Here is a 70,716-nt window from a genome sequence, read left to right as displayed (position 1 = left end):
TAAACAACCCTAGTTCCCTCAGCCGCTCCTCAGAAGTCTCCTGCCCTAGGACCCTTAACCTGATTCCCTGCCCTTCTTTGGACCCGCTGCACCATCTTAATGTTCTTCTTGGAGTAAGGGGCCCAAAACTGAACCCAGTGTTTGAGGCACAGCCTCACCAGTGCATAGTACAGGAGCACAGTCACTCATAAGACCTCTTCTCCAGACTCTTAGCACATACAGCATATGAAGAGTGTGGAAATTATATTTTTGAGCTGAGAGGAGGCACCTCGCCAGCCACCCAGCGCAGGGTTCCAGAGCAGGCAGATGCAGAGGCATGTGGTGAAAGGAAAGGACAAGCAGCAAGTCACAAGCTGCAAAGGAAAGTCTGACAGGGTGCAAGGAATAATGGCAGTATTCACACTGGCAGTATTTAGGGACTGGGCTGAATGTCCCAAGAGGTTGTGCAATCTCCATCTGTGGAGATACTCAAAGCGCAGCCAGACAAGGTTCGCATCTAGTCCTGTTTGGAGCTGCAGGTTTGAGCAGAGCTTCTTTACAGCCCAAACATTTATATGATGCTGGAGAAAAAAACAAAGTAGCCTACACTTGTAATATGGAGGCAGCATCACAGGCCCTGAACTGCCCTCACATTATCACACCAAACAGCCTTGTTGAATAATTTAAACAATACCATCACAGCTCCTGCAATGGAGGCATGGAAAATAATGCCCCTTACTAATTGGGAGCCAAACTTCTTTCACACAGCTCCCATTGTCTTCCCTAAGAGCCACATGCAAGGCTCTAAATTTGAAATTTCATCCCCAACTTTTTCTTGTTGTTGTTGTTTTTCCATTACATAATTTAGAGTGCAGAATAATATCTTCCATGAGGACGTGACCAGGGCTTTGTGTTAGCCCCCACCCTCCATGTAAGCCCTATTCCTGGCACTATGATGGATCAAGCACACCCAAAGTCTGTAAAGTTTTCACTGCAGCTCTTTTAATCACCTTCAGTGCATGCAGACAGGCAGATGAAGAGCTACATTTGTTTGAGGGAGGGGAAAGCTGTGCGTAGAAATAAATATTTGTACAAACATTCATCATCCTTCCTGCTTCGGCAGAAAGGGGGGTACATTTATTACACATCAGGAGATCCTAACACCAAGGTTGGCTGGTGAGGTTATTGATTGAAAGTGCTATTGCAGTCCCAGCTTGATACTTAGAATGAGATGCCATCACCATCATAGGCTTCACGTTTGCTCATTAATTAAGGTTTCTAACTAGGAGATTGCTCAGGAGGAAACGTCCTGCTCTTAGGCTTCCTGCTGTCACCACTGACAGCCCATGACCAGAAGCAGACACCCACAGAGAGGTGTTTGTAGCACAGAGAAGTGAAGGTGAGCAGAACTGCTGCTGGGAGGAAGGTTGATTTCCCTCTGATTTGCTCATTTCTCCCATCATGGCCACACCAGAAGTGGTGTTTCTACAGGAACTCCAGTGATGAGAGTGCTCAGAAAGGCAATTGTGAAAGAGCTGTGAAGTCAGCCTGAATTTTCCAGTGTTTAATTAAACTTGGAGGGAGCAGACCAACCCAGCTATCACGCCATCATGGGGCTGAGTCTGTAGCAAGTTCCCTTTTAGTACTGGTAGTAATGATTTATGTAGATAAACCAGTAAAAATGTTGTGGATTTGTGCCTGTGGCAGCTACCATAGTGCCTGGGGACTGCTCATTTTTCTGAGTTGCTCCAGAAATGGCCAAATAATGACCTTGAAAAGTGCAAATAGATGCATGCTCACAAAGGGAAGGGCACCAGTACAGGGAATCTGGCCGCTGGCATGTGCTCCGCATCACCCGTGCCTGGGTTTCTGCTGAGTTTAACGGAATCATCTGTGTATGCAAACACTGGGAGCATTAGTGCCATAGCTTGGAGGGGCAGGGCAGGAAAACGATGTTATGTATTTAGTCCTCCTAAGCACCAGGGTCTGAGAATATGAATCATGGGTTTGGGTTGGAAGGGACCTTTAAAGGTCATCTAGTCCAACCCCTCCCTGCAGTCAGCAAAGGTATCTGCAAGCAGAACAGGTTGCTCAGAACCCCAAAGAACCTGACCTGGGATGGTTCCAGGGATGGGGCATCTACCACCTCTCTGGGCAACCTGGGCCAGAGTTTCACCACTCTCGTTGTAAAGTTGTTCTTCTCTCTAGTCTTTCTCTTCTTTTAGTTTAAAACAATCACCACCTGTCCTGTCACAACAGGCCCTCCTAGAAGCCTGTCTCCCTTTAAGTACTGTTCCCCTTTAAGTACTGAAAGGCCACAGGAAGGTCTCCCTGGAGCCTTCTCCAGGCTGAACAACTCCAACTCTCTCAGCTTGTCCTCACAACAGAGGGGTTCCAGCTCCTGTATTGTTGTGGCCTTCTCTGGACAAGTCCATGTCCCTCCTGTGCTGAGGACTCCAGAGCTGGCACCAGCACTGCAGGTGGAGTCTCAGCAATGCGAGCAGAAGGACAGAATCCCCTCCCTCCACCTGGCTGCTATCCAGATACGCCTGGGTCTGAGAAGGGAGCACACGGTGCTGACTCACGTCCAGCTTTTCACCCACCAGCACCCCTATGTCCGTTTCCTCAGCGCTGCTCTCCACCTTTTCATTCCCCAGTCTATGATGATACCAGGCATTGCCAAGAGCCAGGTGCAGGACCTCGCTCGTGGCGCCGTTGACCCTGACGACGTTCACAAGACCCCACTTCTGCAGCGTGCCCAGATCCCTCCGGATGACATCCTATCCGCCGGTCACGTCAAAAAGCCGGCAAACGGCTACAGCTCACCCTGCCGCCGCTAAGCACACCCTGCAGCGGGGGGCGGAGCGGGGCCCGCCCCGCCGTGCCCCACGCTCGGCAGGCCCCGCTCGTCCCGCCACGCCCCACGCCCGGCAGGCCCCGCTCGTCCCGCCGTGCCCCCGCCACGCGCGCGGGCTGCAAGGCACCACGTGACCGCCCCGAAGCCGCGCCGCGCGGGAGTGAGTGGAGGGGGGGACGTCGTCACGTGGCCCCGCAGCGGTGTGGGCGGGGAGAGGGGCGAGGCTCACTTGATGGGAGGGGGTGTGGCCAATAGCGTGACCTTACGCGCGGGTGAGGAGGCGGGGGGTGTAACGCATTTCCGCTTCCGCCTGGGCGTCGGGGTGGCGGTGGTGCTGCGGGCCGCCGCCTCCTGCCTGGCTCCTGGCCTGCGCTGCACCTCGCTTCTCCCGTTCAGGTACCCGCTGGCCCGGAACCGCGGTCTTTCGCTCGCTGGGCCCGTTAGACAGCGGGAGGGAGGGATGGAACGGTGGGAGGAAAGGGAGGAGGTTCCGTCCTATACCGCCCCCGGGGACAGCCGGGCCGCAGCTGGCTCTTCCCGTTTCAAACCCCCTGGAGAGGCGGGCGGGGGGTGCCGCCTCCTCTCCCAGCCCCGGTGAGCTGCGGGGCGGCGGTACTGGGAGTCGCTGATGTCGAGGGAGTGGCAGAAATCAGCCTCCCTCTGCCGGGAGACCCACCGCCTGGGGAGGGCGGATCGCTTCGGGGTGCCGGTGGCGGCCTAATGGCTGCGGCCGCTTTCCGTTGCGTGGGGTTGGCTTTGCTCATGCCTACAGCAGAGGGGGTTCGTTTGTGGTGGATCCTATTTTACTCTGTGTATCCGTGGTAGCTGCTGTGTCTTGACGGGATGAAATATTTTGCCGGCTTCTGTTTATGCTATATGGTCGAAATCTGTAAGTGAGTATATAAGTGAATGTGGACGGCGTAGAAGTGAGTGTTGAACTCAGAGGTTCTTCACGGTAAAACGTCTAATTTTCACAGTTCATGGGAAGTTAATTTTATCAAATGTTAAATTCCTTAAGGATCCGGGAAAGCTAGCACTGTGTAGTATCAAATGGCAAATTGCTTGGAGAAAACTACTTACCTGACAGTTTTCATGTCTGAGACAGAAATTGTTTCTGGGTAAATTTCGTGGAAAACTATTAATTTGATGCTGTTCAACTGTATTGTCAGAACACATAGCTAGGTTAATGGTTAGACACAACGATCTTAAAGGATTTTTCCCAACCCAAACAATTCTATGAATAAATTATTCGTTTTTTTTAAAACCAAAACTGACACACCCTGAAGCTACCTGCCCCAAGATCTGTGGAGACTAGTGACTGATATAAAAACTTGTAATAGATACCAAGCTAGTCTTAGAAAAAGCATTTTTGATATGCTTAAAACTTGAGTTCATTCAAGTACATTTTAACAGTGCCAAAATCAAGATGTGGAGGATGCCAACTCTGTGCAGTGAGATTGTACCCTGAAAAGCAGTTATCCTTGTAAAGAGCCTCTGTTAAGGAGCAGGAAGGGGTGTGGTTTTGTCTGCCTGGTCTTGTCCATTTGAGGCTACAAATGGAATATGACACACAGGTTTGGTTTTTTTTTTATTGGTGGGGGAATGTGACACACCAAAACCCCTCCAGTGAGGGTGTCACTAACACTCAGGGTCAGTATGTTTATTTCATCCAAAACAAATAAAAGTAGTTAAACTGTTAGTTCTTGAGCATATAGCTTTGGTAGAAGGGAAACACATATCGTTTAAATAGCTTTTTATGGCTAATTCAAGAAGACTTCTGAAGGATTGACAACCGGAAGCTAAAGCTGTAAATGAGAAACAAAGCACACATTAAACATGAGGATAACGTGATAGGAGTGGACTCCGTATCTCTTTCTGAGAGTTGAGAGGCAACTGTGGAAGCTGCCAGACTAACATCTCTTGCAAGGTTCACAGGGAAGGATGCTTTGGACAGGGGAGTAACCTTTGGCAGGGGAGACTCCACTGTTCTCCACTGGGTTTGTGTCACAGCTGGCACACTAACAAGCCACCTCGGAAGTGATAAATGTCTGCTGGGTTTGGAACCATCTGCTTGTGAGGTGATGATCATCTGAAGTGATAAGATCTGGTCTTGGTGGGGAGGCAGCTGTGAAACAATGTCCTGTCATGGGTGGAAATGTGGAACAGATTAAGAGTTCCTTTTGGCTTTATAGCTTACAAGTCTTCCAAAGTGTTAAGGCCTCTGTTTTGAAGAATTATCTGGTAGTTGATGATTTGTAACAAGTGCAACATTTTGATTATTGATCTGAAATAAATCCGTCCTGAAAATCTGAATTCTGTCCTCTGTGTCAGTCAGAACAGACATGGAGAGGTGCAGAGAGATCACCAAATCTGATGTAGCTCCTAATGATGTAACTGTTGGTATTCCCCTTCAGTCATTTTACCAGTCTTTATTCTCCCAATGAATAAATATCCATGCCAGACAAAGTGATCGCGTGGTACAGTAGCATAAAGGCATCAAAGATAGGGAAAGGCCAGCTATAAAATGTTGATGCTTAATGCCTGAAGGTGTAAGCTGCAGAAATTTGCATATTTTTAAAAACATTTAGAAGCTGTCAAAGATTTGGTGTCTCTTCCATTTTATCTGTGTAGCTATGTTGGGTAGTTACACTTATGTGGGCAGAAATCTTGTTGTAGATGAGGTTATGCTGGTAGGTATTAGTCATGTTACAGTAACAAAAGAGCCTCTTTGCTGATCGAGCCATGCCACCCAGTGGAAATGCAGCAGAGCCTGTTGCATCTAGGAGGCATTTTTTCTGAGTTTGAAAGATGATCATGGAGACAGGAACTAAATCTGGCACATCAAGTGTGCAGGAAATGTCACACAACTCAAAAAAATTATGATGCTTAGTTTTGGATAGCTTCAGTAAAAGAAAGAAGTGTTTTGGACAGCTCTTTCTAACAAGGTCCTTTAAGGAATGATGATGGATGAAAGCCATGAAAGGCAAGAGCATGGGAAAAACTGTTACTATATCCATCAGTTCTGCTTGGGCTGGATGCAATCAAAGAGAATTTAAAGCTTTTTAAAACCACAGTGGAGCTGTTTTATGATGGAAGCTGTTCGGTGGGATGGATTTTGTATACCACACGTGACACCATGCTTCCAGAAACAGGGTTTTCACAAACCCCTCTGAAAAATCACTGTTTGGTCCTGAATGCTGTTGGCTGAACTAGTTTGGCAGTGGCATGTCAGAGAAGTGCTTCCCAACCTTTCTTCATCTTCCACATGGAGTGCAGCAGGCTTACTTGTCACCTACCTGCTGTTAATTTTCAGCAGCAGCTCATGGGAGTCCAGGAGGGCTTGGACTGCGCTCTGAAGATTTGGCTGTGTGAGATTTTTGAGTAGGTGCAGTGAGGTCCTTCATGTTCTCTTATCCCTCTCCAGCATAAAGGATGAGAGAGATTCTGCTCCAAGACACCTTTTGGGGTTTTTTTCAGAAATGGTGCCCTGGCCAGCCGATTTGGAGCTGGCATGTCCTGCAAAAGTGGGGATGTTTCCAGGCGTGTTGGCCTTCGGAAAACAAAGGAAATCTTGCCTTGCAGCCCAGTGGATACGAGCAGGACTTCACTTTGGTTACTACCAGCTCTCTAGACTTTCTGCTCCCTGCCAAGTCATTTAAACTCCTGAATCCTCCTCCTACTCACTCTTTCTTCCTCCTAGCTCCAGGAAAGAATAAGTAAACGTGGCAAGATGGATGTTCAGGACACAAATTGGCTTTTCTCTGCTCATAGCAATGCTTGTGCAGTGCTCTTCTAGGAAAGCTTCAAGAGAAAATGGTCCATCTGTTGATTCTGCTGACAAAATCAAGGCACCATTCAGCACATCTTTCTAAACTCTTGAGTAATGGGTTTAAAATGGAGCTACTTGGAGGTCTTCTGCCTGACAGTGTCTCCAAGTCCAATTTGTGAGCACGTGGATGCCTTGGGCAATACTTTTACAAACAACTGTTATTTCTGAAAGGTGGTTTTTTAATTCTTTACACTAATGTCAAATGACTTGAATGGAATGTAAATTCTAGATTAAAGTACAAATTAGTCCATATGTTGACTGAACATGTCTAACAGTAATTTCAGCTTCTTCTTTATTAAATGAAGGTGGCAGTACCCAGATTCCATCTATGTTTAAAGAACGTCCCTGAAGTAGGCCATCCTGTCTGTAAGAAGATCCTTGACATGCTTGGCATTCACTCGGTTATTCCAAATGTTGCCAACAAATGTTGCTCTAGTCTGCTTGCCAAAGGAAAAAAGCCACTAAATCTCATTATAAGCTATGCTTGCTTAACTATGCTTTTTTAAAATTCTTTTCCCATAACTCGTACAGCAGAATTGTTTCCTTAATTTCATGGCATAGTTGAAATTATCTGCTGACAAATATTGGGGATATTTGGGTTTTGTCAGCAGGCCTGTTTCAAGCTGTCTTCATCCACTGCTTTGAGTCGAATTTGCTACTGTTTGTCACTTTGCTGACAGATCACAGCATTTTCTTCTGAGTTCTCCTGCAGGTCTCTTTTTTCCTTTCTCCCTTCGTTCTCTTGCAGCATATGTTCTCTCTTCTTCTGGAGGTTTTTGTCAGTCTCTCTTTGATCTGGTTTTCAGTTGGTCTTATTCCACCTTTCCATCTGCCTAAATAAAGGGTGGTCTTCTTGGCCTGTTTTGGTCTTGCTCTTTGCTAACCTGTTGTGTTTGGCTTTTTTTTTTTCCTTAGGAATAAATTGACATGTACACTTGTGTAAACAGTTGTTTTGTTTTTTTCCTATATTAATGATTTTTTTTTGTTACATTTTGTGACTTATATTAAGTGGGGTTTGTGTCTGTATAGGTAAACTGAACTACACTGAAAAGCACACATCAGCTTCTGGTTATGATTGAGCATGGCTCATTAAAAAAAAAAAAATCTAATGAGCTCTCTTAGTATAAGAGAGATTTATTGAAGAGAAGTCAAGCTCTGTTTGGTATATGTCTCTCTCACTTTCCTGATGTAGTTAAGTTGGTTTCTGAACTTTAAACCAGCAATCATTGATCTGATACAGAGATTCAGGTATTTACTTGAAGTAACTTCTACTGTTCATAAGCTAATGAAGCTGTAACAAACCTTTGGATTCATATGGTTATGCACCAATTGCCACCAAGATGCCAGCTTTGTAGATGTGTGTTTCCTAAAAGCTTTATTTAAATTTGTAGGTACTTTCTAAAATGTTTGTTTCGATTATTAGGTACTTCCTAAAAGGCTTATTTAAAATTGTAGGTGCTCCTAGAAGGCTTATTTAAATTACTAGGTGGAACTCAAGAAGTTCATTGTATTTTCACAGGTGTCTGGGTTGATCAGTGTGGTCATAAATAACTTGGGAAATGAGATGAGCAGTGTCTTATTGATGTGAAGCCATCCAGAGAAGTAAGGATTAAGTAATAAAATGGCAGATATAATTTAACTTTGATAAATCTGATGTAATTCAGGGTAGATAAATGTAGAGCAGTGCATATAATTTCATATATAAAATGATGAGCTGACCCTTAACACCAAGGAATGAAATATTGCCACAGAAGTGTCATTTCTGTAGTGATCAAAAAGCAGATGAAACATTAAGAAGTATTAGGAAGGAAATAGAAGGCAAACCAGAAGATGATTAGGAAACTCTATAAATCAGTGGTTATCCCACATCTTGAATTCTGTGTGGTTCTTTCTTGTCATTCATCTCAAAAGATACAAAAGGAAAAGCCTCAAAGAGAGGCAGCAAGAATAATCAAAGCGGCTGCACAAGGGTCAGTGTAACAAGCTACAGCTCAGCCTGGAGAAGGAACAGCTCAAAGAAAATGGTGAAAATCTGTAGAATAATGATCAGCATGGGCAGAGTGGATAAGAATAGACCTGATGATTTCCTCAGCTGCAAGAACGAGGGAGCAACAACTGAAACTAGTAAGGTCCAGGTTTAGAACAAAAGAGAAGGTACCTTTTTGTGTAACAAACAGCAGCCCTGTTGAGTTTCTTGCCAATGGATGTTGTAGATGTAAGCAAGGTAACTAGATATGCTTGTGGAAGTTATTTGAAGTTTGTTATCCCATAGAAATTGCACACTCTGAGTTTGGAATCGTTTAACTACTAGAGTGAGTGTCATCTCTATTCTTGCTCTTTCCTACTGCTCATTGTTGAAGGTAAAACAGGCTGCTGAGCTAAATGGCCTCTTGCTCTGTGCCAGCACTGTCCTAAGAGTAGGAAAAGGTGTAGGCAGCACTAAAACAGCACAATTTCAGAGAATACTCTAGATGCTCATTATTTGCATTATGTAATTTATCTAATGGAGCTAATAAGCCTCTTTATCACAGGCCACCTGTACAGAACTCTGTCTCTGAGACTCTGTGTTAAGTCCTCATCAACATGAAAAACAAGTAGTATTTTTTTGTGGGGGTCATCTTTGTGGTAGTGTTTGTTGTACTCTTCTGTTTTGCGTTTTTCTTCCATCTCTTAAACTCTCCTCTAAAACTTTCTGGCTGCACTGGGACATGTTCACCTATTTCACCTGCTCTTGGTCATCTTTTTAACATCTCTTCAACTCTAGTCAATATTTTTTGTCAGTTAAAATGAATGTAATTTCAGCTGCCCCTTGTTTTGTGGCTATTGAAGATAGACAAAGCCAGTCAGGCTTTACTGTGGTGAAGCTCTGGAAAGCTCCAGATAACACATGACTTCTTGGTCCAAGTCATTGCTTCTTGGAAGTGTTGAGAAGTTAGAAGTCAGGTACTTGTTAATGATGCTATTGCCATGTCTATGTTAAGAGTCGGTGAGTGTAAGAGCATCCATACCTTTAGTGTGTTCTGAAAGAGCTGGGGATAAACTATCAGCAAACAATACTTTTATTTCTGACAATAAGATCTGCATGGGGATCTAATCATGTTTTGGTTTAGATGCATTCACTTCACCTGCAAGCAGCCTGCTGCACCTTTTCTGAGTCCCAGTTTAGAAAAGACTTGGAGTGCTTGTCAGGCATCACTGTCTGGGTAGGCTATATCAATATTTGAAGTATTTTTTTTTAGTGCAATGTGACCAATTTACATTATGTGTGAGTCCTGGCTGAGGTGAGACAGGTAGAGGCTGAGAACTTTCCTTTTTCTGAGAACTTTTATCAAGAGGAAAGTATTTGGGTGGCACATGTCTGTCTGGACCAGTCATTTAAACAAAGCCACTGCTAAGAGGTGCTGCCAGTTCAACACTTAAGTGTGGTTTGAATGAGACAGGTGTCGAATTTGTCTCCTGAACTCTTGCTTGAAATACTTTTATTACTTTCAACAAATTTCACTTTATCTTACCTTACTTTTCAGCAAAATGTCTGGAACTGATGATTTTTCGGTAAGTAACAGTTTTTCTTTCCTGAAGATCAGCCAGTTGTTACTTCATTCTAAAAGCTGACATACTTTTCCGAGAAGAAGGGGAGTTTACAGCTGAGAGGCCATTTCCTCTGTGTGGCAGTCATGGTGTTTTCCTTTTGGGTAGATTTAGCAACCTGTGGATTAAACACAGGGAGCTTCCAGGTGCTTTGTGGGTTCTCTTCTGCTGTGATAGGAGTTGTGCTTTAGTAGTGCCAGAGTAGCCACAATGGAAATCTATGAAAAGCTTCCTGGATTTGTGATGAAATTGCTTATTGCTAAGTGTGGTAGGTCGCTTTTTATCTTTGGATTTCTAAATGTGGCGTGTCAGAATGCCTCCTTGCCTTAGTGATAGGAGCTGCACAAAAATGAATGTAATCATTTCTGTGCAGCAGCGAAGAGCTCTTCCTCCTCCCATTTTGGCAGCTGAACCATAGAACACGTAGTGGGTGAATGTCTGCAGTAAGGCCAGTAGCGTTTTACGTCCTCACTGCTGCTTTATCTTTTAGTTGGCAGATGCTTTACCAGATCAGTCGCCTGCTAAAACCTCCAAAGTGAGCAGTACAAAACCTGGTCAGCAGCCTGGTCAGCCACCACAGGGTTGGCCAGCTTCAAACCCGTGGAACAACCCAAGCGCTCCCCCTACGGCACCCGCCGGACTGCCACCAAATACGTCTGCTTCCAGCGTGCCATTCGGACCTCCTCCAACAGGAATGTATCCTTCAATGCCCCCTGGACCGCCTGCTCCATTTCCTCCTCCTCCTACTGGACCCTCTTGCCCTCCTCCTGGTGGTCCATATCCACCCCCAACTGTGCCAGGTCCTGTCCCACCAGGGCAATATCCTCCACCAAATATGCCCTTTCCAGAGCTTCCAAGACCTTACAGTGGTCCAACAGAGCCAGCTGCACCTCCTGCTCCTGTTGGGCCATGGTCCTCTGGAGCATGGGGACCAACAATGGGAGGGCAGTATCCTGCACCTAGCATGCCATATCCACCCCCAGGGCCATACTCTGCTCCTACCCAGACTCCAGGGGCTGCGCCAACAGTACCATGGGGTACGGTTCCACCCGGAACATGGGGACCTTCACCGCCAGGTCCATTTCCTCCACCCACAGGATCATATCCAGCTCCAGGACTATATCCAATGCCCCCTAATCCTTTTCAAGTGCCATCTGGTCCTGCTGGTGCTCCATCAATGCCTGGTGGTCCCCATGTGAGTATCTGATACTGGTTTTGAATTACTCAAAAATGTAATACTTTCAGGTGTGGGTATTCAGTAAGATCTAGTAGGGCAGGTAAGGAGCTTTAGTACATATGTCTTTTTTTCTGCAGTCAGTGGAATGAATAGCAGCCAAATTCTTCCGAAATGCTTAACTAAATACACTAAGGTGGTAAAATTCTATCAAGTGTGACAAAACATACTAACACTCATCTTCCACTACTTGGAAAGCCTTCTCTATAAGGCAAAGAAGGGGAGAAAAGCCTTGTAATAATTCCTGAAAGAGAGCATATCCTAGCCTCTCTGATTCAGAGAGGGGTTGTTTATAGGGCACACAGTGGGAGGGAGCAACAACTGATAAGGATGAATTTGTTTTTAATTAAGAATTCTTGAGACTGTGAAATAACTGCTTTGAAAAACCTGCATTGACCCTGAATTTTATTATCTCTTGCAGCCTTATCGTTGAACACATTCTGGGCAGCAAAATACTGTAGCTTTCCACCTTCATCCACTACTTACAGAGATTTTTACAGTTTTTGTTTCAGTAACGTTGGGGCTATGAAGAATTCTTGCCTCTTGTATGTGCATTTGAGGTATGAAGGAGCAGTTTGCATAAATTTACCGTGCTCATACGCTGGCATAATTGTTCGGTTTACTAAAATGAATTACGAAGAGCAGAAATCAAACTAACGTCTGTGGTTCTTACTGTTGGCAAGTGTTCCTTGAAAAAACAGGAGTTGCCAAGTGAGGATGATAAAGAAGCAGGCCCAAGGACTTAATAATGTTAATTCTTCAATTTCCATGAATGCTTTAAGTCTTTGTTGCCAGACTTGTGCTGGTCACTGAATGGATGGATAGTCATATTTTGTCTATTTTCAGGTTATTCTAAAATGCCAATAAAAAGTGTTTCAAGATCTTTTTTTGTCAATAAATCTAATTTTTTGAACGTGCTACAGTAATTCAAACTAAAGAGACAGAGGATGTGAACTTGAAGGTTTTCTCAGCATTTTGTATATACTCAAACAATCGCTCAGTCTGGGACTGCGGAGGAGAAGACGCGCGTTGGAAACACTCGGTCTGACTCGTCAGCGCACTGTTCGTGTTCACAAACAGGCATTTCTGTGCAAATTAAATAACCTGGATGTGCAGCTAACTTTGAATCAACAAATGTGAGTTTTATGCATGCAAATGAGGACATCATTTTGCCAGTTCTCATTCTGTGGTGGTTGGAAGTTTGGCTTGGTCTGTGTAAAGAGAAACTGATCCCCACTTAGGTAAGGTACTTCCCTGTTTTTAACCTGGGTTCTAGTCCTTTAAAATTTGACTTTGCTGCTGGGTTGTGTAAACCCAGAAGACTTTTTAGAGTCCCTGGAAACTGAACTTGAGCTTAAAAGATCAAAACAACCCAACCTGACAACTCCCTTCCCAACAGTTTAGTTTTGTGAGCTACAAAGATCCTTACTGCCACGGTTGAGAATGAGGAGGTCTCATTGGATTTCTGCTGGATGTTGTGATAGGAGAAGTCCTCTGTTCTCAGCCAGGTGTCTGCATACCTCACTGAGTAAGTGTAATTGGGGAGTAATGAATGTCTAGAAGCCTGTGCACTGCTGTGTAGCTGTCCCTCCTCCTTGGAGGCACGCAGTAAGTTTTCATATTCTTGCCATATCTGTGCAAAGAGCATGCAAGGGGTTCACTGCGATGCTAATTTAGCATTACCAAGACACACAGCCATGTGTCAATGAGGAGTTCTGGCACTCTTTGTGGTACTTCATAGCCTGGACTTAGACCACAGACAGTTTCTTTCATCCCCAGCTGGGGATATCCTAACTTAGCTTCTGTAAGTAGAATTAGGAACAAATTTTGCTTAACATGGTAGCTCATTAGGGGAGTCTTTGTATCATGGAACTGTGAAAGTGAATTAACTCTCTTCCAGTACCTTGTCGTGACTTCCTGCATGCATGTGATGGACTTCTTCAAAATGAACAGGGTGACCTGGTGATGATGCCTGGTAGAAGTCTCAGCCTTTATGGCAAAGTCCTGCAGTGTTCTTACAGGAGAAACCAATCAGGCTGTGGCTGGTTTTAATCTAATGTCATGAAAGCTAATAGCAAAGATGTGTAGTTTATGTCTTGGGAAGACAATACTGGAGCTGAACAAAAATATTTAACATCTCAGCTTACAACCAGCATCTGTAACCCTAGAAGGAGGAACCTGAAGTGCATGTCTTCACTAACCTTAAACAAGCCCCAGTAGCCCCTGCCCTGTCCCAACAGACTTGGCTTAGATCTTGGCAAGACTAATTAACATAAGAGAACATTGACTTACATTTGCTCAAGTGCTTTTTTGATACCTGCAGCCTTAGATTCTAAATCAGTGTAACAAAACCAAACCCCACTCATTCCAAATGAATGGATCATGCAGCAGCAGCACTCCAGTTTGGAACTGCACTGGTCAGATATCTTTGCAGGGAACAGGGAGAGGTAGGAAAAGATAAAGCAACCCTGGTAAGTGATGTTTTTCTGGAGAAGGGATTTGTAAAAGTAACTAGACTTCTAGGTTCTTCCTGAAATAGGCAGAATTTATTACTGGAACATTTAGGCTAAAATTCAGTATATATGGGATGTTTTTTCAATGTATATTCGTATTTCTTGAGGTCATGAAAACTGTTTCATAACCCCTTTGTTTTTGTGAGCAGAGTTCTTTGCCTAGCAGTGAAAAGGGTATATACCTGTTAATCTATTGTGTAAAAAAATAAATAAATAAAAACAAAACTCCAGTTGTCACTATATACTGTGTAGTAACTTTATCACATGTTATGTCAAGTGTGAGCAACTTCTGGCCTGAAGCTTTTGCAATGGAATTTGTACATTTCTATGCATCATTTTGAGTTCAATTGCTGAGAAGTTCGTTTTTGACTTGTGCTTTGAGATTGACATACTGCATTTGTTTACAATATGAAATATAAGCAATCACATCTTTAAAGTAGAGATTATCACCTGCTGCTGTATTTTCTTTAGATGATGAAACAAATATTTGCTGTATGATAGTGAGAAGCTATAAATACAGGATTTGATATTTTTTTGAAAATGCTGTCACTTTTGTATAAGATTAGACATTAAACGTATTTTCAAGACTGTCGTCTTCACTGTTTTTCAATGACTGCTTTTGACATGCTCTGTGTAGACTTTTTGCCTTGAATGAATAGTAAAAAATAGGACATCTTTGATTTGCAAAGACTGAATATAAAATCAGAATGACTTGACTGCTGTGAGTGTTTTTCCTCTTCCTTTTGTCATCTTTGCAGCCTCTGTGCATAAGGTGTATTAAATGCGGATGTGACCTGTCGGCCTCGGCTTCTGCCTCCTCACAAACAGCCTTGGTACTTAAGAGAGAAAACAGCTGATCTTGCTGCTTCTAGAGAAGGGATATGGCTTATTGTTTTTTAACCTGTGGAGAGTGTGATGTGTGTTTTCTTCCTGGCTCTGAACAATTCCTGTGCTAGATTGACATGTGGCTGTGGCAAGCGGCCCACAAACCAATGTTTTTATGCACTTGTCATGGGTTTGATGGGTTAGGGTGGATAATAGTACTGGACTGGACGACCTTTAAAGGTCCCTCCAGGGCTTGGCAATGGCCCGAACAACAAAGTTTGGGCATCACTCACCACTGCATTTACATTCTTCCTATATAGTAGCTTGCAGAATGGTTCACACTAAGCTGGCCAATGCTGCTAACTTTGTTCATGCCTTCAGCCTTTCAGGAAGGTAAAATTGGCAGCAGTGAGCAGTATAGAGAGGAGACAACAATGTTTATCCCCTTTGAGGCTTAGAAAACAGGCTCTTAGACTACACACTGAATGTGATCCTTGTATCTGTTAACAGAACAATGGTAGCCAAGGCTTTATCTCAACATCTTCATCTGTGAGACCATCTGCTCCTGTGGATACAAAAATGAGTCTCTCAAAACTCTTCTGCATTGGTAGAGATGGAGACATGGGTGTGCTGCTCCAATTGTGTTGATTGCTGACTGCCCTGCAGCCACAGAAAACTTCAACAGCATATTTTGGGGAGATGTGACAAGTGATACTTAGCTATGTAATTCTTAGGGAAGTAGTCAGTTTGAAAAACTGTTCCAGGGACCTTGCAGAGTGGTGAGTATGTGCATGGGTTAGATCCACCATGCAGGATGGGTTTAGTTCTGCTCTGCTGCTGTCAAGGCAGATGCCTCAACTCTCTCCAGGCAAGTTCAGACACATTTCTGAGCACAGGCATTGATTCACTGACCAGCTTGTTTGACACTGCCTCCACACTCCAGAGGGTGGGATGGTGATAGGAAAGTTGTCTTTGGCCACTGAGTAGCAGGAGCCCTCGGGCATCTAAGGAAGGACAAAACTTGCCATGTATTAAGTGGTTTGGACTTGAAGGGACCTTTAAAGGTCATCTAGTCCCATCCACCTGCAGTCAGCAGGGACATCTGAAACTAGAGCAGGTTGCTCAGAGCCCCACACAACGTGACCTGTGAGGGTTCCAGGGACAGGGCATCTACCACCTCACTGGCAAGCTGGGCCAGTGTTTCACCACCCTCACTGTAAAAACCCTATTCTTTAGTCTAAATCTTTCCTCTTTCAGTTTAAAACTGTCACCCCTTGTCCTGTCACAACAGGCCCTGCTAACAAGATTGTCCCCACCTTTCAAGTACCGAAAGGACACAGTAAGGTCTGCCTGGAGCCTTCTCCAGGCTGAACAACCCAAACTCTCTCAGCCTGTCCTCACAGCAGAGAGGTTTTAGCCTCTTCAGCACCTGCTCCAATAGGTCTATGTCTCTCCTGTGCTGAGGACTCCAGAGATGGAGTCAGTATTGCAGGTGGGGTCTTAGCAGAGAAGAGCTGCCCATGCTGCTGTGGATCAGCCTGGACATGGCTGGGTCTGGGCTGTGAGTGCATGGTGCTGACTCATGCCCAGCTTTTCACCCACCAGCACCCCCAAGTCCTTTCTTGCAATTGTGGCTTTCCCATTTCTGAAGGACAAAATTCCAGCCATTCAAATGCGATTCCAGACTCTTCAAGCAGCCGCTGTTCACCAGGCAGGTATGAGATCCCTGTGCTAACTCATCTATCAAACCCAGAAATGCAAGTTTTAAGCTTTTAATCTAGGAGTACATACTGCAGGATTAACTGTCAGTGCATTGTACAAGGTAGTGTGGTTACCCCTGAGATGTCTGGAGAGAGATCTTGGGTGGACTTGAGTCTGGACATACTCTGTGGGTGGCTGTTGGTATCTCTGATGTTGGGAGTGGTGAGCCCTGCACTTGCTGTCTGGGCTCTGCCCAGAGTCACTGATCCCTGAGGGTGTGCCAGCTGTGCAGGGGCAGGGGTTGCAGTCCTTGAGATTACAGTCTGGGAAGGGATAATGGCTAGGTAGACATGGTGTTTGCATGCCTTACTTGGTATTGACCTGGCTTGCCCAAATACATTTTCAAAGCAGTTGTAGTGGAAGGATCGCAGAATGGCAGGTGTTGGAAGAACCTCTGGAGATCATCTAGTCCAACTCCCCTGCTAAAGCAGGAGCACAATGTCCAGGTGGGTTTGGAACCTCTCCAGAGGAGACTCCACATCCTCTCTGCGTAGTTATAACTTATTCTCTGCTCTCAAAATTCAGTGGAACTTGAGTTCATGTGGTCTACAAACATGCAGGCAACCAGTAGGCTGATAACAGCAAGGGAAAATTCTCAATTTTTGGCCACTCTTGCCTGTGGAATCTCTCAGGTTTGTGGGAAATCCCACGTTAAAAGCTGTGTGCACCAAGGCAGTCTGCTGCTGAAAGCCAGGACTTTTGTGCAGAGATCTGCTGGTCGATCAGGTTAAACCATTTGATGATGACCATTTTAGAGATGAAGGCAGGTGGACTTTGTATCCTCTGTGCACTTATGATAACGTTAAGTCACAAGTTACACCTAGATAAGTAAAAGGGTAGTCAGTGTAATAGTAGAAGCACTTCAGCTCTGTTGTATCACTTTCCAAAGGGCTCCCTCCCTGTTAAATGAGAGACGAAGAGAGAAACCAGCAGTACCTGTGTTCCTGTCCACTTTCCATCTTTCTCAGCACACTCAGCAGGAAAGGGCCATGCTGAGAAGTCAGCTGGCATGCCTTTGGGTTAAATTTCAGGTCCTAGTTCTGTTGTCTGTACACGATCTTACCTGCTCTTCCAGATCCCTGAGGTGATTAGGGGAGGGAATGCTTGTAGCACTTAAACTCTTGCATCAAGCTGTGCCATCAATCACCAGATTTGTTCTGCTTGGCAGTAATGATGGCTTAATTTCCATCTCCCTATTTCTTCTACCTCTGCCACCACCCCAGTTATCTTTAAACCACATGACTTCTCTGACGTAACCCTGTGCACATCCCACAAAGTGTTCTGCTGAATGGAGCAGAGGTGAAAGCTGTCACTGCTGCAGAGACTGTGGCCTTGGTGGAGGAGACACTTGTGTTAAACTCTTTGTTAGTGGAAGGAAGCACATCCAGAAGAGGAGCTGGAATGCACAGCCACCATAAGTATTTCATGCTCTGCAGAATTTCTCTGAGCTAGAGAGGGATGAGCCATTTAAATTGCTAATAGCTGAATCTTGGGAGAAGGTTGGGTAGAAGTCAGGTACCCTGCTTAGACCTTATCCTGTTACTATCTGGTTCTGAGTGATGTTGAGGCTGGAGCTGGCATCCTCCATGTGAAATGTGGGGAGCTCTTTCTAGTTTAGAGGAAAAGTTCCTGCTGGTGATGGAGCTCATGTTCTAAAGGAAACACATTCCTGCAAAACTGGATGGTGGCATGAGATTAAGCATGAGCTGGATCAGGAAAAAGGAGAAACGTTTTCACTGTGTGACAGTCACACACTGGAGTGGTTGCACAGAGAAGTTGTGCAGTGTCTCTCCTTGGTGGTTTGGCAGGCAAACCTGGACAAAACCCTGAGCAGCCCTAGGCTGACCTCAGACCTGGCTCTGCTCTGCGTGAGGATTAGGAACCTTGTGATGTCCCTTCCCCATGACTCTTGAGACATTCACACTGTACCATGTCTGGTTAAAAACAAACATGGAATTTATCCATTCTTGAAACAAATTCAGAAGGAAGCAAATGACTGTGGCTTTCATTCGGGACTTCTGGGGCTTACTCTGGTTCATTAATGCAGTGTTGGTTTGGGGTAGATCTGTGGCTTCTGGTGGAAACTCAGCATGTGCTAACAAGGAGTGATCTGGCAGGGGTCTCCGTTTTACTAAGCTGGTAAAGGATAAGGAAAAATGAAAGTGTACTATGGTGCCCTTTCACCAGAATGTGCTTACTCTGCATGATGTGGAAAGTTCCACATAGTGATTTGTAGGACAGAAAGACTTCAAAGGGGGCTTCAATCCTGTGCTTTCTAATTTGCCTCAAAGCCCTTTAGTTGCAGGGCAACACACTCCAGCACAGAGAAGGTAGCAGGACATCCAGTTGTTGAGTTAGAAGCAGGAAGAATTAATGCTTTAACATCCTGCTGCTTGTTCTCACTGTGCATTGTCCCACTGTGAAGCTGGAGCTGGCTGGTGCTCCTCGAGGAGATGACATCAGAGCTGCTTGTTTTGAATGCTTTTTAATACAGGCACTTCAGAGTCTCAGCAGTTTCCACTTCACTCTGTTTGCATTTTAACCTTGATGCTGCCCATTTTCCTACTCAGAGAGCTAAGTGTGAACACCACCACATTACTTGAAACATGGGGAAATGGCCTCAAATTGCACCAGAGGAGGTTTAGGTTGGACATTAGGAAAAAATTCTTCACCAAAATGTTTGTCAAGCCCTGGAAGAGGCTGCCTGGGGCAGGGGGGGAAGTCGGTGTCCTGGGTGGCCGAGTGGTGAAGGCAATGGACTGCTAATCCATTGTGCTCTGCACGCTAGGTTCAAATCCCACTCTTGTCGAGTCTCCAGGGACTCATTGATCCTGCAAGATGCCTTCTGCACCTGAGCAAAGCCTTTGACACTGTCCTGCATGACATCCTGGTCCTGGGTTTGATGGATGGACCATTCAGTGGATAAAAAAATGGCTTGATGGCCATACCCAAAGCGTGGCTGTCAATCGGTCCATGTCCAAGTGGAGGCCAGTGACAAGTGGGATCAGTACTGGGACCAGTCTTGTTCTCAACATCTTTGTTGGTGACATGGACAGTGGCATTGAGTGCACCCTCAGCAGGTTTGCTGACAACACCAAGCTGTGTGGTGCAGCAGACATGCTGGAGAGAAGGGATGCCATCCAGAGGGACCTTGACAGGCTGGAGAGGTGAGCCCATGACAACCTCATGAGATTCAACAAATTTGGTTAAAATTCAAGGTCCTGCATGTGGGTCAGAGCAATCCTAAGCACCGATACAGGGTGGGCAGTGACTGGCTTGATAGCAGCTCTGAAGAAGAGTACTTGGGGGTGCTGGTGGATGAGAAGCTCAACATGAGCCACAGTGTGCACTTGCAGCCCAAAAAGCCAATCACATCCTGGGCTACATCAAGAGAAGCATAGCCAGCAGGTCGAGGGAGGTGATTGTCCCTCTCTACTCTGCTCTGGTGAGACCCTACCTGGAGTACTGTGTCCAGTTCTGGAGACCCTATTACAAGAATGATATGGATGTGCTGCAACGTGTCCAGAGAAGGGTTATGGGGATGATCAGAGGGCTGGAGCACCTCTCCTGTGAGGACAGACTGAAGGAGTTGGGGCTGTTCAGTCTGGAGAAGAGAAGGCTCTGAGGAGACCTTCTTGTGGCCTTCCAGTATTTTAGGGGGGCCTACAAGAAAGCTGGGGAGGGACTGTTTAGGGTGTCAGATAATGATAGGACTAGGGGGAATGGAGCAAAAATAGAAATGGGTAGAATCAGATTGGATGTTAGGAAGAAATTCTTCACCATGAGGGTGGTAAGACACTGGACCAGGTTGCCCAGGAAGGTGGTAGAAGCCCCATCCCTGGAAGCTTTTAAGGCCAGGCTGGATGTGGCTCTGGGCAATGCAATCTAGTGTGAGGTGTCCCTGCCCATGGCAGGGGTGTTGGAACTAGATGACTCTTGAGGTCCCTTCCAACCCTAACAACTCTATGATTCTATGATACAAAAACCTTGTAGATGTTGTGCTCAAGGGACATGGTTTAGTGGTGGACTTGGCAGTGCTGGGCTGATAGTTGGACTGAATATTGTAAAAGTCTTTTCCAAGCTCCACAGTCCTATGATTCTATGGAGATGATCACATCAGTAGGTCCAAGCCGCTGCCATGCTCCTCATGTTGATGCTCTCCTGCTGGCCTGTACCAAATATCAAGGTACCTAGTTGCTAGAAAGATTCTGTGAAGTGACACCAAGCAAAAGCTGCTCTGGGTTTCAAAGAAAACTCAGATGCTGGGGAAAAAAACGAGCTAATGAGTGATGTGTAAAAGCAAAGCCTTATGTGGTCCCTCTGGATTTTTGTTCCCCAAGCTGGTGGTTGTCAGCAGCAGAGGGCAGTGCTGCTGCTCCCAGCCCTCCTGGCTGCTCTCTCCTTGGCAAATCCTCCCTGGCAGAGAAGCTCTATCTGGTATTGAACTTGATAAAAAAGGAAGAAGAAGAATCTTGCAGTGCTGTTTGGGAGCTGTGGTCATCACTTGCACCTCTGCACAGCCTTGTATTGCACTGCATTAGGGTTTTGTCTTCTACAGGAGGAACACACACATGCTGCATGCCAGATGTGAATCTGAGCCCTGTTTAGTGAAAGGTTTCATAGGGGAATGAATTTCTGTGCTCTGCAAAAGTCGAGTCTCAAAAGCTGTGCAGCAAAGAAGGGAAGCCAAACAAGCTGCCAGGGGCTCTTACAGAGCTCTTCCTTCTCCCATCTCTTTTGGTTTCCTGAGCTATGGTAAAAGCCACCTAATGCAGTTAGACTTGATGGTCTTAAAGGTCTTTTGCAACCTAAATCATAGAATGGTTTGGGTTGGAAGAGACCTTAAAGATCATCTGGCTCCAAAATCCCTGCCATGGCCAGTGATACCTCCCACTAGACCAGGTTGCTCAAGGCCTTGACTTCATCCTATTGCTACAAGCCTGGAAGTTCCTCCCCAGTTTTCCTGTAGCTCCCTTCAGGTACTGAAAAGCTGCTATAAGGTCTCCCTGGAGCCTTCTCTTCTCCAGGCTGAACAGCCCAACTGCCTCAGTCTGTCCCCATAAGGGAGGTGCTCCAGTATTTGATCATCTTTGTGCTCCAGCAGTTCGATGTTCTTCTTGTGCTGGGGGCACCAGAACTGGACACAGTACTCCAGATGGGGTCTCACAAGAGCAGAGTAGGGGGACAGAGTCATCTCCCTTGACCTGCTGGTCACGCTTCTTTGAATGCAGCCCAGGACACAGTTGCCTTCTGGGCTGCAAACGACCAGTGCTGGCTCATGGTGAGTCTGTCATCAACTGACACCCCCAAGTCCTTCTCCTTGAGACCACCCTCGAGCTACTCCTCACCCAGCCTATATTTGTGCTTGGGATTGCCCCATGATCCTGTGATTGCTGTTGTAATAAGGTTATTTTGAAGTAAACTCTTCAGAGTGGTTGTTACTGCAGCTGCCCTTCTGCTGGGTCAGGCTGAACCATCCTGTTTTTCATTGGTCTTCTCATTTTCTTTCTAACCCTGCATTGTCAGTGTGGTGTCACACAGGGCTTTCACCATCTTTATGGTGCTTCTTTCTGATGGCAAAGATGGGACTGGGCCAGCTGGAGGCAAGAATTTCCTGAGGCTTGTTTGGCTGTGTGAGCCCTCCACCTGCCTGCTAGATCTGGTTCTACACTCAAACAGAGGCACACCCTGGCTTTGGTGGGGTTAGGTTTGAACAGATCCAACCCCCTCCTGCAACCCAGAACTATTCCTTTTGGCTTTTTAGGCTGGATTAGTTTTCTCTAAGGTTGAATGAGTGGGATGCATGGTTGGGCAAGCATGGCCAAGAAAAGCACTGGGACCTTCTCTTTTTTGGTGGCAACAAGCCATGGGTGGCAACAAGCCATGCAATTCTAATCTGCATGAGAATTGGGGATCACTCTGGGATTTTTCTATCCAGTTATTAAATAACATCAGGATAATGGACCTTCCTTAAGGGTCCCTGAGCAATGTGCTGAGCAGAGCTTGGTGCAGAAGAGGAGGAGGAGGTAGTTATTCATATTAAGGTTGAAGCCAGGTGTTTTCTTTTTGTTTGTTTTTTTGAGGACTTTTGTAAATCTCTGTTGACACAAATTGCTAGAAGACTCATTTCACACTTGGAAAGCAACTTAAGGCATGTCAAATGTGAAGTGCTTCTTCTCATTTATTCATCTTTAATAATATAAAAGCCCCAAACTGTAGCACTGGTTTTGCTCATCTGCAGCATCAGCATTCAAAGCCCTGTGTAGCTTTCTGGAGGTGGACTTGCTGTTCTCCTGGCACTGCCAGAGCAAGAGGAATCTGGGTGAACTGGAATTTTGCACCACTGCTTTGTTTTCTAGGAGAAGGAAGCTGCAAAGGCAGGAGCTTTGTAAAGAGAGACTGAAAGGGAGCTGCTGTAGGCAAATATGAGCAAGTCCAGACTTGCTTGTAGACGTGAGCATCTGGGATGGTGCTGTGAGTATCAGTGTGCTTTATCTGCTTGCATCCTTTACCATCAAACTTGATTTACTAAAATTCTGAACTTTCCTCTGCACTGAATGTTTCATTAGCACTACAGCAAGGTGATATGTGGGGTGGGGGATGAGTAATGCAGACCTGGATGAGTAAGGAAGCCCTGGAGTGAGCCATCTCCTCAGAAAAGGCTCTATGAGAATGAGTGGGGCTGTTTTGAGAAGTGCTGAGAGGATATTGTGTTCAGTTTGGGGGCCCTCACTACAAAAAAGATATTGAGGTGATGGAGCATGTCCAAAGAAGGAGCAGCAAAGCTGATGAAGAGTCTGGAGAATACATTTGGTGAGGAGCAACTGAGGGAACTGGGGTTGTTTAGCCTGCAGAAAAGGAGGCTGAGAGGAGACCTTATCACTGTCTACAACTTCCTGAAAGGAGGTTGGAGCCAGGCAAGGGTCAGTCTCTTCTCCCTGGTAGCAACTGATAGGATGAGAGGTAGCAGCCTCAAGTTGCACCAGGGGAGGTCTAGGTTGGATTTCAGAAGAAACTGAAAGGTTTCTCAAACACTGGAATAGGCTCCTGAGGGAGGCTGTTGAATCCCCATCCCTGGAGGCGTTTAAAAGACACAGAGATGTGGCACTGAGGTTTAGCACCAGACTTGATAAGAGTTAGATAATGGTTGGACTCAATGACCTTAAAGGTGTTTTCCAACCAAAAGGGTTCTATAAATCTATGCTATTGCAGAAGCCTGGCAAGCCACAGAGGTGAGTCCCATTGCTGGCTTTGGCGGTGATGCCCTTTTTTATCAAGGTGAATAGCTGGAGGTGACTCAGTCACTGGCATGCAGGGCTGAAACAGAAGTGGCACCTTGGGGAGAGGCAGTGTGGGGCTCCACAAAGGCATCTGTGGCTCTTGGATCCTCATTCCTGCGTCTGAGAAAGGAGATAACGTTGTGGTGGTTCCTGTTCCCCAGCCTGGGAGATTGCATAGGGAGGAAGGAAGGTTGATGACTGGATTCTGCACCCTGGCATTGCGCCACACATGGCCTTGCTGGCAGATGTGCATCCCAAACATTGCACATGATGTTTGTTGCAGACCCTCCCAACAAATCAGGCCACAGAAATCATGAGACTGGTAGAATCACATGGATGTGTGTTGTTCTGCTCTGTAAAGGGGAGTGGATCTCTTGTGCTATCAAGTTTCTTACCCTCTCGATTGTTTCCCTTCCCATTAACTTGCCATAGAATCATAGAATGTTAGGGGTTGGAAGGGACCTCTGAAGATCCACCCCCCTGCTAAAGGAGGCTCACCTAGGGTAAGTCACAGAGGAACATGTACAGATGGGTTTTGAAAGTCTGCAGAGAAGGAGACCTCACAATCTCTCTGGGCAGCCTGTTCCAGGACTCTGCCACCCTCACAGCAAAGAAGTTTCTCCTCATGTTAAGGTGGAACTTCTTGTGTTCCAGCTTATACCCATTGTTTCTTGCCATGAAGAAGACAAGAGAAAAAGCAGCTTTCTGATTATTCCTTTAAAATAAGCACTTTAATTTTAAAGTGCTTAAAATTAACTGCTTAAAAAGTTATTGAACTATGCCACCCGTTCAGTGAATAAATTGTTCCTAATGTCCATCCTAAACTCCTCATCCTCCTTTCCTCCAGGCTAAAAAACCCCAGTTCCCTCAGCTGCTCCTCAGAATGCCACTGTTAGAGAAAGGATGGCATTTTAAATGGAAAAAGTAAATTGTGTTTAGAGAATGTGTCTGGCCGCTGTGAAAGGCACGTCAGAGAGCACATCCTTGTGAAATGACATGAGCTGATGACTGAGCTACCTCCCTGGGTCCTTTGACGTAGAATCACAGAACCATGGAATCATAGAATGGTAGGGATTGGAAGGGATTTCTTGATATCCTCAAGTCCAACCCCCCTGCCAAAGCAGGATCACCTAGGGCAGGCCACACATGAACATGTCCAGGTGGGTTTTGAAAGTCTCCAGAGAAGGAGGTCTCTGGGCAGCCTGCTCCAGTGCTCCAGCATCCTCACAGCAAACAACTTTTTCTTCAAGCTGAGGCAGAACATCCTGAGTTCCAGTTGGTGTCCATTGCCCCTCACCCTGTCACTGGGCACCAGTGAAAAGAGACTGGTTCCATCTTCTTGACACCCACCCTTAAGGTATTTGTAAATGCTGATCAGATCCCCTCTCAGTCTTCTGTTCTCTAGATTAAACAGCCTCAAGTCTCTCAGCCTTTCCTCATAAAGAGATTTTCTCTTCCCTTCATCATCCTTACAGCTCTCTATTGGACTCTCTAGTAGTTCCCTGTTTCTTTTGAAATGGGGAGCCCAGAACTGCAGATGTGTCTCAGTAGGGCAGACTAGAGGTGGAGGAGAACCTCCCTTGACCTGCTAGCCACACTCTTCTTAATGCACTGCAGGATACCTCGATCCTCTTGGCCACCATGACACAGTGTTTTCTCATGGTCAGCTTACTGTCAACCAGGAATTCAAGGTCCTTCTCCATGGAACTGCTTTCCAGCATGGGGTTATCTGTCTCTTCCACCCCCTGGGTTTTAAAATGGAGGTGGTCCCAAGCAGGGTTGCATTTTATGTTAAGAATCTCCAAGGCAAACAGGCAAACTTATGCATCCTTAAAAACCAAGCCAAACCAAACCCCCCCAAATACATGCCTGGCTTTGAAAGCAGCCAGCCCTGGGTTGCATGGCTTTGCAGCACAAGGTGGTGCAATGCTTCAGGTAAGAGATGCCATCACTGCAGCTTATGCCTCCTCTGGAGCTTGCTCAGTGCTCTGGCAATAAACCCAGCTGCTTTCTTCTCTCTGTCCCGAGAGGCAAAGCTGCAAACCCACAATCACCACACCTCAAAGTCCAACCCTGTGAGTCATGAGAAGATGACTCAGCTGATGTGGGGCACAGAAAAATGCAGACTTTTCATGGCTCCACGTGCAAAGGGCTCAGCACCCAGCCCATGAATGCTGAAGTGCTGCTCACTCATTGTCCTCACTGCTGCTTGCTTTATTTAAGTGAAGAAATCAGCTCAAGTTTTGGTTCATATTTTCACTTTTGGTCAAACATCTGTTTTGACACTGTCTCTGTTGCATAACTGAAGCACAAAGCTTATGGCATGGAGAATGGAAGAAAACAACACCAGGCAACCTTTACAGCTGAACTTGATGATTCATAGATTCATAGAATGGTTTGGATTGGAAGGAACCTTGAAGATCATTTAGTTCCAGCCTCGCCTGGCATCAGCAGAGGCACTATCCTCTAGACCAGACTGCTCAAGGCCTCTTAGAGGTCTTTCTCAGCCTTCCTCATTCTGTGATTCTATGAAGTCTCTTCAGCAAATGTTTGGAGCTTTCAAGTAAACTCCTGAAAGTAACAATAGAGGGTTTTCATGAAAACCATAGAATCACAGAATGGCTTGAGTTGGAAGAGACCTTAATGATCGTGTAGTTCCAACACCCCTGCCACAGGCAGGTACACCTTCCACTAGACCATATTGCCCAAAGCCTCATCCAGACTGCTCTTACAACTTGGGGAGGAAGGGGAAAAGTGATGTGCTGTCAAGTTAATACAGCCTTAACCAGAAGGGAGAAGGCACTGGCACCTGCTTAAAGCACTCAGTGCCTGTCACTTCAATCCACTTCACAAACATCTGCTCTCCACTTGCATCTCTTGATGAACATATTCTCAGAAAGGCTGTGGTTCACACAGGTGCTGGAGCAAGAGCTTAAAGGATTGTTCTGAAGAGCAGAGATCTCCTTCTGCTGGTGTTACAGGCTCAGAAGCTCCAGATACTTATGCAACCCATAAAGGATCCTTTATCATCCCTGGTTTAAATCCTCTCCAGGTGCCTTTGCCCTAAACCATCCCAAAGATACCACAGTATCTATTTACTGGGGTGAGGTTTTGGTGCTATGGAAGGCAGGTGAAGCAGCACCTCTTGTTTAAGCATTTCCCCAAGTGGAGCATCTCACTCTTTTGGGCATTCCTGATATCTGTCATCAGTTTTGTACACTGAAATTTGGTCTGAAGCCCTATGACAAGTATTCTATGAAGTTGAAGGATGCTAAAATCCCCAGTAGAGAGGAAGCCACCCTTTCCTAAAGCCCAGTCTTTTAGATAAGCAGAGGAGAACTGGAAGAAGTTGCACTAAAATTCATTAAAATCAAACTCAGCAGATTTTTTTTTCATAGCATCATCTTGCAGCAGACTAGAATTTCAGCAGGAAAACACACCTTCCCCCCCCCCCCCCTTTCTCTCCTTTTTTTTTATCCTTACTGCTTTAAGCCATGAAGCCCATGGACAAAACAGGAGATAACTCACTCTCAACCCACAGTTAAATTGCACTTGTTGAAATTATAGCTGCTACTAAGAGCTTTCCAGTCCCAGTCCCCTACCAAAGCTTTTTTAACTTTTTTTTTTTTTTTTTTTTTTTTTTTTTGGTGTTGGCAGTCCTCCAGCGAAAAGCAGGAAATGTTTAAAATTTAAAAGCATGTTTGTGTTTTACCGAGCTTCTGTGGGAATGAAAGTGTCTGATGCACGGCGATAGACTCACCTGAGACATAAAACCTGAGAAGCTCCATTTTTTTTCCGCCGTGTAGCTTTATCTGTTGGTGGTGTCACCATTTCGTATCGGGAAACGAGGTGATGTTTTCGTGCCGCCAGCCACTTCCCCGCCCCATCCCCGCCCCAGCAGGCGGGGTCCTTGCTGTCCAGTCCAAGCCACCCAGCAGCTGTGGGATCCCAGCTCCGGAGTCGATACCGGGAGCCGCTGCGCCTGTGGTGAGTGAATGCACCCAGCCACGGGGGTCCTGAGTGGGAGCGGGGAGCAGCAGTGGGGTTGAGGCGTGTATTGCCGTGCAAAGAAAGGGTGAAGGGTGTGTTTGTCCTCTTGTGCGTGGGAGTGGGAGCTGGGACACCTCCCAGGGCAGCTGCCGTTAGTACCTGCAGCTGGAGAGTGTAGAATGCACTTGGTGGCTTTAGGATAACTGTGGGATGGGGAATGTCTGGAGACAGCCAGAAACACACCCCGGAAAATGGCTGCAGAAACAGAGCTAAGGGGAAGGGAATGGCTGGTTCTGACCAAATAAAATGGGGAAATGCTTGGGGTGCTTTGTAGGAATCTGCCTGGGGACACTCCCTGCAGACCATCCTCCATCAGGTTAGTGAGAGCTCAGGGAGCTGGTGAGGTAGAGATCAAGTGGGTTCCAGTTGAACAGCCCAAATGGTGTCAGAAACACACTTTGGAGGCACTGGGCAGAGCTGTCTGTAGCCCAGCAGCAGGCAAATCACCTACTGGGGCATTTCTAGAGAGAATTCTTTACTAGGAGGGTGGTGGAACACTGGAACAGCTTACCCAGTGAGCTAGTGGAGGCCCCATCCCTGGAGACAACCAACATCAGGCTTGATGGGGGTCTGAGCATCCTGATCTAGTTGGGGATATACCTGCTGACTGCAGGAGGGGTGGACTAGAGGACCCTCAAAGGTCCCTTCCAATCCAAACCATTCTGTGGTTTTATGGGTCCAACACTGAAGTGCCAGAAAGAGGACAGAACAACCACCAGGCTCCAAGCTTGGTGGCACCATTTGCTGGCACAGAAGTAGTAGGCTTTCACTAGATCTGGTTTGGGGGTGTCTGCAGGAGCTGTGTGTGCACCCTTGGCTTCACCCTGCAAACAAATGTCAACCCCAAGGGCTTAAAGGACTCCCCAGGGGGACAAATATAAAAGCTTTGTGAGATATGGGCTGTTCAAACAGTTCAGGACTCTGGATGGTGTTTTAAAGGCTGCTTTTAAAATGACACAGGCTCAGGAGGGTGAATGTTTTACAGGGAAAGGGGTTATTTATTTGTTGGTTGTGAAAACTCAGGGGGGGATTTGATATTCCTAAGGCAGGACAGCCAGCTTTGCTGGGACCTTTGTCCATCCAGATGTTTCTTTGAAAGGGAATTTTCCTTCTCTGTTTTCAATTTGGAATTTTCCTTTTCTCTTCCTGTTTCTGCCTCTCTCTCTTTTTTTTTTTTTTCCTCTTATTTATGAATGCTTTCTTTGATGGGAGGAATCCAGCTCAGGCCACAGCTATTCCTGCATGCAGACAGGTCTGTGTTTGGCCCTTGTCACAGCAGAGCAGCTTTGCGTGCACTCATAAAACTTGTAAAGCAGCTTTTATCCACTGGCTTGGAGCAGCTGGTGGCACGAATGTCCCTCCCATAGGGCCCTCCACCTGGCACAGATATGTGTGGTGGGGAGAAAGAAGACCTCCACCCATGGGTGCCTGCTCTTCTCTTGACTTCCCAGACCTGTGTCCCACACATTGTGGGGTGGCTGCATGTCACCCAACATATTGTGCTGGGTTTGTAGCTCCTCAGGCTGCTCATCTTTGCTGGTGTGGCTTCCCAGGGATTTTGTTTGAGGGTTTTTTTTTCCAGGATGATGCCTCAGGGAGGGGGAAATAATGCTGGTTGTGGCCAGCTTGCAGGACACAACTTCTCCTGTGGCATGGTTGGGTACTGATGCCATGTTAAGCATTCCACCAAACAGCTCTGCTCCTTCTGCTATGATTCTGTGATTCCATAATTCTCACTGTTCTGTGGGGGGCAGAGTGTTGTCACCAAGTCCCTTCCCTTTCTCTAGGAGTGGGGGTCACCATCCTCACAATGGGGGAAGTCATCATCATCCTCTTCCAATGGCCTAGGTTGGAAGGGACCTTAGAGATCATCTACCCCAACCTCCCTGCCATGGGCAGGGATGCCTCTCAACTAGACTTGGTTGCTTAAGACCTCATCCAGCCTGGCCTTGAACACCACCAGGGAGGGGACATCCACAACCTCTCTGGGCAACTCATTCCAGAGTCTCACCACCCTTGTACTGAAGGACTTCTTCCTAAGATCCAGTCTAAACCTACTCTCCCTCAGCTTAAAACCATCCCTCTTGACCTATTGCTAGACACCCTTATGAAAAGTCTCTCTCCAACTGCAGGTTCCTTTCAGGTATTGGAAGGCAGATATAAAGTCCCCCTGGAGTCTTCTCTTCTCCAGGTTGAACAATCCCAGCTCCCTCAGCCTAATCTCACAGCAGAGGTGCTCCAGCCCTTGGATCATCTTTGTTGCCCTGGTCTGGACTCACTCCAACAGTTCCATGTCCTATTTATGATAGGGACACCAGAACTGGACACAGTATTTGAGGTGGAAGTCTCACAAGAGCAAAGGGGAAGAATCACCTCTTGATGCAACCTAGTCAGCTCTTGCCCCAGCCTGCTGTGTGTAGTCCCCCAAAAAGGGTCCTTTCCCTCTTGTGCAAAGCCAATCAACACACAGAGTTGAGATATCTGCCTTATTTGGGGTCTGCAGAAAGAGCTGGTAGGGTAAAAGTCATAAACCAGCACATCAGGAGCTCGAACAGCAGGAGTTTCTATACAGGAAAAATAAAAATTAAACTGTATGTGGTGGTTCCTATGATTTTACATCACAGAAGTCATTGTATGTGTGCTCCATCAGTTACCTGATTCGTTATACTGCAGTGGTCCTATAGCCGTATCTAAATTCTGGTGTGGATTTTAAGTCACCACAGTTTTTTTAGAAGACACCTTGTGTTTTGATCCTGCTCCAAATCTGTCTCTGGTTTGTGTAAAGAAGCCATAATGAGGCATACTCTGCCCTAGTGAGGCCATGTCTGGAGTACTGGGTCCAGTTCTGGGCTTCCTGGTTCTACAGAGACAAGGAACTACTGGAGAGAGTCCAGTGGAAGCTACAAAGACACTGAGAGGCCTGGAGCATCTCTGTGAGGAGGAGAGACTGAGAGACCTGGGGCTGTTTAGCCTGGAGAAGAGCAGCCTGAGAGGGGTGGTGGGGGCAAGAGGATGGGGCCAGACTCTTCTCAGTGGTGCCTGGTGACAGGACAAGGGGCAATGGGCACAAACTGGAACCCAGGAGGTTCCACCTAAACATGAGGAAAAGCTTTTTTGCTGTGTGGGTGCTGGAGCCCTGGTGCAGGCTGCCCAGAGAAGTTGTGGAGTCTTCTTCTCTGGAGAGATTCCAAACCTACCTGGACATTGTGATTGTGGGCAATCTGCTGTGGCTGTGGGTGACCCTGCTTTAGGAGGGGAGTTGGACTGGATGATCTCCAGAGGTCACTTCCAGTCTCTAACATGCTGGGATTCTGTGATTAGCTGCGGAGGTTTACAGCATTTCACTGTCTTTAGCCACTGCTCTTAGTTACTGTGCCTTGTTTCTGATTACTGTAACCTTCAAGGTTGTTCCATCCTTTAGTCCTTCTGTTGTTGTTATCCTGGTTTTAGACCAGTTCACTGTATGCTTAGTTACAGAGTCACAGAATGGTGGGGACTGGATGGGACCCCTGGAGATCATCTACTCCAACCCCCCTGCTAAAGCAGGGTCACCTAGAGCAGGTAGCACAGGGCAGCCTAAAAGTTTTAAACTCTATCCTTCCTATACCACAAGATGCTGTCACCCTCCCAGAAAGGGTGGCCCTGCCTGTCCCCAACACTACCCAGCTAGCTGGGGTGACAGTGGAGGGCTGGCTCCCAAATGGGTTTGCTGGAGGCAGAACAGCTCACCACACTGCCCTGCTCTTTATAAAATGTGTTTTGAGGCTTGAATAAATCTTCTTGGCTTGTGAGCACAGCACACCTGGCATGGATGTGTTTGGGGTAGATCAATTGCAGAGCTTCACCTTGACCCATGGAGGATGACCTTGGAGGATCAAGGTGTTCACCATAGTTTGAGATGCTGCATGGTGCTTCCCAGTGAGCAAAGATCAAAAGTCTGGTGAAAACCTGTTGAGAGGCGGAAGGAATTGAGGTCTCAGGGCAGAGCAGCACCAGGTCCCCCCAGTCCAGTATTTCCTTTCCAGTTGACATGAGCAGCATTGTAAGGTCATTGATGGTGTTGCATCAACCCCACATCAGCTGACTTCATTCATTTGACCCCTCTCCTCATGTTGGTGACCCTTGATTTCTCCCACAGGTATCAGACAAGGGTTTGTTCAGCTGTACCAGAGCTGTCGGCTCTGCCTGGCAGGTAGGTGATGTGGATTTAACATCTCCCTCCCATTGCTGCTGGCAGCTGCACCTCTTCTCAAAAATCCACATTTTTGGATGGTCTGTGTTAAAAATGACCTTGGTGTCCTTTGTCTTTTGGTTTTAGGAGAAATGTCAGACGGTTTCTCTGTAAGTATGGATTTCATCAAAATAACTTGGGGGCTGTGGTTGTTGCCTTGCCCTAAAGCAGGGGCCTTTGGCAGGAATGGAACATGTCTTTCCTAACCTGTATAAGTCCCTGACTCCACTCCAGTTACATCAGCACTTACTGGTTTTTTGGCAACCTCATCCCAGGCACTCAGCTGCCCCTGCTGCTGGGAAGTGGTTGAGCTCCTGCTCTTGGTGCATGCTCTTGGCTACAAAAGCTGGGAGTTCATAGAATCATAGAACTGTTTTGGTTGGAAAAGACCTTTAAGATCACCAAGTCCAACCATTAATTTAACACTACCAAGTTTAGTGCTAAACCATGTCCCTCGGCACATCTACACAGCTTTCGAATACCTCCATGGATGATTCAACCACTTCCCTGTTGCAAGGCTAAACAATCGTTTTGGTGAAGAATATTTTCCTAATATCCAATCTGAACCTCCCCTGGTGCAACTTGAGGCTGTTTCCTATCATCCTCTCATCTCACCCCCACCTAGCTCCAACCTCCTTTCAGGTAGTTGTAGTGAGTGAGAAGGTATCACCTCAGTCTCCTTTCCCCCAGACTAAATAACCCCAGCTCCTCAGCCACTCCTCTCTAGACCCTTCAGCAGCTTTGTTGCCCTTCTCTGGGCATGCTCCAGCAACAAAATGTCCTTGTAGTGGGAATCCCAAACTTCTACCCAGTGCTCAAGATGTAGCCTCACCAGTGCTGAGTTCAGGGAGACAATCACTGCCTGACTCCTGCTGATCCAAGCCAGGATTCTGTTGGCCTTCTTGGCCACCTGGGCACACACTGGCTCATCTTCAGCCAGCTGTTGAACAGCACCCCCAGTCTTTGTTGGAGGATTCAGCCTCAGCCCAGGACTAATGTCACCAACCTAACCCTCCTCTTGTCCCCTCTGTTCCCAGTTATCTGATGCCTTGATCACCAACAACAACCCAAACCCCTCTGCACCCCCACCCCAAGGCTGGCCCTCCTGGGGGAACCAGCCACCAGCTCCTGGAGGGTTCCCAGCCTATGCTGGCCCTCCAGGAGCATATCCAGGAGCACCAGGAGCATATCCTGGAGCACCAGGGCCATATCCAGGAGGACCAGCAGGACATGGACTGTATCCGGGAGCACCTGGAGCATTCCCTGGAGCACCAGCAGGACCAGGGCCATATCCTGTTCCAGGACAACCATCCAGTGGCCCTGGATTTGGGCCACCTCCTCCACAGGGTGGACCGGCTCCTCCCATGGTAACAGCTCCATCATATTTGTAAGGGTTTCTGTGCCTTCACTGCCTGAATTTGCTTGGCCATGGGAGGGACCTGGGGTTGGCTGTCTCCAGAGAGGGTGTCATGAGTTGTCACTGTGTCACAGGGCTGCCTTGGTGTGTTGTCATACTGAGAGCTAGTTCATGCCTGAGCATTTGGTTTTGGACATGGTTTTCTGCTAACACCAAATCCCTGTTGTCTCCCAGAAAGTCCCCTTCGAGATGCCCCTGCAGGCAGGACTCATGCCTCGGTTGCTCATAACCATCACGGGGACCGTCAACCCCAACCCTAACAGGTACTGCATGTGTCCAGCTCGGAGGGTGGGAGGTTTCCATAGGGTGTTGCTGGATGGAGCAGAAGGGCTGGAATTTGCTTTCCATTCCTGAATAACACCTGCCTGGTGTCAAATCAAATATTACATGAAATAATATGTAAATGCCCTCTCACTGGAGGGACGTGGTTTAGTGGGCATGGCAGCGCTGGGTTGGACCTGATGATCTTAGAGCTCTTTTCCAACCTTAATCAGTCTATGATTGTCCATCTGGGTCTGTGGTTTTTTGCTGCCCACTCGCTGCTACTATTGGCAAGCCCTGTCCCAGAGCCCAAGGTTGTGGTGGAAAGAGCAGTGAATCCATTCCTGTCTTGGCAGGTTTTCACTGGATTTCAAGAGGGGCAATGACGTTGCCTTCCACTTTAACCCCCGCTTCAAGGAGGACAACAGGAAAGTCATTGTCTGCAATTCGATGTTCCAGAATATCTGGGGAAAGGAGGATAGGACAGCTCCTAGGTTTCCATTTGAAGCTGGAAAACCCTTCAAGGTAACAAATAAGCCCCCAAAACTCAGTCTCAAAGAGCCAACAGCACCTGCACTGTGTGCTGGGAGGGTTTGGTCAGGGCTGTGCAACAAAACTCACTGTAAGGTGGACAATAAGCTATCAATGGGACAGCAATGGTGTCCCGGACTGCATTAACAAGTGTGGCCACAAGGTCAAGGAAGGTTCTTCTCTAACTCTACTCTGCCCTGGTGAGGCCTCATGTGGAGTATTGCGTCCAGTTCTGGGCTTCCCAGTTCAAGAGGCAGAGGGATATACTAAGAGAGTGTCAATGGAGGCTACAAGGATGATTAAAGGACTGGAACATCTGTCTGATGAGGACAGGCTGAGAGACCTGCAGCTGTGTAGCATGAAGAGAAGACTGAGAGATCTTACTAATGTTTATAAATATCTGAAGGGTGGCTGTCAAGAAGAAGGTGCCAGTTTCTTTTCAGTGGTGTCCTGTGATAGGACAAGGGACAATGGATAAAAACTGCAACACAGGAAGTTCCACCTCAACATGAGGAAAAACTTCTTTACTGTAAGGGTGATGGAGCACTGGAACAGGCTGCCCAGAGAGGTTGTGGAGTCTCTTTCTCTGGAGACTTTCAAGACCAAACTGAATGCATTCCTGTGTGGCCTGCCCTAGGTGATCCTGCTTTGGCAGGGGCGTTGGACTCAATATCCAAAGGTGCCTTCCAACCCCTACCATTCGGCGATTCTATGATGCTTACACGGCTGCTTGCACAGGAATCAGCTCCCAGAGATGCTTTGGTGGCAGCTGTTGGGTGCATTTCCCTGGCTGTCCAGCACAGCAAGTCCTACAGCACCTTCTCTGTATTTCTTACAGGGGAAGGTGTAACTTGTCCCCACTTCTGTTATTCCCATTCATTCTTAAATCCTCCTTATTTACACTGTCATTCTGCAGCAGCTGTTGGGCAAGTTTCTATGCAATATTTTCCCCGTTAGCAGCCAAGCTCTCTTCATGAGCTTCTTTTCCTGCAAAAGAGTTTTGGTGAGAATGCAGCTCTCACTGTGAACTGTAGAGTCCTGCTTCCTGAAGACACTGTCATAGTCACAAGGAGACAGAAGCTGGGGGCCAAACATGAAGGAAGTACAGCAGGGCTTTGGGGGAGTCAAAGGTCACTGGTGTTCTTGCAACTTAGAGTTGCTGCACCAGCTTGTCCACATGCCACTGGGCTGGATTCAGCTGGAAGCAGCTGTTAGCCAGTGCCAGTCAGCTCGAGACCAAGGTTTAAAGCTTCTTCCTAAAACAAATCTGATAGTTATCTTTTGGCCTGTTTGGGGGTTGTATTTCAGCTCCAGATCCTTTGTGAGGCGGATCACTTCAAGGTAGCAGTTGATGATGCTCACTTGATGCAGTACAACTTCCGTGAGAAGAGGCTGAATGAGATCACCAAGCTCTGCATTGCTGGGGACATCACCCTCACCAGTGTCATGCCGACCATGATATAACTGTGGTGGTGCAGTTTTAATGTAAACTTTGTGCTCTTACTACAGATGTAACAGAAGTGCCTTTTTACATGAATACCTTCAGGTAATAAACCACAATTTCACAAGTAACCTTTGGTTCAATAACAGCTCAGAAGACATGACTGAGCAGGCAAGAGAACTGGGGTTGTTCAGCCTGGAGAGGTGAGGCCACACCTTTGGTACTGTGTTCAGTTTTGGGACCTTCACTACAAGAATATTGAGCTGCTGGAGTGGGTCCAAAGAGGGGCAATGAAGCTGGTGAAGGATCTGGAGAACAAGTCTTCTGAGGAACAGCTGAGGGAACTGGGGTTGTTTAGCCTGGAGAAAAAGAGGCTGAAGGAACATCTTGTGGCCCCCTGCAAATCCCTGAAAGGAGGTTGGAACGAGCTAGGAGTCGGTTTTATCTCCTAAGTAACAAGCAATAGGACAAGAGGAAATGGCCTCAAGTTGCAGGAGAGAAGGTTTAGGCTGGATATTAGAAGAAAATTCTTCACTGAAGGGTTGTCAAACCTTAGAACAGGCTGCCCAAAGAAGTGGCTGAAGCATCCATGGAGGTATTTAAAAGCCATGTAGATGTGGGGCTAACAGACATGGTTTAGCACCAGATTTGGTAGTGTTAAGTCAGTGATCAGACTTGATGATCTTAAAGATCATTTCCAACCAAAAGGACTCTATGATTCTATGATCTTCCAGGAAATTCAAATGTGGATGTATCTGAATTCTTGCTGCAGAGACAGAGAATCTTTCTGACAAAGGATGACAACTGGGAACTGTTTGATTTGTAGGGAGAGGAGTACTTGGGAAAGCAGCCTGTGATGTATCACTGCTGTTTCTGTGATGCAGGGCAGCACTCAGTAACTGGTATTTTCAGTTTATTCCTTTTTTCACTAAAGGAATCCAAACAGCACAGCAAAGGACCCCTCCCCTAAGCAGGAGGTGCCCCATCAGGCTGTGAACCTGTCCTTTGTAATTGCCTGAAGGTGTCCACTGGGAAACACTGCAAAAGAGGGAAGACTGCTAAACCTGTGATCCTGACTACAATGAGGTATTTCAAGAGGGTGTTCAGAGATGGAGGAAGGAAAATCTCTCTCCTAGAACATGGTTAGAGAATTCACCCCTCTCCTTCACTTCCAGAACTGATTTGATGACCCAAACCAAAGCTCTTCCTTCCCAAAGGAGACCTGCTTTGGACAAGTATTACACACTCCATGGAATGGGTCACAAGCCTTGTGCCTCTCTGCCCACATCGCTTCTGCATGAGTCAAGACCAGTTTTAAGGGTGGGGCAGTGTATTGGCAAATTCACCCCATGAGTCAGGCTCGTTATAAAAAGTGTTCCCTTGGCTGTGAGTCATTGCCCTGGGCCTGTCTGCAAAACAAGAGCAGTACCATAGCTGCCACTGAAATTTTCAAGTATCTCTGATCTTTTATAATTTTATTAAAACTTAGAAATGCCAAATCACAACAATTGCAAGAGCTGAAATCCCCAGCAGAGGCAGTGGCCTGGGCCACCACCCTGCTCATAGCAGCTGGTGTCTAGGACTGATGTCAGAAATCCCTTGTCTCCACTATTCAGTGAAGGGCCTTGATGACTGAGCAGAGCAGGGAGGTCATTAAGAGCTATTTTTGAAACTATCTCTAGAACTAGAGTTTAGCAATGAAAAAAGCTGATTCCAGCACCACACAACCATGGCACATCAGCTTTCTCTATTTATTTATTTCAGTATAATCAGTACACATCTTCCAGGTTAAAACTTAACTTTTATGGGGTTTTGTGGTGGAATTACTTTTTGTTTTGGGTTTTTCTTGTTTTGTTGCTGCCCACATGTGGTGGCAAATGCTTTCTGCTTGGGGAGCTGAATTACCTTTGGCTTAGTTTAAAATAAAGACCTATGAAAGAAAGTGCATGTTACACTAAGGTCACCATGGCAAGAAGCCCAGTCAAGTATTTGTTAAAATCATAGCAACTGAAGGTACTCCAATGCTACTACTCAGAGTATCTGTAACTGCATATTACAGTCCAGATAAGAGAATGCATAAGGAACAAGAAACAGGTTAAGATGTCAAGTGTTTTTAGAGAAAGAGGTTAAAAGACTTTCACATGAAAAGCAGAAAGAGAACAGTTTGGCTTCAAGGTACTTAAGATACTCAGTGGACAACTGTGTCCTTGAAGGAATAAACAATGCCTGTTTTAATACATTGCCAGGAAAATATATGATCTGACTTTCTAATCCTTGTTCTGATACAGTTTTTACTACCTCAAAGCAACTGATTGTTAAACACCAGGAAAGAATTAGTCATGTCAACCCGTGACACAGCTGCTGATGCACGGAATAGTGGTGTGCATCTTAAGCTCCAGTGTACCAGTACCCCCACAGCAGCCGAAGTATGAAACAGTGGTTTGGGGGAGGCAATGAGCTGAGTCTCACCCCCAAAAGGTGCCCTGACATCAGAAATCGGGCACAGGTACAGCTAATCTGGTAAAGGAAGCAAGGTCAGAACAGGAATCTTAAAGATGAATTGTTTTACATCCTGAAGTATATATGAAATACACAAAACTATACAAACATAAAAATATGTTGGGTTGCAATTATAATATGCAAACCGTGGATACAGGAGGTATAACTAGCAAGGACTCTGCTACTCACATGCAGCAGAATATACAATGCACAATGACTGCAGCACAGACTGTTATAAAACACTTTAGTAAGTCCCACCACAAAATACTACAGGTATTCATTCACTGAGAACACAGTTCAAGAGTAACAGAGTACATTCCAGATACCCACTGTGGTTTTTTGGTTAATGTAATTTACACATTTTGAAGTTCAAGACACTTTTCACTTTTGCCCAGAGGGGGAAAGAGGAGAAAATACAATAAGGTCAGCCAACGCTTCAGCTGCTGCAAACCTCTGGGCTTTGCTCTTGACTGGTGTGAAGGGAAGCTCAGCATCCAGTGTGGGCTGTGGGAGAAAGCAGAGTTTAAGGTGAGTGTTGGAGGGACAGTTACCTGTCCTGCAAAACAACACTGCAGTGACACACAAAACAAGCTGATAGCAAACTACACTTTGATGACATCTGTACAAACACCAAACCAACAGGAATTACTGGCTGGCTTGTGAATGAGAGGTGCAATGTCTGCTGGAGACGTGACTTCAACACTGTGGGGCAAAACTAGCAGAAAAATGCTTTTGACAAGAGAACAGCAGCAGAGAATTCCCTTGCCTCTCACTCAGCATGGTGAGAGCTTTTGAATAAGCAAAACACACCATGAAGCAGAGCAAAACCTTCAGCAGTTCAGTAAATGTACTAAGCAGAACCTCTCTCCTGAACAGGCTGAGAGTTGGATTGCTCAGCCTGAAGAAGAAAAAGCTCCTAGGAGACCTTCTGGTGGCCTGTCAGTACTTAGAGGGGCCAGTCAGAAAGCTAGGGACGGACTTTTCAGCAGGGCCTGTTGTGACAGGCCAAGGGGTGATTGGTTTAAACTAAAAGAGGGTCAACTTAAACTAGATATAAGGTAAAAAAAATTATGCTGATGATGTTGAAACACTGTCCCAGGTTGCCTAGAGAGGTGGTAGATGCCCCATTCCTGGAAACATTCCAGGTCAGGTTGTCTGGGGCTCTGAGCAACTTGATCTAGCTGAAGATGTCTCTGCTGGCTGCAGGGAGGTTGGATTAGATGACTTTTAGTGGTCTCTTCCAGCTCAAACCAGTCCATGATTCTATAATAAAATGGGCTTGCCTATACACAATACTGTTCCAAAGCAACAATCACAGTATCACAGCATGATTTGGGTTGGAAGGGATCTTAGAAGATCATGTAGTTCTAGCCCCCTGCCATCAGCAGGGACATCTCTTACTAACCAGGTTGCTCAAGGCCAAATACAACCTGGCTCTGGATACTTCCAGGGTTGGAGCTTCCAAAGCCAGATCTGAATCATGTGCCACTGTAAGTAATACAATTTTCCTAAGAGAAGTGTTGCAAGCTTATTTCCAAATATCAAATCAGAAGGAAAGACAGGGTCCATTTCAAGTACTAATCCATATTTAAAAGAGGACTTTTCACAGGAGCCTGAGGAAACTGTAAACCCAAATTCTTTTAACAACTTGAAAGCTTTTCACACTGGCTTTTCCCTGTTGAATCTTAATTTCAGCTCTAGTTAAAGTTAAAGCTATAAAAGCAGCAAGGGGTGGGACAGACCCCACAAACTGCAAGAGGAAAGTGGAAGGAAGAAGCCAGGCCAGTTCATTATGTTAATAAATATTTACAAGGAAATTCACAAGAAACAGAAATTTAAAGGATCAATCTGTTAAGAATCAGACAATCTTCCATTACGAATGTCTTGATTTGTAATTATCTACACTCACCATGTGCAACAAGGAGTAAAACTGTGAGCCTGAGCAAGGAGACAGGAATTGTGACTTATATTTGGAGTAAGTTATGTGAACTGGCTTGATGACGTCTCACAGAGTTTAGTTTCCTTTGTGCAGTAACTGATTCTGCAGGAAAGGTTAATAGCACCATAACATGCAGATTGTCTTAGTCAAACTTGAAGGTCAGCTTACCATATCAAAAGGGTTTCTGCCAATAGATGTCAAATCACTACTTGAAACATCTGAAAAAGAAGAATATTTAATTCTTTCATTAAAAAGACCCACATACCTTTTAGCCTGATGCTGCCAAAACTGAACCCCCCCTTGTTTTCTGCATTTACTGAAAAACCCCAAACCCTAAACCGCTCTGTTTATTCCTGATTCAAGCCCTTTGTATCAGCTATTCTCCTTCACATGGCACATGGAAGCTGTAGAGGCCAGTCTGAGGAACACTGTTTGCTCACATGCACACGTGTTCAGTCACACCAGCTAAAGGGAGGCTTTGCTAACAGCAGGGAATTCAATGAGCAATATCATATCATAAAAATTTGGTTCACCAAAGGCATGTGCAGGGTCCTGCACTTGGGAAGGAATAACCCTCTGCACCAGACCAGAGTAGGGGTTGGCCTGCTGGAAAGCTGCTCTGCAGAGAACGGACCTGAGAGACCTAGTAGACAAGTTTACTACAAGGCAGCAGTGACCAAGAAGGCCAGATGATTTCCTGGGGTGCATTAGGAGTGTGGCCAGCAGGTTGAGGAAAGTTCTCCCTCCCCTCTACTCTGTTCCAGTAAGGCCACATCCAGAGTATTGTATCCACTTCTGGGCTCCTCAGTTCGACGTACAGAGCTACTGTAGAGTCCAGTAAAGGCTACAAAGACGCTGAGGGGCCTGGAGCAACTCTGAGGAGTCAAGGCCAACAAGACCTGGGGCTGTTTGGCCCGGAGAAGACTGGCCTGAGAGGGGATGTTATCAATGCTGATTGGGGCTGGGGTCAAGAGGATGGGGCCAGACTCTTTGCAGTGGTGTCCAGTGGACAGGACAAGAAGCAAACAACACAAACCCAGGAGGTTCCATCTGAACATGAGGAAAAACCTCTTTGCTATGCAGGTGGTAAAGCCCTGGAGCAGGCTGCCTAGAAAGGTTGTGGAGTCTCCCATCTCTGGAGATATTTCAAACCCACCTGGACATGATTATGGGCAACCTGCTCTGGGTGACCCCACTGCTTTACTGGGGAAATTGGCCTAGACGAGGTCACTTCCAGCCCCCACTACTCTGTGATTCTGTGATAAAGCCCCAGCACTACCACACAAACTATTCTAAGCACCTTTAAGATATGCACCTGTTGGTTGTATTTTTGGTTCTCCAGATTGAGGATAGTTATTCTCTGTGCCAGTCTCCTTCTCTGGAGTGAACATGACAATATCCTGCCCTTGATCTTCAGCAGATAGTTCCATCTCTTCCATGCCATTTATTACTTTAAATTCATCGATAGGATTTTCCAGCATCTGAAAGACCAGAATTCTAATTGTTCTTAGCTCTGAGAGGCTCAGATGTTTGGAATAGCTGCATTTGTTTCTCAGAGTGCCAAAAGGAAAACATCAATGAAATGAGGTGGACATGAGGCAGTACCCATGACACTAAGAAGCTTTTTTAGTTTATTTTTGCCTGCAGTAAAAGGAAGTTTGTCAGCTTTTGATGCAGAAAGCACTAAAGTGAAAAGATAACCAAGACATTCAAGAGTGTGAGTTTGCAGAAACCAGTACGTCCCTGTTTTGTCAGGCTAAGTTCATTCATCTCATCTATAGGCTTCACAGACAATTCATGAGACAGGCTTTTAACTCCAGACATTGTACAAAGCACAGGCAGAGCAAGGCTCACAGCTGAAGGCTGTGATCAGTTTCACATGAACTGTTTTCCAAACACCCTTGTCAGCTTAATAATCTCCCTGAGAGTATAGGAAGTTCTTTACATGAAAAAGTTTTGAACTTCAAGCACCAAAAACATTCTGAGGATGTTCTCTTATGAGACTTTACTTGAAGGAAAACCTACCAGCAATACTGAATGTTCAAAATTACCAGTTTTCCTCAGCAAGTGACATCACCAACAAGCAATTTCTCATTTGACAGGAGAAGGATGAAGTAAAAGGCATACTTAATTACAAAGAATTGACTTTCACTGAGCAGCACAGCATCATGCAAACTATGAAGGCCACACTCCTGTTTTTTTAAGGCTACTCAAACACAGGCATGTCACCAAGTCATCAGCCTTTCTGGGGCACGGATTTCTGAATACTTGTATTAGTAAGGCTGCTCTTGGCATACCTTCAAACACCAGGACAGCCCAATGCTCTGCTGTAGCAGCATGAGGACATGGAGGCCTAAACACTACTGTTGGCTTTAGTTATTGTACCCACAATCAAAAGTGTTTGAAGAAAGTCACATCAGAAAGCAGATAGTGGACTTCAAGGTACATTGCTTGCCCAAGCAATAAGTGTTGTCATACAGCAGCCAACTGAAAAATAGTTTCCAAAGACCTAGTCAAGGTTCCCAAGTTGCAACAGTCCCTATCTGTGTTGATACTGAGAAGGGAAATCAGCAGCCTGAGGGACATAGAAGATATCCTGATGAGGAGTTGATGAGAAATCCAGGTGTCAGGGGCAAATAAAAAAAAAAAGTTTTTGTTTGCTAACTATAATGCAATATTTGAAGGACATACATGAACTAGGCATGACTTACCTCAGTTTCCTCTGCTGTGCCAGCAATAGGACTGTATTCTTCTGAAAGTACAGAAATGCTGAAAAAGAAACCAAAATGTTTTCTTTCTCCTCAATCACCAGTAGTCATTTTTTTACTTACCTAACTGACCTTACAATTTTGTTCTGACATCACGCTTGCTTGCTCGGCACTGCTCAACTAGACCAAATTTTCTGGGCAAAACCAAACTTCTACCCCAGCAGAGAAATGACATTTGGGCAAAACTCATAATATTTGCTTGAGGGAAGGAAGAGACATGAGGACTTTGTGACCTGTATCACTGCCAAATTGGAAGGTGGTATTTAATGGGTATTAATTATTTCAGTTAAAACTATAAAATTATTGTTAAGAAAGTTAATTAAAAGATGCTTTGACATGTCTACCTTGGTTCAAGAAAGGCATCAGGGAGTTTTAACATTGGGGGAGTTTTTCCAGAGGGAAACTGGTGCACTTTCAAATTTTGTTCTGGGTGGAAATCTTGGAGTACTGGCGTTGTTTGGTTTGCAGTTGTATCCTCAGGGTTATGAAGAACGGAAGGAGTGTTCTGAAGCAAGGCTTTGCTGGATGATCTTGGAGTTGCAAATTTTTCAGAAGTCTGCTGGGAAGATCTGTGAGGTGTCTTTGAAAGCATGCCTGAAAAAACAGTGTTTAATGTTTCATTACTACAGCAGTTTGCAAAAGGTTAAACAAACTGTGGATTCTAGCTAGGAAGGCCATTGTTTTCTGCATTCTGATTTGCTTGTTGAAATATATGGAAATCTTACACACACTACAAGAAGAAATTGGAAAAAAGGTGACAAGAGAAGGACTTTGGAGTCCTGGTGGACAATAAGGTATCCATGGGGAAGCAATGTGTCCTTGTGGCCAAGGCAGGCAATGGTATCCTGAAGTGCATTAAGAAAAGTGTGGCCAACAGTCAAGGGAGGTTATCCTCCCCCTCTACTCTGCCCTGGTGAGACCACGTTTGGACTATTGTGTCTGGGCTCTACCAGTTTAGAGAGTGTCCAACAGAGGCTATGAGGATCTTTAAGGGACTGCAACATCTGTCTTATGAGCAAAGGCTGAGAGACCTGAGGGTGTTTAGCTTGAAGAAGAGAAGACTGAGAGGAAATCTTACTAATGTTTACAAATAACTGAAGGTGGGGTGTCAAGAGAATGCCAGTCTCTTTTCAGTGGTGCCCTGTGATAGGACAAGGGGCAATGGATACAGACTGGAACACAGGAAGTTCCACCTCAAAATTCTTTACCATAAAAATTCTTCACTGTAAGGGTGACACTGCACCAGACCAGGCTGCCTAGTTTCCTTCTCTGGAAACATTCAAGACCCAGCTGGATGTCTTCCTGTGTGACCTGCCCTAGGTGATCCTGCTTTGGCAGAGAGGTTGGACTCGATCTTCCAACCCCTATCATTCTATGATTCAGTAAGTTATAAAACCACCCTAACTCTAGCTAAGCAACTTAGTAATTACTATCCCTTCATGAGGAACCTGAAATAACGAGACCTGATATTCTGATTAGAAAGACCATCTGTTGGAAGCTATCATTAATCTCCATCTTTCACATTAGATGACTTTAATAGAACTAAAAAGACACAGCGTCAGAATGGATTCTTACAACAGATTCTCTGCTAGAGCTTGCCTAAACCCAGCACTGCTCAAAGCTGTTCAGAAGATTCCTCTAATACCAATAAGCATAAGAAAAAAAATTGCTAATGATGTGATGAGGAAAGAGAGATACACCAAAAAATGAAATAAGTAAAATGGGAATTTTAAAGTTAACTTAGGAACTAGAAATGGGAAAAAAAAGCAGAACAGCTCCCAGAGTCAAGGATTACTGGAAATACTGCTTTCACATAGATGGCAGGAAGACAGATACTGAAAATGAAGTTATATTTTGAGCATCTGCTAAAACAAACAAACAAACAAAAAACCCCAACAAAACTCAAACATCTTTTCAGCAGACTGGAATATGTTACAATCTTATTGAATATGAATACAGATTTGCAGCCTTGAAGGCAGCACTGCAACGGATTTGGTTAAAAAATAATACTCCAATTTCTGTCTTGCAAATAGAGGACATGAGCCTGTGCTGACTTTGATTACCAGGTTTGTCAGCTATGTCTGGGAACACAGATTAAAACTTCATTGTTAAACACATGCTGAAAGAACATGAATCAGCTGCTTTTACTTCTTTGTCTAAGCAGAGATTTCATGCTGCCATAATCACTCAGATCAGTACATTCATGTAGAACAGTTTCCTTTGGATCCCTGATGCAATTAAAAACTAGTTGAAATATTGTGTCCAGTATTAAAAGTTGTTTCCAGTACTAAGAATTGTATCCAGTATAAACAGCATAATTCATAGATTCATAGAATGGTTAGGGTTTGAAGGGACTTTAAAGTTCCAAGCCCCGTCACGGGCAGGGACACCTTTCACTAGGTCAGGTTGCTTAAGGCCTCATCCAGCCTGGCCTTAAACACCTCCTGGGAGGGAGCATCCATAACCCTGTTGGGCAGCCAATTCAGTGTCTCATCACAATCACTGTAAAGAATTCCTCTGCCCAAGGAGACTGGTTACACTCGCTTCAGTATTTTCAGGTCACAGAAATCATGAGTAAGCTTCACCCACCTGGAAAGGTTTTCACAGGGCTTTCAATCCTGAAAAATCCTGCTTCAAAAACCACTTTTTCTACTTCCGGTAGTTTCTCCTGATGTGTACAATCACCAGCTTCATCATGCTTCATTTTATTCCTCATAGCTGCTTTTACAGAAGCAAGCCGGTTGCGGGCAGCAGCTCTTCCAGCTGCTCCCAGGTTTGGTTTAGACACTCCATTTGGAACTGTCTTCTTCTGGAATGGTAAGCAAGTCTAGGTCACATCTGGAAGCTTTGGACAGCAGCAATTGCATGTGAACAGCTACCTAGCTGCTGGCCATACAAAGATCACAACAGGCAAGAGATATCCTGGAGACAGGGTCTCTGTTCATTTTTGGAAAGCCCTGGAGTGCCCTGGTTGGTGAGGACAATATTAAGGGCTTTTCATATTGAATCTGCAGTTCAGAAATACTCAAGTCCAAAGAATGTTTTTTGAAACAATGGGACACAGGGACTCCTAGTGGCTGGCAGGACAGGCACCAGTCAGCCAGAGAAGTCTCTCCTGGCATTCAGTTTTTATCTTGTACCATCTGTAGGGTTCTGACATTCATGGGCAGCTCACACAAACTACATTCCCTGTGCTTTCCTGTGCCTGGAGTTTCTTATCAACCTCCCTATCATTTTTTTTTATGATTACCTGAGCAGTCTCAAAGAACTGGATGGAGATTGGGCAATGTGAATATGACTTGATGTGCAATCATTAGAAGCAATTATGAATTCCAAGCCAAAGATCTGATATCAGACATGAAAGCTTATTTTGCAATATGCAATAACTTACTTTAGATTGTGTGAGATCCCTTTGTGCTTGAAGAACTAGTAGTTTAGTGCTATTCATGGTGTTGTCTTCATGGGACCATAATTCAGCACTTACTGCTCAAAACTGGCAGCCACTGCCAAATTCCCCTCAGTTAAGTCAGCGCCAATGTCAGTGGCCCAGATAAAGTGTTGTACATCTGAAGGGTAAACGTCTACTCTAAATTTAATAGATTTCTCTTGCTAGAAAGACCAATGACTCCCCAAAAGAGCTATTATTAATTCTTAGTTCCAATATCCCTGCCAAGAAGGGCAGCTAGTATTACAAACACCAACTAATACAGGTGCACTTGAGAGATGCAAGGAAGAAGGATTCATCTTGAGAAGAATAACATAGTTTTTAAACATTAACATCTGAAGGAACCAGATGAGTAGAACTTTAGAAGGAACTTCCATTTAAGACTATTCATTACTGCAATAGCAGCTTCCAGGTTATTTGAGATAACTCACACTTGCATCTTGATGCCAATAGGAGCTACACATACCTTGACAATTTCTTGTCTTGGGACATCAAGTGGTTGCCACTCATTGTCTTGAAGCTTCTTTAGATTATTAAATTTCTTGTTCACATCTTCAATCTATTGGAAAGTCCAGAAAAGTTCAGGTTCCAGATTCACAATAGAACAGTGGTTGATAAAATCAAAGTTATCCTAAGCCTAGTTATCCATGTGAGTACTTTTGCTTTAAACACAGAAGCAAATTAAAGCATCAGCTGATACTAGTATTAAATGTTCTGATACACTTGACACCACCACACAGGCACTTCAGTTTAGCTGATAGGACCTGTCTAATTTCTGTAGTTTAAAGGTTAGTAGGGGAAATATATAATTGTTCAGTAAGACCTAACATCTGAAATGAAGGAGCTGTTTTGCAACCTGTTCTCCTACTGAACTGAAGCACTTGGACAATGGTAGCATTTAAGGAATGCAAAAGAACACATGGCAAAATAGTCCTTACCCAAGCAAGCATAAGTCTTCCATTAGGTAGGAAACACCATGCAAGCTGCTTTGCTCCCTTAAACTGCTGGCCTAAACAGCTTCCTGAGGAAACCTGTGCTTGCTCATGACAAACTAGCTCTGCAGCATTACCTGCAGTAAGGGCACCAGCCTTGTTCTCCCTGAGCTTTGTAATGGAGACACTTGCCCCATTTACTAGTAAGGCCACACGAGGCTTATTTGTATACAGCAGATCAGTCACTGACCTGACACAAGTCCTTCACATTCTCCCTGAAACTCATCAAACCACAAACAAACAAAAAGAATGCAAAAAGGGACAGTTAGCAGTTCTGTTACCCCAAGTTTATCTCTCTCACTCCTTGAAAGGAGGCTGTAGTGAGGTGGGGGTTGGTCTCTTTTCTCTAGTAGGCAGTGATAAGACTAAAGCAAGTGGCCTCAAGATGTGCCAGTGGAGGTTTAGGCTGGGTATTAGAAGAAACTTCTTCACTGAAAGGGTTCTCAAACACTGTTACGTTCTGCCCAGCGAGGTGGTTGAATCCCCATCGCCAGAGATGGGAGAGGTGTGGTGGGACTGGTAGAGTTTGATATTGGTTAGACTTGATGATCTTAAAGGTCTTTTCCAACCAAAACCATTCTATGATTCTATACCACTGAAGCTCATCCCTAAACAAGGTTATTGCAGTTTCTGCGTTATTCTCAAGTGAAGCATGGGACCACTAATACTCAGACTAAGCTACAGGAATTTACCAAAAGCTCCCAGCTTTTGGTGCAGATAAACATTGTGACTGTATCCTCACTCCAAAATAGAATAAGACTTGGCTACATGCCTTCATTCCAGAGAACACACAGATAGGCAGGCCACAAGAAGGTCCAACAGATGAACTGATTTGTGAGTCTTCGTACACCAACTGGTGCTACTCGCCATCAGAAAGTGTTAAACATTTTTTACATTAAAAAAGAAAATCAGAATTTGAATATTCAAAAAAAAATATAAAAGTTTGAATGTATTGCTTGTAAGTAACCTAAACAACTTTATTCTTGTGGGGTAACATGTAAATACATACCTGAAAATTAACCATATCCCAAAATCCATCTAGGTCTGTACACGTGGTCTCTTTTTCACCTTGTTTAAATTCACAATTATCCACCAGTCCTTCAAACTGTTTAAACCTTTCTGCTATCAGCAGTCTTGTCTGACCAACTGTGGTGCGAATAAGATCTTTAGCTGACAGCAAGGAGAAAACAACAAACAATTGGAATAATCCATCATTTCACACACTGATTTTACACTGATTTAAAGAATTACGGAATGGTAGGTGCTGGAAGGCACCTCCAGAGACCATCTAGTCCTAACCCCCAGGCCACACAGGAACGCATCCATATGGGTCTTGAAAGTGTCCAAAGGACACTCCACAACCCTTCTGGGCAGCTTGGTGTGGTACTCCATCACCCTCATGGTAAAGTAGTTTTTCCTCATGTTGAGGTGGATCTTTCTGTGTTCCATCTGACACCTGTTGTTCCTTGTCCTATCACTGGGCATTGCCAAAAAGAGACTGTCACTTTCTTCTTGACACCCACACCTCAGATATTTACAGACATTAATGAAATTGCCTCTCAGCCTTCTCAAGACTAAATAGCCTCAGGTCTCTCAGTACTTCATGGGAGAAATGTTCAAATCCTTCAGTCATCCTCAGATCTTGCCATTGGACTCTCTCCTGTTGATCCCTGTCCCTCTTGACCTGGGGGAGCCCAAAACTGGATACAGTACTCCAGATATGGTCTCATCAGGGCAGAGTACATGGAAGAACCTCACGAGACCTGCTGGGCACACCTGTTTGAACTGTTAATCTACTGCAACCCTGCAATACAATTCTGGTGGAGCATATCTAACCATTGACCTGCTGTAAACTTGAGTCATCTTCATTTTCCTAGATAAGGGTACTTACTCTACCTTAAAACCTTATTTTACTTTAAAAAAAAAAAACAAACTGGTTGAAGTTCCCACATTTAAATACACTTAAAGTAGGTAACAGAAAAACTATTTCTCTTTGCACTTTGTTCACATTAGTGTCAACCACTATCACATCCAGCATCATGCAACAGTTTCAGTATAAAATAAAAAATAATAAGGCATGACTTTTTGTCTGAAGACATGCTTAGATACAAATCTAAACTGTAGACAGTGCTCATTTGCAAATAAGTATTCCCCTCTGTCCCCTTCAGTTACTATTAAATACCTTCTACTGCTTATTACAGCTTGATCTTACCATCCTCTGGGATGTCCAGCTCAAGTTTTCCATCCCACTGGCGGCACTGAGACATCAGCCCCTCTGTCTCAGACTGAAGAATGTTTCTAAAAAATAAAGTGATAGTGATAAAATAAGGCTTTTAGAGAATTTTCTACCAGCTGGCACTACTTGTGGCTGCTAATGGTTACTATTGTTTTACTTTTAGAGAAGCTATGCTGCCTTTCAGCAGAAGCCATTAGATTGCTTTAGTTTGCTGACTGCTTTCCAGCTTTTTTTCCTTAGGACAGTGTTAGTCTCCAAAATTTTCTGCTCTTTACTTGTGCTAACAATACAAATGGGGAGATAGGAGCATGCACCTACTCGGGTCACTGTTGACAGACACCAACCACAATAGGCTGATCTTTACAAGATACCTTGTTAACCATGTTAAGGGCCTCAGAAAGGACAGCAGGGAAGTTAAACACATGAACACTAACCTAAAATAGGGCACATCATGCTCTTGCTCTCTGCTATCATCTGACTTCATTTCAAGTGCTGCGGGATCTGCAGAGACAGGAATTGTTTCACACCATGTTTGAATGGAAGTTTTCTCATCTGATTCACTGGCTGAAAATACGAAAGGCATTTGTTCAGAAGCTGGTAAAAACTAAACCCATCAGAACAATAAAGTAAATGTGAACTCCCTACCTTTTTCTCTTTTCAAACTTGTAGTGGTTTGCTGGTCTTGAACACCCTTATCAGTAGATGAAACTTGACTTTTTAAATCAGGCTCTTGTGCCTTAGTTTCACTGGATTTTTCTGTGATACTGCTGGAAACAAAGAAAAAGTACATTTAGAGTAAAGACATTGAGAAACTGACATCAAATATGGCCAAACCCATAGAAATGCACAATTTGGAAAGCAGTTCTACAGATGACACTAGAGAATTCAAGCAAATCCTAACAAAATGAATAATCTATGCAGAGATACATATGGCACATTCCCTGATATATGGAACTGCTCTAAGGCATAGACAGACTTATGGTTAATATCACTCTCTTTGCTGTTGTATTAAATCCACATTCAAGCATAATGATCAGCAGTTTCAACATCACAACAATTGGCTATACAGGGAATCTATAGAAAGATGATGTTTTTCTGTATCATCACAGAGATGTTCACTTGTGTTTTAGGCCATCAGAAGAAAGAATCTTACATTGGAGAGTTTGAAAAATCCCATAAGGCGTTTGGTGTCAAAAACGCATTTGCACTCTGAGGAGTCATGGGCGTAACTTTGTAGGTTGCTAATCCACTCAGTGGCTGAAACACAAAGTTTTGAGGTGCAAAAGAGTGCATCCTGGGTCTCCGTGAAGCAGAACTGATTTCATTATCTGCTGAGGTTTGTTCCTGCTGAAGTTCTGTTGATGCTGAAGGTTTAGAATCAGCTGCAGAATCTTTCAATATAGGGTCCACTTGAGTTTTTTTATCCACTCCATGTTTAGAAGGAATTACCTAAAACAGCACAGACAAAACAAACTACATTATCAAATCAATAAAGTGTTTACTATAGGCATGGGCTGGATTACAGCATATCACAGAATCACAGACTGGTGGGGGTTGGAAGAGACCTTCGGAGATCCAGTCCAAATCCCTGCTAAAGCTGGGTCACCCAGAGCAGGTTTCACCAGTGGGTTTGGAAAATCTCCAGAGGAGACTCCACAGCCAGTAGTCTGGCATCCTCCCAGTAAAAATGTTTTTCCTTTTGTCTAGGTGGAACTTCCTCTGTGCCCATCGCCTCTTCTCCTGTCACTAGGAACCACTGAAGAGGCTGGTACCATACTCTCGATGTCCACCCTTTAGACAATGATCAGCATTGATAACACTGTCTGAAAGCCATCAGGAAGAGTTTCAGGCAAGATGCTTTCTACAGCAGAACACATGTACAGAAGCCATGCATTACCAATAGTCCCAACTGGTTTTGACACATGCAAATCATTCTAGTAACAAGGTAGAACTTCACTATAAGTAAAGCAGTTGAAAGGGCTAAAGCAGAACACTTCACCTACCAAAACAGCAATTAAAATTTGCAAACACTTGCTCCTGCTGCTAGAAAAAAAAAATGCTTTAATTTGACAAGATCCTTGAGAGTAGAATTACTGACTCCAAATTCAACAGTTCTAACCCGAAGACTGAACAACAAGCTAAACTGAGAGCTGAGGAATGAAGCCCAAGACAAGTGCAACAGAATGCCATTAAAAGAGGAGAAAAAGGTAATCAGTAAATGGAATCCACATTCCTGAGTCACAGAGAACACATTTCTGGGATGCCTACTTGGAGACATTCTTAGCTCAAAGCAGCCAAAAGATCTTAGATAGTTTTTCAAGAAAATATGCATCTTCAATTCACTGAAAGCCTTGGTACACTTCAGATACTCCTGCTTGGAATGTAAGCCTTGAAATCAACTTTTAGCACACTTCTTGTAACAAGATGACTGAGTTTACAGCAAGAGCTTACCAACTGGCAGCTCCTGCCTCTGCAGAGGTACTTATCTGTGCCTCTTACCTCCTGACAGTGTTTCAAAACTATTTCAAGAGGTATGAGGGAAGCATGAAGTGAGAGGAAATACAGGAGTACAAAGGAGAAAAAAAAAAAAAATCACAGACAGCCCTCACACAGGACTGTCAGAATGTGAATGCTCACACAGATTGTCTGGGAACTTGGGTTAGAGTGCTACCATGAATTCATAAATTTATAGAATGGTTTGTGTTTGAAGGGACTTTAAAGATTATCTAGTTTCAAGCCCCCTGACATGGGCAGGGACAGCTTCCACCAGACCAGGTTGCTCAATGCCTCATCCAACTTGGATTCAAACACCTCCAGGGAAGGGGCATCCATGACCTCCCTGGGAAACCTGTTCCAGTATCTCATCACACTTACTGTAAAGAATTTCTTCCTAATATCCAGTCTAAATCTCCCCTCCTCAAGCTTCAATCCATTCCCTCTCATCCTGTCAGTACAAGCCCTTGTAAAAAGTCCAAATTGTAAAAGTAAAAAGAATTCAGATGCTGCTGTCCCTATGGAGAAGCAGGAACATGAAGAACCACAATGATTGCCTTTAATTATGACAAATTGTGTATACCATGCAGAGAATAGCACTTCCAGCTTTATTTTTTTGCTGGTTCAAATATCTTCACAATGCATTTATTAGATTCTAGAGTGCCATATTATTACCTCAGCAGGAAAAGGATATGGTGAGAATATGTTTCAGAAAGGAATGAACTACACAAAATTTACAACTGCTAGATAAAACCAGCAAAGTAGAACATTTGTTTTTACTAGGTAAAGTGTTATACATGAGGCATGTCGTGGAAGAGCTTACCTAACTTAAACCATTGTTCAGATCTTGATTAGTAATCAAGTCATTCATATGAGCACTTAATTTTAAAAACATATATGTCTTCTTCCCCAAATCTAACTTATTAATGAACTTATTACTTCTATGCCTGAACACAAGCATACTTGAGCTACAATTACACTGTTATGAGCTCTTAAATCAGTTTTACTGCTTTTCCATTTCAAATGATAACTGACCTACCTCCATGATGTCAGGTTTGACTCCTTTCTTCTGCTTTCCTACATTTGCTGTCTTTCTCTGTGACTGGTTACCTACAATGACAGAAACTCACAAAGGTCAAAAAAGGCATCTGATTAAGATAATCTTTCACCAAAAGACTGCCATAAAAGTCCACTGGCTAAAGACAAGGAGAAGCTATTTTGTTTCTTGAATAGGAGGTGGTTATATGGCAGACATCTAATTGCGAAAGTGCATTCAAAGAAAATTTGGCCTAGAATTGAACAGCTTATTAGGAGATTATCACATAGAGAGGAAAACAGATTAATTTAGTCATTAGATGTTGTCATATACTAAAAATAAAAGTCACTTTATTTCCTTAAAGGCTTCATGGGAAGCCAGTTTGAGTTCAGATTTTTAATGGCACAGAATTTCTGCTATTGAATTGAAACTATCAAAGCTGTGCTTTCAGCCTGGAGGTTAACTTCTGTCATATGTAATACAAGGGACACTGCAAAACACTACACAGGATTCTGAAGAACATGGATTCTCATCAGTTCCAGAGACGTCTGCTCCTGATCAAAGAATTGATAATTATATGTCCTTAAACAGTAATACACCAAATTTGCAAATCTCTACCAGTTCTGGTTTTAATCTATGTTCACAATTACCATATAGATTGCTGTTCCACATCAACAGATTTTATGGGAAACTGTTCAGTGTTGGTTTCAACATCTTGATTTAAATACTGCAGTCAGAGTTCCAGATGAGAATCTAAGTGATACAGTATTTAATCCTTTTCTTACATGGCAATTTGGCATGATTTATAGTCCATCTATTCAAAGGAGATGGTTACACAGCAAAATGCAGCATGCTAAGACACAGCCTAGAACAAGATGATAACGTATTTCCGCAGCACAAGAGAGTGCCTCAGATACCAGCAAGATCCTAAAGACAACTGAGTTATCTTAGTATCACTTGACAATGAGTCTAACAGCATATAAACATACATACATAGTCTCCAGTGCTCACTTACCCAGGAATAGATGGTATCTATAGCACGCTACACCAAATTGACATATCAGGCTTGAGTTACACAAGCACAACAGTATTTGCTGACTCACTTACCAGTGGTGGAGGTAGGACCTGCTGTTTTCAGCACCTGCCTAGCTGCAGAGGCAGCTGCTCTGGTGATTCTTCCACTGAAGGCTGGCTGGGTGGCAGTCTGCAACACTGTAAGAAACAAATTGCAGAGGCTTCAAGCTTAATAAAGAGCTGCACTTGAGGAAGAAAACTTAAAGTTTATATTTAGTAGAAATCAAAGAAATGCACTAGCAATTGTCAGCTGCATTAGAAACAATAGGGTTTTGGTGTTTCTATCAGTTCAGCACAAGCAGTGCTAAATGTCTAGAGTACAGCTCAGCCTTGTCATCAAGGTAATGTTCTGAAGGACCTTGATTGAAGATGTTTTTGTTGTACAGTAGTACCTCCAGGACCAGCGATGTCCCAGTGTGGTAGATGCCATGTACAAAGCTAAGGACACTGCAGTCGCAGTCAAGATCAACGTTATTTTACAGACAAAGTTTTCCAGAGTAGTAACTTGCTGTAAATTGCACAGCTGAAAGCTTAAGCAAACCATCTGTGTAATAAAGTGATGCCCTGATCATTATATCTAAGTATTCCAAGGTCTGAATTTAATGTAACCTAACAAGTACTCTTAAGATGAATTGCCCTTGAAATAAATGTATAAATTATGACAAGTTCATGCACTGTGTTACCCATCTTAATTCTTTTCATCTTTGTATTTTGGTACTGTTTCTAACATCCCTCAAAAATGATACAGGAAAATTTAACAGGGGCTCTTTATTTCAAAACCTCCCTTTCTATACCTGACTAAAATCCACCAGTCCCACTTGGTTACTGTTAATATTTGTTTTCAATGTTTTTAATGCCAAGATGCAATTCTGTAGAAGATAGAATGACAAGCTGGGGGAAAAAATTGATAGATAAATAACTATGTTTGATTTATCCAAACATTTACTTCCCTAACATTTTTATTCTAGTGTTTAAATACATAAAATGTGTATTCTTGATTCAGCACAAAGAGAATAATTAAGTCTAGGAACAATATTTTTTCCACAATTAAATGCTTTAATTGTGATATGAAACACTGATAATAGACCTTTTCAGTATTCAAAGGCATTACTTAAATTTATTTAAATAAAGGTCTGCTGCAAGCTGATTTAATTAAATCAGTGATGCAGAAGCCATTTCACTCTGAATTACTTAATATCTTGCATTAACATCAATATTCCATGTGAATTAGCCTTATCTACTTAAGGTATGGACATTAATCTGCTATCAGGAAGATCTTCTAATGAAAACTATTCTACTCCCTTAAAGGTGGCATGGGTAGGTTTTTTTTGTTTGTTTTTCTCTAAAGAAATGCATGTAATTGTCACATAGAAAGTGACAGATAAAGAAGAGGCTGCTCTAAAACATGAATATGTAAGATTAGATTTGTAATTTGTAAATGACAATCACACATTTACCCAATTGCACTAGTATGCATCACAAGTTTGGGCTCCTGTCTCCAAAATTATACACGAATGTGCTTTACCAGTCAGCTATATCCCTTTCCAAGCCTTTGTCACTGCCGAGTTACACAAGCAGCCTAATTTAGAACTGCAAACAACAGCCTATCTGCTGGCAGACAGAAGACATCACTGAATACATTTACAGCAAGCAGGATGGGTAGTATCTTACAATCCATTTCCGCAGCCTAGAGAGGCAACAAGTACATGCTACGAGACAATCCTGTGGCCTTTCAGCACTTAAAACAGTCTATCAGATCACAACAATCTTTTTAGCAGGGCCTGCTGTGACAGGACAAGGGGTGATGGTTTGAAACTGAAAAAGGGGACATGCAGACTAGATAAGGAAGAAATTTTTTGCACTGAGGGGAAGGATGACACTGGCCCAGGTTGCCCAGAAAGGTGGTAGATGCCCCATTCCTGGAAACATTCCAGCTCAGGTTGGAGGGGGCTCTGAGCAACCTAGTTGAAGATATCCCTACCCTCTGCAGTGTGGATTGGACTTTCATACCTTTCTCTTTTTCAGCTGCTTTGTCTGTACTCCTCTGCTTACGTCCTGCTGGCACAGAGTGCACGCTATGCCCATTGGCACTGACCTACAAAAGAAATATTTTTGTCAAGTATCAGATTTCCACAAATTAAGCAGCCTAATTTCTGTCCTCATCTTTGTCCTAGGCACCAATAAAACCAACGGACAAACAATTTGACACAAAGAAATTAAAGATAAGTAAAACATTTTAGATGTGTTAACATGCATTATGCAACGAACTAAGAATTTCTCAAAGAAAGAATAAGGAAAAATATTTAATAAACAGTTTCAATTTACTGTGAAACTAGGTGCCAATTACTGCTGCACATTTGTACTTGTGTGTTGAATAAAAGATCAGTTTTCACTAAAAAAAATAATCGGTATTAACACAGTTGTGCCCTTGTAAAGTTATGACTGGAATCTTTCAAATACACTCAAGTTTTGTAAGGCATGATTGCCAAATTTAAATACAGCTTATTTTACAGATTACTGCTGGTGAAATTCCTCAACAAAACCTACTTTTTTAATACAAATAACAGTAGAAGGGACTGGTAAGAGTCACAGTAAAAATACACCAACACTGCAGTGATTTTGGACTGAAGAATGAACGGACTCTTTACGATCTGCATCTATGGCAGGCTTTCTGCATTTAAGGGAAATGCATTTGATAGTTCTCCAAGCCAAAAACCAAAGTATGTAACTTCAGTCTCACTACCATCTCTACACATATTTGTAGTCCACGCCTATTAATTGAAAAATTGATCTAGAAGATCTGTGTACTTCTCTGCCTACTGACCTAATCAAACTCTCTGTAGCTCAGTTCAGCACCATCAGATTTATCAACTTCCAGTAGTATTTCTGATCTGATTTGTCCTTCTCACTAACAAAACCTCCTTACACACAGCGCTTAACTTTGTAGAATCATAGAATTGTTTTGTGGGAAAAGACCTTTAAGATCATTGAGTCCAACCATTTTCTAACTCTACCAAGTCTGGTACTAAACCATATCACTCAGTATTACATCCCTGTGTCTTTTAAACACCTCCAGGAACGGTGATCCAACCACCATCCTGGGCAGCTATTCCAGTGTTCGAGAACTCTTTCAATGAAAGCCTTTCTTCTAATGTCCAATTTAATCCTCCCCAAGTGCAACTTGAGGCCATTTCCTCTTGTCCCATCACTTGTTCCTTGGGAAAAGAGACCAACCCCCACCTGGCTCCAACCTGCTTTACAGTAGTTGTAAAGAGCAAAAAGCCTCCTTTTCTCCAGACTAAATAACCCTAGTTCCCTCAGCTATTCCTCACAGGACTTGTGCTCTAGTTACTTCACCAGCTTCATTGCCCTTCTCTGGACTCACTCCAGCACCTCAGTGTTATTCTTGTAGTGAGAGGCCCAAAACTGAACCCAGCACTCAAGATGTGGCCACAACAGTGCCCAGTACAGAAGGACAATAGCTTCCCTAGTCCTGATGACCACACTAATCCTGACCCAAAACAGGATGCTGTTTGCCTTCTTGCCACCTGAGCACACACTGGCTCATGTTCAGCTGGCTGTCAATCCACACCCCTGCAGGTCTTTCTCCACTGGGCAGCTTTCTGGCTACTTTTCCCCAAGTTGTAGCATTGCATGGGGTTGTTGTGACCCAAGTAAAACTAGGGTCTGAAGGATAATTGCATCCTCCTATCTAAATTTATTCACTGAAACTTATATGAAAAACAAACCATAGAGGGCTTAGATGCAGTTGGTATCACAGTTTTTTCTCCTTGGTTCTTGGCCTTCGATCGAGTAATCCTCCCAGAGAAAGTAGGAGCTGAAGCAGGAGCTGCCTGAAAAACATCCCCAAAGAAACAAGAGTTAACTTACTCTTTTGCTCCTTATTGTTAGAGTGGGCAAGAAGCTCAAGTGTGAAAAGCAACTTACTCGTGCAAAACTGGTCAAGAGTGTAAGCTGAACAACTACTTATAAAATAACGTAGCTGTTTCATTTGTGAAGGAATCAGTCCAGTCTTTGAACTGACAACAGTCAAATAGAAAAATCAACATATTACTACTACAGCTTCCAGCTTGGTTTTTAAAAATGATACAAACTGCTCCCTTATTATAGATATTTATAAAGTATTTACAAAACAGGGTGTTTATTTAACATAGCATATGATTAGGTTTGTACACAAATTGAAATTAATATAATATAGTACATAAACTTAGATACTTAATTACCTTCTCTCTTGGCTTCACTGAATCTTCATGTACAAATGAAAGAAATCCAGGTGCAGGTGGTCTGTATAAGCCAACCTTAAACACACCCTTTTTTGCTTTCTCTCTCTGCTCTTTCAGTTTTCGAAGCTCCTTTTCTTCTTTATAGCGCTGGAGCATTTCCTTGCGGTCATTAATCCTCTTGGTGGCTGCATCCATAGATGGTTCTGAAGCAAAGATGGAACAAAAATAACTTACAAAAAATGATGGTATTTTTGAGCTAAAAATAAGCAAATCAAAAAAATGTCAACTTTTTCAAGCTAGAAGAACACACTAAGTCAAAGAGCAGAAGCCTGGAATCTGTGACTGAAAGTTTCAATCAAAGTCTCAAAACACATATATGAGCGATCTATTAGCTTGCTAAAAGCTTAAGTTATCTTAATTATTTTAAACCTTCCCACTAAGAGAGTATTCAACGGTAAAATTCCAACTTAAAAATACACTTCCTCAAATCTGCACCTGAGGTTTACTGTCATTTCACATCCTTTTTACAGTGTCCAGGCTGTTCCTACAAGGTTACTACTATTAAAGTCAACATTTTAATAACTTCTTTAGTTTAATTGTACCAAACACGTGTAACGTCATTGAAAGCTAAGGTTTAGGTCAGCTGTAGAAACCAGTGTCTGTTTCAGGCCAAGAATAAATGAGGCAGAAGTTATGTGAAAGAATAAAACCAGATACCAGACTTTAATTACAAGTCTATCTGAAAAATTAACATCTACTTAAAATTGATTTTATATAATCAAGATACATTTTTTTTATACCTTGCTCATAAATATCTAAACATCTGGGGTCAAAAGGATAGGGTCAGTGATAGGACAAGGGACAATGGGCACCAACTGGAACAGCGAACATGAGGAAAACCTTCTTAGCTGTGAGGGTGATAGAATACTGGAGCAGGGTGCCCAGAGAGGTTGTGGAGTCTCCTTCTGTGGAGAATTTCAAAACCCACCTGCCCACAACCCTGGGCAACCTAGTCTGGGTGACCCTGCTTTAGGGTCCAGAGGTCCCTTCCAACCCCTACTATTCTGTGATTTGTTTGATATTTGACATGATTACATATGAGGATTACACTAATTTCCTTAGTAATCTTCTGGTATCAAAATACCAAAGGGGAAAATATTTCTAAACATGTTAATGTTTTTAAAGATTAACTTAATTCCTTAGACCAAAAGCATCCAGAACTGCCATGGAGACAGAATTCAGTATAAATGGACCCTGTATTCAAGGGAGAAAGGAATTAGTCCAAAATTAACAATTGAAAAAATAAAATGATGCTATGCATTTACCAAATTAGAATACAATTACTCATTCCTAAGCATACTTAAAGCACATGACAGATGAGATTTTAAGTCAGGATTTTTCACTTCTGAAATGACAAAGTAATGATTAAGAGACTTCCCATTGAATATTAATAGCAAAACACTTTCTTCCTTTAGCTGCTGCAGAGAAATCAGAGTAAAGCCTCATTCATACCAGCCAAAGTCTGAAGAAGCTGAATTAAGGCTTTATTTTTCTTGATTTTTTTTTTTTTACAGTTAGAAGAACTGGTAGCCACTGGCTTTTAAATATTAAACCTTTTCTTAAAATTAAAATGTTGTCCACAATTACGTTCCTGTGATAATGTTTCGACATCAATTCAGAGACATTTTTAACAATTCAAAGCTTTCTAGCAAGTCATTACTTACTCTTTTTCACAGTGCTGTTGTCTTGAGAGCATATTTCTCTTGTCTCATTTAGTTGAGAAATTCCTCTTTCTTTTGAGAGCTGAACGTTGACATCTGCCAATCCAAACTTTCTGCCCTTTTCAAACAACTTGTGTCTGTTCTCCTTTTGCAGAATCGATTTTCTGCGAGCAACTTTTGCTCGGAGGGTTTCTGTACTCAAATCCTTTTTGTATCGACAGGCAAACTGGGAGGCAGCAGCCATCTTGATGACCCTAAACAAAAATCATAGAGATTAGGACAAAGGCGATTATGTTTTGTTTTGCCCTTTTCATTACAGTTTGATTGCTAAGAATAAAGCAGGCCCTAAGTTCTTCCTTTCTCTGTGTCTACCAGAGAACATACAAATGACAATTTCAGTAATGACTCATTATTTCTCTTTTATTTTATGCACTAAAGGAGCTGGTATGTTTGTTTAAGTGGTCAACATGTCTGACACGGAATTAGTAGGGGACACTGTGTCACTGCCAGGGATTGGTCTGTTCAACACAGATGTTTTTCATGTTAAGGAGACAAGCAAGTAAATTACAAGGTTGTAGGACAATAGTTGGAAGCAACATTGCCACTGAGCATTTAGATTATACCTTATCTGATGGCAAGGCATTTTTGTCACCATCAGAGTACTTGGCAACACTTCCCAACCTTGTTTCCAGGATGCAACTGCAACACAATAACCTTTATTTCAAGCAGGATTTCTCCCTAATTTTTCAAGCTGAAGAAGACTTAGTGCAAATGTAAATTGGTCTGTATATGCTGTGCTAACAGCAACATAAAGAGGTCCACCCCTTCATCCCCTGTGTCCCACTCAAACCTGTCTTGTTGAGGGTTTTTATGCTTTCTTTCTCCTGAGAGGTTCTTAGTTCTTACATCTGGTCTTACTCTGCCACCTCAACTTGGGTCTTTCAGAACTCTCATCTTCCATTAATTATAGAAAACAGCTTTACAGTATGGAGTGATAAAGAAAAGCTGAACAGCCAAGAGTTACTCATTTACCAGTAAATTGGTCATTTGCTGAGGTTATTTATTTCAAGACAGCAAGCTTTGATCAAACTAAAGGAAATCATCAGCAAATGGGACTTAAAAGATCAGCCTTGACTATGGGCATAGAGGATTTCTTCAAAGTCAAATCCTTTCTCCTCCTTTTGCTATGAAAAGCCAAAAACACCACCACGAGTCTAACTGAAAAACCCAAATGTGAGAGTAGTACCAAAATAAAGAGAAAGCATTCAGAAATAAATAGCAATGTACTCATGAACTATATGTACTTAAGGAAAAAGCAGACAAGGTGAATCCAAGCCATTTTAAAGAGTACAGACAAAATCTGTTTGATACCATCACTGCTGGCAGTGACAGCTCCTTGTGCCTCACTTCACAACAGTATTCACGTACCAAGTAACCTTTCCATGGCACCAACAATACCTGCACAACCATTTTGGAATGTGTGCTTGGAATAGATACTGGAGATAAATGTATGAGTCAGAAATCTAAATGGGTGCATTTTCCTTCCTTTTTATCCAGTAAGTGCAATGCTGCAGCACAGAAAAATGGTCAACGGAAATTAAACAAGAAACTGAACAAGTAAAGGAAACAAAAACCAAAACTCAGCTTAAAGCTCTCAATTCAGAGATTAGATTTCTTTCACATGGTCCTGGAAAAGCTGGTCCATGTCAGCGCCACTTGATTTGTGGCTATCTTACAGTTCATCCTGCATCTCACATTCCAGCTTTCAGAAATTGATTAAAGATGCCAGTTAACGATTACAAACGATCAGACTAACTCTCATATGGTCCACAGGTCATATTTGCCTTGCTTTTACATTTCAGTGATTTAGAAAGATTAGTTTGTGAGCATCTCCAATAATCATCTTTGAATTAATCTTGTTAGTAATTCCCACAGTATAATAGAACGCCATGAAGAAAAAAGAGTTAGTGGGAATATCACTCTACCATCTGCCTCCCAGAAAAAGAAGGCTTTTTGAGCCCAGAAGCCTCTCCACCCATCCTTTGTGCACTTGCAGAACAAATTCTGTACGTTTACCACACATGCTTTAAACACAAAAACGCTCCTTTCAAAGTGCATGCACAAGTTTTAATTCAGTGCCTTGGCAGAAGGCAACATAACCCATATGCACAGCATATACATTGTTATGAATCAGGCAAGCTCAGAGAAAGCTGTGTTTGCCTTAAACACTGATAAACAGTTAACGTGTTTAGAGGATTTTTCTGCTCTGCCTTCTAGTTTGAACAGTGTTTTCCTGGTTATTGTAGTCTAAGTCCGCTTAAAGCCTTCTCCCATGAATAAACGTCCAGAGCAAGTGACTGAAACCTGAAGAAAGCAAACATAAGCACAAGTATAGAGAGAGCTTCCCACAAAAGTATTATCAACTCACATCCCAGGTCACTAAACTATGATCTCTTTGGGATCATTAAAATTATATGGCGTGCTCAATATCCTAAAATAAATCTGCCTCCTTTTCTTTCCACGTTATGGGTTCTGAGTAGTACGTGGCCCAAACAGAAGTCTAGAAGGTTAACCGGAATTCCAATTCAAGACTAGCGCCAGGAAAGAGAGCGAGGGCCTATGTAAAAGGAAAAACGTGAGTCTGGCTAGCATATACTACCAAAATTAAACGTGAAAATGCATATGAGTGATTTTTATTTTAATTAGGAGAAAGAACCTCTCCTGAGCAATAACACCACACGAACCGAAGGAATTATACAGATCTAGAAAACATACAGGTGCATAGTTCGTATTTTTAGCCCAAATAGAGACAAAGTAAGAGTATGAAGAGCAAACAAGTTTAGAGACTGAATCAGGTCTAGCCCCAGTGGTTTCGAGACGAGGCCCGGGGGTCACCATATCCCGAACACCGCTTCCCAGACCCCTGCTTCCCATCGCGGCTCTGAGGGGGTTTTCCACTCAGCCCCCTCTCCCTCACCGCACGGTGTCCAGGCCAGTTCGGACACCAGATGCTACTGCCAGGCCCCTAGGCCAAGATCCCCGAAGCTTGTTCCCTCTCCCACCAACCGCCTCCCCGCAAATCCCGCCATACCTGCACCGACCTTCACCGCTACAATCTCCTTAACTCTCACGGCGCGGTCCGCCTCGCCTCACTTTCAAATCTCACCTGGCAACGCTCATTGGCCAGTCCTAGCCGACTCGCAGTCTTTCATTGGTCCGCTCCTTGCCAACCGTTGATGAGCGGAGCCAAAATTCAGGATCGAACTGTTGACTGGCCTGCCGTGATCGCTACGCTTGATTCTTATTGGCTGCGCTGAGAATTCCCCGCCTCCGCTATAGTTGTCGTTCATTGGGTGGTGGGGGCTTGTGCGTGAGGAGTGCAGGGGCGGGGGGTGATGCCTGTCTTTGGTGTCTCGCTTTAAGATGGCGGAGGCAGTTACTTTGCTGTGGTGAGAGTTATTCAGGCTGCGGTCTAGTTCTCTCACGCTTTGCGGGGGGTCGGGAGCGCGGTGAAGGACTTGCACGCTTCGTACTGCCCTTCCGGCGCCCATGCAGGCTTATGGCCGTCCCTCAGTGACCGCGCTTCTGAGGAACCGAGGTTAGGTTTACACGGGCTTTAAAGGGCCTGGCGTTGTGATGAGCCTCTGCTGCTCCTAAATTCTCTCCTGTATCGGCATCATACCTGTCCTCCGGTTTGTTGGGGCGGGTTGTGTTTTAAGAGATTCTTACGTGCCAGACAGTTTGTTCTGGGTTTGCTTATATAAAACCTGCAAAAACGCTAAGGAAGAGACCAACCACTTGGTGGCACTGCGAAAACGTAGAGGGAGTTTGAGGGGAGGGTGTTCGCGCACCACGAAACTGCTGAGCAGCAGGCGTGGTGGTCAACAGCAGAAGACAACTATGCCTTGCGAATAGCCTAAAAGTGCACGACCGCCATACGGTATGAAAGTACAATATCAGTAAGTGTTTCTATAAGCCCAATTACAGTGCAAGATGACAGGCAAAAGTGGATTAAAAATCATTAGGTCAGAGCACAGAGCTGGTCCCTGCACCAGCCATCAGTCTTGCATCTTTGGAGAGTGGTTCTGTGCGTTAAACGTCACCCCGAGGTTCCCTGCGCAGACTGCCAGGGGTTACAGCAAAGATTCACAAACTTCAAACATCCAGACTAATCCTAAAATCGTTGATTTACTGTAGGATAACAAAAGATTTATGTGGAGGTTATTGACTGCTGCCTGGTTGCCTAATGGTACAAAAAAAGATAAAACAGTAGAGCTACAGGAGTTCTATTTGTAAAATCTGACCAGAGTCCAATACAATGCAGTCCTTAGTGTTTGCTGCTTTTTGTTACTCCCTTTTTTCTCCCAAATCAGTGGAATGTGGGAGAAATTCTGCAGTTCCATGTTAGGGTATCAGAATATAGTCCAACGATGCAAACCATGCTGAACTGTGAGTTTTAGAGAAAAAAATTCAGTAGAGTGTCTTACTTCCAGCCAAAAATATTTTTTCTTTTTTTTCTTTCCTTTTTTTTATTATTTTTCCCCCTTTCACTGGATGCCTGCATCTGAAGGATTCCTTCACACTGAAACAATACTTGTTTGCCCCTTGGAGCATCTACACTGTTAACATTTGCTAATTCCCATACACATGGACATTGATACAGAATTTAGGAATTGTGGCCGCAGTACAGGGGCTTTTATATCACTGGCTCAAATAACTGGTGATACCACAGAGGTAAGCACTTCAAGGCAGAATGGTAACCTGAGTACCTAACCCAGGTCCTTGGCAGGCTGAGGCTCTACACCTTGGCTGGTGGTTACCTGATCTAGCTAGGTTAAAGCCAGGATGGGTTTCTGTAATACTGTGCAGAGACACCTTCCACTAACAGTATCTAGGTCACTGCAAGGGTCTAAGTGTCTTTGAATAATGCCATGATCTTCAAATATTGCAGTGTCACTTTAAGAGAAAAACATGCTAGTTGGGTGTCTTTCAACCAAATTCTTGATTGCTACTGATTTTATTGTTTTAAGAGGAATAAACATATTGCCATTTAATAGATAAAACCAATATTAACTTATTATCCTGTGCAGATATTATATATGCCTGAAAGGTTAAACCTCATTCTCAAGCAGTCCTGATGATTTTATGATAATATAGCTACATTTTAGCTATTGAAGCTTTGAAAACCAATTTGAATTTACCTATTTCTTGACACTATAACTGTGATTATTGGATACATTTTGTATTGAAGAGATCATTATATGAAAACCTGCTAACTTGTTCTTTCAACTCCTCATTTGCTCACAGGGAATATTGTCCTTTGTCAGAGTAATTCTTTCTACCATTGCATAAATGCAGCTTACTGAGGAGCAATATGGGATGTGTAGGGAAATATATGTCCAAATTTAGCCCCGAAATAATTACAATTTCTGAATATATTTTTGATTAAAGTTCAGGCAAATGGAGTTATAAAACTGAAGCCCCCAGTGAGACATACTGGCCACTTGTCAAAAAAGCCTCTGTAGGCAAACTACTGCATGTGGAGCCAGCCGGATGCTGCAGTGGGCACAGAGTAGTCCTCCTGCCAAATTTAATTGATTACCTCTTAATCAAGCATCATGCAGCAAAACCATTATGGTGCATTGGCTGTTGTTCCCACTCCTGATTACGCCTTTAATCTGAAGTGGTCGCTAGTTTAAAAACCAGAACAAATTCCAGGAACAGAAAATAGAAGCTGAATTCCTGTCTTAAAACAGCTAGGAAACAGACACGCTCGGTGTAAAAAATTTCTTTCTTCTATCTAGTCTAAATCTCCCTTTTTTAGTTCGAAACCATCACCTCTTATCCTGCTACAATAGGCCTTGATAAAAAGTCTGTCCTCATCTTTCTTATTGGCTATGAGTACTGAAAGGCCACAAGGAGTTCTCCCAGGAGCCTTCTTTTCTCCAGGCTGAACAACCCCAAGTCTCTGCCTGTCCTCACAGCAGAGGGGTTCCAGCCCTTGCATCACTTTTGTGACCTCCTCTGGACCTTTTCTTTCTTGTTCTGAGACAGACATTAGTATTCCCACTAGGATGAGCTTGGAGAGCAGCTTCCCTTTCTTGAGTATTTTCTCTACCATGTAGATAAGCACATGCAAATGACATCAAAGGCAACCCCTACAGCCCATGGTGTTACATAGAGATTGGTAAACTTGTTCTGTTCCTTCAAAGAGCACTTAGAGACTCCTAAACCCCAGATGTGTGGGCACAGGATCCAGAGCTGGTGGAAACACCTACACACTGGCTAGGTAAAGCAGGTCTAGTCCCTCCCTTGTTTGATGTTTCCTGCAGCCAGGTCTGTGCTCAGTAGGTGGGAGTTTCCACTCACCATTGAGAGGCATCTAAGGCTCTCCAGCCTTTAGAAAGATAGGAAGATAAGGTACCCAACTCTAGGCATGATATTGCACTCTGGCAGCCTGATACCCAATAGCTAGATGTTGTAGCATACTTAGAAGCTCCCAGCTTTCACTGGAGCTAGTCTAACATGCAAAGGAGCAATCTTATAATCTTACAGTTGGAAGCCTGAGTAGTTTTTATCTCAACATATCTTTACATTCTCTGTTATTTACAGTATGTTTGCACTGAACATTCCCTGCTGTTACACATTTCAATCAAAAACCCAATCTAGCACTGCAGGTGAAACAATCCTGCAGCTGATTGTGTCCTACAAGGCTCAAAGCCACATTCTTAAGGAAATCACGTTTCTTTCCAGACTGAAACCTCGTTGGTTTTCTTCTGTTGGGCAGAGGGGAGTGGGAATTAACCCAAGAACAAATGCTGCATTCAACCATAAGCCACTGCTGAGTCAAGACCAAACTTTTTGTTGTTTCCAGGGACATTGGAGTAGGTTATTTTGGCTAGTTTCTACTTTGATCCCCTTTAGCAAAACCAGATGGAGAAAACACTTGATGCAGTGGGATTAGATGATGTTTCAGCAGTGTGAAGGAGGTTTCTAACTGGGTTAGGCCAAGACCATTGCCTTTTTATTTGAAAAGAGCATCCTTTTCTCTAGCTTAGACCAGACTTCTAGGATACATTTATTATTTTGGCTTAAAACATGTATGTATTTTTTATGCAGCATACACCTCATTATGTCTCCATTATCCAGAAGCAGAACATCTTGTATGGAAGATGGATATGACTGCTGGAGTTAATTTTTTCAAGGTTAAACCAGAAGTGGTAAGGAATGGCTTGGTTTAGAGCTTACAGCAACACAAAGCTGTGAGGAATATGACCGTTAATTAAGATAGGAACAATAAAAGAGCTATAATGACTTGGTTAATCCTAGGTACTCTGACAGTTAAACTTCTCCAGGTCTCTGATAAGATAGGATTAGTTTTCTTTTGCAATGCTCAAGGCTACTGAAATGCAGAAGTGCCAGATGGCCATGTAAGCTAAACAATGTACAAAGTTTTTCTTATATTATCACTAAATGCCTTAAGGGGGGCAGAGGGGAGAAAAGTTATTTGATCGTTAGAAGTCACTTAGCAGCAAATGGCATTTAGCTGTCTTTATCAATTTAGAACAAAAGATCTGGACTGTACCATTGTGGGACCTTTTTCTAATATGGCAGGACACATATTTCATTCCCCTTTAAGTCATCTGGTGGTATCTGATGTGTCAGTGCCACATCACTGAACTGTAGCAAACCTAGTAAACAGGGTTTTTCTCCAGACACACAAGAAAATCATCATGGTCCTGTACCAAAATAAATAATTTTCCCCTGGAACACACAAAGCCACTGGTTTTGTTCTGGGGTTTTGTTACCATCCAGGGGAGAAAGTACTGGAGGGATGAGGAACTGTGCGTTCTGTTTTCTGCCTTGTCACTGATCCAATATCTGACCTTCAGCAACTCGCTTTACCTCTGTCCTCCCTCCCATCCTCGCTTTGTCTTTGTATATAGCAGACATAGTCAACAGGGACTCAAGAGACTTTGGTACGTTCATCTCAGCCATCTGAGATGCCACGTTAATGTGATCCTGTACATTGGCTAATTATCTCTGCCCCTCATCAGGACTCCTGTAGCACAGTGCTGTGCTGACACACTTATCCTGCTTTTTAGCTTGAGAATGGCTTCAAGGATCTTCTCACAGTACTGCATTACACAGAGCAAGCAATGTCTGCACTGCTGCCCTCCAGTCATAGAACCAGCTCTTTTTGGTTTGCTAGCCCTGCTCTCACCTTGGGCCCCCTGTGGACCGGCATCCCTCCCTCTAAGCTGACATGAACTGCTGAAATCTTCTTTTGAGGAGGGGAAATGCTCCTTCTTGCAGGAATCCCTGAGGTTCAAGATAACATCTGGTGCCACCACATAGTTCCCCCTTTCCCAACACCTTCCCTTTGCATTTCATTGTTGTTCTCAACATCTTTGGTTTCAGAGGGTTTCTCTGGCAGCAGCCTGTATTTCGCTGAAGGCTGAGGGCTCTGCAAGGATGGCACAGATGAGTCGGCTAGGGTGATGCTTGCCTGATGAACTATTGCCCACAGTCTGTGCAGCCATGCCTCCTAGATACATCTACACCAGGAACAGCAGCTTGTGTTTTCCTCTGCCAAGGGCAGCAACCACACAAATGATGGCAAAGGGTATTTAGTGATTGTGCTGGAGAGGCAACCTTGGCAAAATGAGCTAGCTGGCAATGCTGACACGGCACTAATGTGGTTCCAGCACCCTGAAGGACTACCCCTTCACACTCCTGGTAACCTCCCAGCAGCATTTTTGGCCCTGCAGCCAGAGTGTTACGTAGATTTTAAAGCCAGGTGGTCTACCAAATGAGTTTCTTCGGCCTCCTGCAGAGGCTTATATAGATTTCGAGCCTGCTATCACCATATTAAATCCACTCATAACCTGTGGGTGCCAGACAGGAGGCTCGGAGCTGTCATCCTCGTTGCTTTCAGCGCCACGTTGGTTACTAAAACCCACAGAAACCAGCGTCCTAGTAGTAAAATCCAGGGGCGAGCGACGCTGTGGGCACCCCACCCCAGCGCTGGCTACGGGGAGACCTCGATCATTCCGGTGCCCAGCACTTGGCTCCACCTTGAAGCGTTTCGGCCGGCACCACAGGGGCGAGGCCCAGCTCTGAGGAGTTCGCTGAGGCCCTGAGGAGACCTCCGGGCCCAGGAAGAGCCGCGGAGGGGAGCATTGGGACCGTGAGGGGAGCTCCAGGTCCTGAGGAGACCCGCGATGCCCCGAGCCAGGCCTCCAGCCCCTGCGGTGCCCAGCCGGCGGTGCCTGGCGCGGCGGGGAGGCCGGTGCCTGGCACGATGCGAGGGCGGTCGATGCTGCTGCGGCCCTCCCCGGCGGGCCCGGGCCCGTCCCCGTCCCGCCCCGCCCCGGGCACGGATTGGCGCGGCCGGCGCGGCCCCTCCCGCCGCGCAGTGGGGGATCCTGCCGCGCTGCGCGGAGCCTGGTGGCTTCGACCAGCTCGGTGCTGCCAGGACGTTACCTCCTGCCCGCGAGAGTGCGGCTGGTCCCTCTCTCAGTAGGTTTTTCGCGGTGCGGCGGGGCCGGGGTGGGAAGGAGAGGAGAGGGGAGGGGAGGGGAGTGCAGGCGCTCGGTTTGGCTAGGCTCGCCTGGGCTCGGCTCGGGGCCGCGGGCCGGGGCGGGCAGGTGGGCGGTGAGCAGGCCCCGCACGCACCGCCCGTTCTCGTAGTCGGTCATGGCGGCTCCGGGGGCTGCCGAGGGGCCGCTGGCCGCTGGCCGAAAGGGGCTGTGCGGCGCCGAGCCCCGCGGAGGGCACCAGGCCTCCTCGCTCCGCACAGCCCCGGCGCCTCCTCGCCGCCGGCTGCTCCTTTTCGGGTTTGTTTTATTTTATTTTCTTTCCGGTGCTCCGGGGACCCTTCTCGTGTGCCAGGGCACCGCGGTGTCAGAGGCGGCCGCCTCTCTGGGGGAGGGTTTGTTACATTCGCCCCGTCGTGCCTGCTCCCCGGCTCTGCTGGCAGCGCTCCCGTGTCCTTCCCGCCTCCCGCGGGCCTGGCCCAGCGGGTCTGACAGCGTGAGCCCGCTGCCGTGGTGGTGGGGAGCGGGATGGACCGCTCCGTAATGCGGGTCGCTGACCCTTCCGCTCGGCCTCGGGTCGCGGGGCATCTCCCCTCCCCTGCGGTTTTGTAACGCCATCGGCCCCCGCGGCCGACCCACGCGTGGGGAGGGCAGCGCGCCCGGGAGGGGGTCTCGGGAGTCATTCCAACCTCCCTTCTATCCGCGGTTCACAGTCTCTTCGTAGGCATGCGAACGAACATGCATGGGTTTTCTTTCAAAAAATCGAAACAAAACCCATGTATTGTTTTCCCCAAATTTTGATCTGCTGAGTGCTGTCACTTCCTGATGTTTTTGTGCCCGGCTCGCCCCGTGCTTCATGCGTCCTTTAAGAGGGAAGGAGTGTGAAGCTCCATAAACATAAACAGTGATCCCCAAAGAAAATATTGTTAGATA

General features: G+C 44.5%; 3 protein-coding genes across 3 annotated transcripts; 2 read left to right on the top strand and 1 right to left on the bottom strand.

The window, feature by feature from the left end:
- The first annotated feature begins 3,068 nt into the window (after nt 1-3,068).
- Nucleotides 3,069-14,596, top strand: MAPK1IP1L (mitogen-activated protein kinase 1 interacting protein 1 like). Its single transcript, XM_054400677.1, has 4 exons — nt 3,069-3,232; nt 10,190-10,217; nt 10,744-11,448; nt 11,909-14,596. The coding sequence occupies exons 1-4, from the start codon at nt 3,069-3,071 to the stop codon at nt 11,918-11,920; spliced, it is 909 nt and encodes a 302-aa protein (XP_054256652.1). The 3' UTR covers nt 11,921-14,596.
- Nucleotides 14,597-32,239: 17,643 nt separating this feature from the next.
- On the top strand, nt 32,240-35,828 carry LGALS3 (galectin 3). The gene is made up of 5 exons (XM_054400535.1): nt 32,240-32,257; nt 33,185-33,514; nt 33,739-33,827; nt 34,182-34,350; nt 35,665-35,828. The coding sequence occupies exons 1-5, from the start codon at nt 32,240-32,242 to the stop codon at nt 35,818-35,820; spliced, it is 762 nt and encodes a 253-aa protein (XP_054256510.1). The 3' UTR covers nt 35,821-35,828.
- A 2,352-nt stretch (nt 35,829-38,180) lies between these two features.
- DLGAP5 (DLG associated protein 5) lies at nt 38,181-63,358 on the bottom strand. Its single transcript, XM_054400078.1, has 19 exons — nt 63,336-63,358; nt 60,248-60,498; nt 58,524-58,726; nt 58,029-58,133; nt 56,290-56,374; nt 54,313-54,417; nt 53,209-53,279; nt 50,830-51,125; nt 50,322-50,443; nt 50,111-50,240; nt 49,653-49,738; nt 48,450-48,610; nt 46,915-47,007; nt 45,593-45,812; nt 43,348-43,597; nt 42,947-43,004; nt 41,551-41,716; nt 40,404-40,453; nt 38,181-38,800 (listed from the first exon to the last, which is right to left on the bottom strand). The coding sequence occupies exons 2-19, from the start codon at nt 60,486-60,488 to the stop codon at nt 38,678-38,680; spliced, it is 2,565 nt and encodes an 854-aa protein (XP_054256053.1). The 5' UTR covers nt 60,489-60,498; nt 63,336-63,358; the 3' UTR covers nt 38,181-38,677.
- Between the last annotated feature and the right edge of the window lie 7,358 nt (nt 63,359-70,716).

Source organism: Indicator indicator, chromosome 4 (assembly GCF_027791375.1).
Source record: "Indicator indicator isolate 239-I01 chromosome 4, UM_Iind_1.1, whole genome shotgun sequence".
Classification (NCBI taxonomy): Eukaryota; Metazoa; Chordata; class Aves; order Piciformes; family Indicatoridae; genus Indicator; species Indicator indicator.
The sequence above is the reverse complement of the archived record's forward strand: the minus strand, read 5'-3'. Positions and strand labels throughout refer to the sequence as shown.

Excerpts from the sequence above, each read along its gene's own strand:
- MAPK1IP1L (XM_054400677.1), top strand. The coding sequence starts at position 3,069 with ATGGGAGGGGGTGTGGCCAATAGCGTGACCTTACGCGCGGGTGAGGAG. Across the intron at positions 3,233-10,189 it reads ACCTCGCTTCTCCCGTTCAG|CAAAATGTCTGGAACTGATG; the intron begins GTACCCGCTGGC and ends CTTACTTTTCAG. Across the intron at positions 10,218-10,743 it reads CTGGAACTGATGATTTTTCG|TTGGCAGATGCTTTACCAGA; the intron begins GTAAGTAACAGT and ends TTTATCTTTTAG.
- LGALS3 (XM_054400535.1), top strand. Across the intron at positions 33,515-33,738 it reads GTGGACCGGCTCCTCCCATG|AAAGTCCCCTTCGAGATGCC; the intron begins GTAACAGCTCCA and ends GTTGTCTCCCAG. Across the intron at positions 33,828-34,181 it reads GTCAACCCCAACCCTAACAG|GTTTTCACTGGATTTCAAGA; the intron begins GTACTGCATGTG and ends CTGTCTTGGCAG.
- DLGAP5 (XM_054400078.1), bottom strand. The coding sequence starts at position 60,488 with ATGGCTGCTGCCTCCCAGTTTGCCTGTCGATACAAAAAGGATTTGAGT. Across the intron at positions 58,727-60,247 it reads CAACAGCACTGTGAAAAAGA|AACCATCTATGGATGCAGCC; the intron begins GTAAGTAATGAC and ends TCTTTGCTTCAG. Across the intron at positions 51,126-53,208 it reads TCAAACCTGACATCATGGAG|GTAATTCCTTCTAAACATGG; the intron begins GTAGGTCAGTTA and ends GTGCTGTTTTAG.